This window comes from Hyperolius riggenbachi, chromosome 9, assembly GCF_040937935.1.
Source record: "Hyperolius riggenbachi isolate aHypRig1 chromosome 9, aHypRig1.pri, whole genome shotgun sequence".
Classification (NCBI taxonomy): domain Eukaryota; kingdom Metazoa; phylum Chordata; class Amphibia; order Anura; family Hyperoliidae; genus Hyperolius; species Hyperolius riggenbachi.
This window is the reverse complement of record NC_090654.1, coordinates 71671070-71743158: the sequence shown is the minus strand read 5'-3', so window position 1 is coordinate 71743158 and position 72089 is coordinate 71671070. Positions and strand designations below refer to the sequence as shown.

Sequence of the window (72089 nt, the reverse complement as noted above, 5' to 3'; positions counted from 1 at the left end):
CTATGAGGGTCAACTTTGACCCTCTGCATCCCAGTCAGCAGGCACATTGTAGCCATTCAGGCTACACTAAGCCCTGGAGCCCCCCCCCCCCCCCCCCCCCCCCCCCTTATATAAGGCAGGCTCGCCGGCCATTACACTCACTCGTGTGCCTGCTAGAAACAGACTAGGGACAGCTGCTGCAGACTTGTTCTCCATGGGACAGATTAGTTAGGTTCTTGGCTGCTTAGCTTGCTCCTGGCTGATTATTATTGCTTTTATAGCACCCCTCAACAGCTCTTTTCAGAGCTAATCCTGTACTCTTTTTTTTTCTGTGTTTCAAACTGACACTTTTGTTGCATGCACAGCCTTGCTAATTCATAGTGTGTGTGCCACTGCCAGCAGCCCAGCACATTCAGTGACTACCTGTGTGTGTGACAGGGAGCTGCACATTGTACTACCCAGTACTGCATATACCCAGTACCTGTTGCGTTTACTTAACCCACCTCATCACTGCATATACCTAGCTTTGTGTTGAGTGAACCCAGCTCACTGCATCTAACTACCTGTTGTGTGCAGTGAGCCCAGCTCACTGCATTTAACTACCTGTTGTGTTGAGTGAACCCAGCTCACTGCATCTAACTACCTGTTGTGTTGAGTGAACCCAGCTCACTGCATCTAACTACCTGTTGTGTTGAGTGAACCCACCTCACTGCATATAACTACCTTTACTGTTGAGTGAACCCACCTCACTGCATCTAACTACCAGTGTGTTCAGTGAACCCAGCTCACTGCATCTAACTACCTGTTGTGTTCAGTGAACCCACCTCACTGCATATACCTAGCTGTTGTGTTGAGGTGAACCCACCTCACTGCATATAACTACCTTTACTGTTGAGTGAACCCACCTCACTGCATCTAACTACCTGTTGTGTTCAGTGAACCCAGCTCACTGCATCTAACTACCTTTACTGTTCAGTGAACCCACCTCACTGCATCTAACTACCTTTACTGTTCAGTGAACCCACCTCACTGCATCTAACTACCTGTTGTGTTGAGTGAACCCACCTCACTGCATATAACTACCTTTACTGTTCAGTGAACCCACCTCACTGCATCTAACTACCTGTTGTGTTCAGTGAACCTAGCTCACTGCATCTAAGTACCTTTACTGTTTAGTGAACCCACCTCACTGCATCTAACTACCTTTACTGTTCAGTGAACCCACCTCACTGCATCTAACTACCTGTTGTGTTGAGTGAACCCACCTCACTGCATATAACTACCTTTACTGTTCAGTGAACCCACCTTACTGCATCTAACTACCTGTTGTGTTGAGTGAACCCACCTCACTGCATATAACTACCTGTTGTGTTGAGTGAACCCAGCTCACTGCATTTACCTAGCATCCCCCGAGATGAACAAAATAGACAAACCAGGTAGAGGAAGAGGTAGAGGCAGACCCAAAGGAAGGCCACCAGGCACCGGCAGGCTGTGAATATACGGCCGTTACTCTGTCTGTTCGTCATTTAGAAATGTGATAATGTATATTTTGTAACTCGTTTTTTAGCACTATGGCACTCTAGCACTGAGCACTTTCACTCCTGACGAAATTTCCAATTTAGGAAATGAAACATGTCGAGTTTTGTGTAGAGTAACTTAAGTTAGGACTGGGAAAAGGGGTGGATGGTCCTTTGAACCAATGATACTTACCACCCTTCCCAGACATCACTTTCTATGTATATGACAAACCTAGGTCATTTTTAATGCAGACTTAATAAAAGTTAAATTTTACTAACTAGTCCTCTCCGATTAGGGTAACTGTGTTATATATTAAGAATCAGGGGTGTTTTTTGTGTTGAGTGAACCCAGCTCACTGCATTTACCTAGCATCCCCCGAGATGAACAAAATAGACAAACCAGGTAGAGGAAGAGGTAGAGGCAGACCCAAAGGAAGGCCACCAGGCACCGGCAGGTCTGTGTGAGGTGTGAGGTGGTGTTGCTGTGATTTCGTGCGGACCTGGCCCAAAATACAGTGCTCAGAAGAAGGCACGTGCCATCCCTTCCCAAAATTGTGAGGACGTGCTTGAGTATTTAACACAGAACATCTCATTTCCCGTAGCCACCAGCGCTACAACAAGCACCACATCCGCTGCATTTGACACTTCGCAGGAGTTATTTAGTGAAATCACTGATTCCCACCCACTACTGCAACAACAAGAAGAAGACGCAGGTACACCACCTCATACGTCTGAGTTAGGTGGTGTTAGTATGGACGTAACGTGTGAGGAGGGGGATGATGAACCACCTGAAGTTGGTGCAGTTGAGGAGGTGTCTGAGTAAAGCGAAGCTGGGCAGGAGGATTATGATGACGATTATACGGATGCCACGTATGTTCTCAGTAGAGGAGATGACCAAGGGGACAGTTCAGAGGGGTAGTCAGAGAGGAGTAGGAGGAGACGACTCCATGATAGAAGCAGAGGGAGCTCGTCCTCAGAAACAGCTGGGGGCAGTGTCCGGTGCCATGTATCGCCAGCTATGGCCAGCCAGCCAACATGCCCTTCAACGTCAGCTGCTGATGCCACCGTAGCGCCATCACCCCAGGGGGAGGGCTCAGCGGTTTGGAAATTTTTTAACACGTGTGTCTCAGATCGGGGCAAAGCCATCTGTTCTCTCTGCCAGCAAAAATTGAGCCGTGGAAAGGCCAACTCTCACGTAGGGACAAGTGCCTTACGAAGGCACCTGGAGAAAAGGCACAAACAGCTATGGCAAGAACACCTGAGGAAAAGCAGCACCCCTCAAAAGACAAGCCACCCTCCTTCTCCTCTTACTCCTTCAGGTGCATCGTCTTCATCCGCTTTCTCCCTTGCACCTTCACAGCCACCCTCCTTCACACCGCCTCTTCCCTTGAGCGGTTCCTTCTCCTCTGCCCACAGCAGTACCCAGCTGTCCGTAAAGGAAGTATTTGAGCGTACGAAGCAAATGTCTGCCAGTCACCCTCTTGCCCGGTGTCTGACAGCTGGCGTGGTGGAACTATTAGCTCTCCAGCTATTGCCATACAAGCTGGTGGAGTCAGAGGCTTTCCGTAAATTTGTGGCCATTGGGACACCGCAGTGGAAGATACCAGGCCGCACTTATTTTTCACGAAAGGTCATACCCAAACTGCACCGGGCAGTTGAGAGGCAAGTGGTGTCATCTATTGCGAAGAGCGTTGGGTCAAGGCTCCACCTGACCACGGATGCCTGGTCTGCCAAGCACGGGCAGGGCCGCTACATTACGTACACAGCCCATTGGGTCAACCTGGTGACCGATGGCAGCAAGCAGGGAGTACGTGGCTGCACAGCGGACCGACTTGTCACACCTCCACGGCTTGCAGGCAGGCCTCCAGCCACCTCCTCTCCGCCTGCTACCACCTCTTCGCTGTCGTCATCCTCCTCCTCCTCCTTGGCTGGTGCCGCGATCTCCTCTCCAGCTACACAGCCCCCGCACCCCAGGGCCTATGCTGCATGCCAGGTATGACGGTGTCACGCAGTGTTAGACATGTCTTGCCTCAAAGCGGAGAGTCACACTGGAGCAGCTCTCCTGGCTGCTCTTAACACACAGGTGGAGCAATGGCTGACCCCGCACAAGCTTGAGATCGGCAACGTGGTGTGTGACAACGGCAGCAATCTCATTTCCGCGTTGAATTTGGAAAAGCTGACACACGTACCCTGCATGGCACATGTGCTGAATCTGGTCGTGCAAAGATTTGTGTCCAAGTACCCAGGCTTAGAGGACGTCCTGAAGCAGGCCAGGAAGTTGTGTGGGCATTTCAGGCGCTCTTACACGGCCATGGCACGCTTTGCGGACATTCAGCGTAGAAACAACTTGCTGGTGAGACACCTGATTTGCGATAGCCCGACTCGCTGGAATTCCACCCTGCTGATGTTCTCTGCTAGATCAGGAGAAAGCCGTCACCCAGTACCTGTACCATTACAGTACAAGGACACAATCTGGGAGGATGGGGATGTTGTGGCCCAACAACTGGACACTGATGCGAAATGCATGCAGGGTCATGGAGCCCTTTGAGGAGGTGACCAAACTGGTGAGTCGCGCTGAGGGCACCATCAGCGACTTGATCCCCTACGCCTACTTCCTGGAGCGTGCCGTGCATAGAGTGGTGGATAAAGCTGTGGAGAAGCGTGAACGAGAACAGTTACAGCAGCAGGAGTCGTGGGAGCGATTTACATCCGAACCCGATGTTTCCACAACACCTGCGGCAGCACAGACAGGGGAGGAGGAGGAGGAAGAAGAGGAGTCATCTGGGGAAGGAGAGGAGTCAGACTCTGATGATGATGATGAGGAAGGTGTTTCTGTGGAGGAGGAAGAGGCGGCGGAAGAAGAACAACCGCGGCAGCCGTCACAGGGGGCTTCTGCTGCTCCACGTTCCCGTGGTATTGTTCGTGGCTGGGGGGAGGAAGAGGAGTTGCGTCCCATCACTGAGGAAGAGCAAGAGGAGATGGAGAGTACGTCTGCATCCAGCTTTGTGCAAATGGCCTCTTTCATGTTGTCCAGCCTGTTGAGGGACCCCCGTATCGAAAAACTCAAGGCGAATGACTTACTGATGTACTGGGTGGCCTTGCTACTAGACCCTCGGTACAGGCACAAAGTGGCGGACCTGTTACCAACTCAACACAAGGCAGAAAGGATGCAGCACTTGCAGAACAAGCTGTCGATGATGCTTTACAATGCGTTTAAGGGTGATGTGGCTGCACAACGCAATCAAGGTACCACTGGCAGTAACCCTCCTCCTCCCAAGTCCACGCAGGCAAGGACAGGACGCTCCAGCGAACTCAGGGTGATGTCGGACATGTGGACATTCTTTAGTCCAACTCCTCGCCATAGTCCTTCCGGATCCACCCTCCACCAACGCCTGGACCGGCAGGTAGCCGACTACCTGGCCTTGAGTGTGGATGTAGACACTGCGAGCAGCGACGATGTACCCTTGGACTACTGGTTGCGCAGGCTTGACCTGTGGCCAGAGCTGTCCCAATTTGCCATACAACTTCTCTCTTGCCCTGCCGCAAGCGTCCTGTCAGAAAAGACCTTCAGTGCAGCTGGAGGCATTGTCACTGAGAAGAGAAGTCGCCTAAGTCACGACAGTGTTCAGTACCTGACCTTTATCAAAATGAATGAGGAATGGATCACGGAGGGCTACTGCACGATCGAAGACTAAGTCAGTCCCCACACACAGCATCTCTGCCTGCAGGCCACTTGCCTTCTCCGCCACCACCAACAGGGTCCAGGACTCTAGGCGGATTCCTGAATTTTTAAGGCCGCTGCTAGCAGTGGCCGCTACACTAATTTTTCTGGTGCGTGTACATGCCTGCCTAATTTTTCTGGCTGCACTGCGAGCGGCTGCAACAAAAAAACAAAAGGCATGTACATGTGCCCATCCCCCTTCGTGATCATTACCTTGCCGCGGTGAAGGGGCTTGCGTATCACAATGAAGCAATGACCGCCGGCTATTTGAGTGTCTCGGGTGGAGTTGGGACACAAAAGATAATAAGGTCGTTGCTTCATTGTGGTCAGACCAAATTTGATCAGCTGGACAGTCACTGTTGTTCTACCATTGAGCTACCACAGCCCGGCGACCATATGGGCTTGAAAACCACTCTCGCCACGGTGCGCACCAGTCCAGCACGGCCATCACTACATAAACAGCTGTTTGCGGTGCGTTACACAGTGAGTTTGGTGTATCAGTGTGAAGCAGAACTCTAATTACACTCCCTGATTGATGTATACACATGCAAGATGTTTTAAAGCATGTTAGGCCTGCAATTTAGCATTCAATGTGATTTCTGCCCTTAAAACGCTGCTTTGTGTCACATCCAGATTTTTCCCCGGGACTTTGGCCATGTATCCCACTCCGCCATGCCCCCCTCCAGGTGTTAGACCCCTTGAAACATCTTTTCCATCACTTTTGTGGCCAGCATATTTTTTTCTATTTTTCAAAGTTCGCATCCCCATTGAAGTCTATTGCGGTTCGCGAACTTTTCCGCGAACCGAACCTTCCGCGAAGGTTCGCAAACCTAAAATCGGAGGTTAGGCCCATCTCTATCTACTTTGTAAACGTTTAAATAAATATGGGATATCCAACAAAAAAAGTCATTTTTAGGAGTTTATTTTCACCTTGGGTTCACTTTCACCTCTGGTCCACCCTGGTTGAGAAATCCTGGGCTAGGTTCACATGAGGAGCAATGGGGACGGGACATTATAGACAATAGAACATTATATTGACCTTACTGCGTGTTTGAGAACAATGTTATTTGCATAGTAATTTACACAAAGTAGAAATGATCATATTTCACAAGAGAACATCCAAGAAGAGGCTGGAGATGTTACATGTGGTGTCCGTTGGTAGGAACACCGCAAGAGCGTTGGTGTGAAGCTAGTCATGGACATCCATGTGCTTCTTTTCACATATATTTCCCAGTCATTGCCATGGTAATGAGAAGGACAGGAAAGCATCAGTGTTTAATGGTGATGTAAAACATGCCCCTGGATTATTGGTTTGGGTTAGATGTACATAAACAACAGGCTGCTGTACAGGATGTTACACATGGAAAATATTCAAAAGAACCTGGCCTGAGTGGGGGGGGGGGGGGGTATTACCTTAGAGCAGACAAAGCTTCACCACCTTTGGAATAACCGGCAATAATCCGGACAGCCGGTGCTCGCCGTCCAGCAGGTACACCACTCCTGCAATCAACCAGCAGTATTGTAAAGAAGGACATGGCACTAAGAAGCTGTTGCAGCGACAAGCTGTATTAGGGCTGGTGCACACCAAGTGTTTTTGGTAGCGTTTTCAAAACCGCTGCCGCCTGTGAAAATGATTGATTAATGTATCTCAATGGGCTGGTGCACACCAGCGGTTTGAGGTTTTTAGCAAACCGCAAACGTGGCTCCTGCAGCATTTTTGCAGTTTGCAGATGCGTTTCTGCCTCAATGTAAAGTATAGGAAACGCTCAAACCGCTCTGAAAAACTCTAGATCAGAGCGGTTTTCCAGGCGTTTTTGTTACAGAAGCTGTTCAGTAACAGCTTTACTGTAACAATATCTGATATCTGCTACACAAAAACGCTCCAGAAAAAGCTAGGCATGTTTAGAAAATCTCTCTAAACATGCCTAGAATCGCTCTGAAAATCTGCTTCAAAAACTTCTAGGGTTTTGCGGATCTGCTAGAGGTTTTTGGTGTGCACTGGGCCTTAGAGCTTAGTGAACACACAACATGTTTTGGGCGGAGCACTTGAGGAAGGGCCCTGCCCGAAACATGTTGTGTGTGTGTTCACTAGCTCTAATACAGCGTGTCGCTGCAACAGCTTCTGAGTTCTATGTCCTTCTTTACAACACTCCTGGGTGGAGGGAAGCGTTATATTTGTAGAAACAATGGGCAGAAAGGTCACTACGAATAATCATTATGCTCTGGCAGACACTCTGTAAATCATTTTGTTGATACAGTGTAACAAATGGCCATTTATATATCACACGTTGGCAATCATTGCAGAAATCTCTAACACATTAGACTTTGGAAGCGAGGGCAGTGTTCATGCTCCCGTTTGGCATTACCCTTTCTATGTTGTACAGAGAGTCCCCCAATTACATTCGCTGCACAGAGCCCCCTCTCAAGGAAACAAAGTGTGACTCCACCTTCACACAAAGAAATGAAGACAACTTCCTTACGGATAAATATCTGCATTGAAGGCAGCGTTCGGCAAACATTTATAAACTTGACTTATCTTTCGCATTCTGCAGACTTTCACCTGATGGCCCCAGAAGACACAGAATAGGGAGTGCCTGTACATGGGCTGTGATCAGACGTTTGGCATCTAAAAAAACACATTCATCTGTGAACAGCTCTACCTCCATAAATGAAGCCTGTAACTGAGATGCAACATTTTAAAGAGTTACATACTTCAAGTGTTGCCATGACCGTGAGGAAGCATAATGCGACGTCCTGAAATTCATGGCAGACTGTGGGCTGAATTAGAAAGATAGAGTTATTAACTTTAAAGGAGTACTGTAGGGGGTAGGGGAAAAAGAGTTGAACTTACCTGGGGCTTCTAATGGTCCCCCGCAGACTTCCTGTGCAGCCACTCGCCGATGCTCTGGACCCCGCCTCTGGTTAACTTCTGAAATTTCCAACTTTAAAGTAAGAAAACCACTGCGCATGCGCTGCCCATGTTCTTGCTCGCGCTGACGTCACCAGGAGCGTACTGCGCAGGCACAGACCGTACTGGGCCTGCACAATACACTCCTGGTGATGTCAGCAGGAGCAAGGATGCGGCCGAGCAGGCACAGTGGTTTTCTGACTTTAAAGTCGGAAATTCCAGAAGTGAACCGGAGGCGGGCCCCGGAGCATCGGTGAGTGGCTGCACGGGCACAGGACATCTGTGGGGGACCATCAGAAGCCCCGGGTAAGTTCAACTCTTTTTCCCCCTACGCCCCTACAGTACGCCTTTAAGTGTTTCTCTTGGAAAAACCTAGAATCCTTTATCTGGAAATATGTCTATATATAAAGCGAAGTATATTACGTTCATTAGTGTTACCACGTGTAGTCTAGCAGCAAAAGATACAGACAGCGTTTCCTCTTATTTCCAACCTTTTCACTAAAAGTTTGAAGCTTGTGACTCATGCTGCCAGCTCACATTTCTGGTCAACGAAACAGAGTGAAGCCTCAACCTACAGTCAGTTCTATAAATATTGGGACATCAACACCATTCTGACATTTTTGTCTCTATATACAACCACAATGGATTTAAAATGAAATGAACACAATAGACTTGAGGTGCTAACAGTTAGCACCCTGGTGAAAAGCCCCTTATCACACCTAAACTCAGTTTAGGCGTGATAAGTTCAGGCATGATAAGTTTAGGCGTGATAAGTTTAGGCATGATAAGTTTCAGCACCAACTGGGTTAGCACCGCAGTGCACAGCTGATCAAAAGTTTTGCGCTAGCAAAGTCTGATGCACTTCGCATAGAGTTTAATGGTGCTGCTTTGCGTGCGGGACTTTGCGCCCGATCTAAACTTATCTAAACTTATTACGCCTAAACTTATTTATCACACCTAAACTTATCACGCCTAAACTGGCTTTTCACCAGCGTAGTACAATGGTTATCACGCCTAATGTCTTTTACTGGGTTAACACCGCTTTGTGAATCAAGCCCAATGTGCTTTAACTGAAGACTGTCAGCTTTAATTTGAGGGTATTTACATCCAAATTAGGTGAACGGTGTAGTAATGACAACAGTTTGCATATGTACCTCCCACTTGTTAAGGGAGTAAAAATAATGGGACACAAAAAAAATTATAAATAAAACTTTCACTTTTTGATACTTGGTTGCAAATCCTTTGCAGTCAATTACAGCCTGAAGCCTGGAGCGCATAGACATCACCATACGCTGGGTTTCATCCCTGGTGATGCTCTGCCAGGCCTCTACTGCACCTGTCTTCAGTTCCTGCTTGTTCTTGGGGCATTTTCCCTTCAGTTTTGTCTTCAGCAACTGAAATGCATGCTAAGTCGGATTCAGGTCAGGTGATTCACTTGGCCATTGCATAACATTCCACTTCTTTCCCTTCAAAAACTCTTTGGTGGCCTTTGCAGTATGCTTTGGGTCATTGTCCATCTGCACTATGAAGCGCGGTCCAATGAGTTCTGAAGCATTTGGCTTAATCCTGCTGCTTTTGTCAATGTCAACAATCAAGAAAAGACTTTATCAGAGTGAATACAGAGGGTTCACCACATGATGTAAACCAGGAGGCCAGATTAGAGTTTGCCAATGACAGATAAAAAGCCTTCATAGTTCTGCAACAACATCCTATGGGCAGATGAGACCAAAATGTACCAGAGTGATGGAAAGAAAAGAGTATGGAGAAGGAAAGTAATTGCTCATGATCCTAAACATACCACCTCATCAAACGAGCGGAAGTTAAGAGAATCGAGTGGAAAAACGATCGAGCGGAGAATGAATCGGAAAAAACGTATTGTGTGTGTAATGATCGCTGCTGCAGCAGCTATTGCTGGAAGTAGTGCTGCAGCTCAGGCAGTTCTGATGTCTTTCCATGCAAGCTGCATAGGTTTGTCTGTCTTTCCCTGCTGTCAGCTTGTGACTGATTATCATTCACCTGTGTGGGAATCTGCATGTCTGCTCCCATTGGATGACCTCAGTATAAAGATCTGCTTCCTGCAGGGTTTCCTTGGGTTTTCATAGCTTCAGCTTAAGCCTGTCTTGCTGTCGCTTTAGCCCCGATCGTGTTTCTTGTTATAAAGATACTTTGCTGGTCTTTGCATCATATATTGGTTCATTGCCAATATATATGCATACCAGCACGTTTATTATTTTCCTTGTATTTGTGTTACGTTGATATATCAGTGTTGCTGATATATACGTACACGAACTGTTTATTTCCTGTGTTCAGTTAGTCAGTTTTCCAGCACGTTTTGGTAGTTTGCGCGTACCGTGAACACCCGTGCTGAGCTAGTTATCCTGTTCCTGGTCCTGTTTGTGGATTGCGTTCATCTCTGCGAAGAGATAACGAATCCTTCTGAATCCTGTTCTGTTCCTGTTTGTGGATTGCATTCATCTCTGCGAAGAGATAACGAATCCTTCTGAATCCTGTTCTGTTCCTGTTTGTGGATTGCATTCATCTCTGCGAAGAGATAACGAATCCTTCTGAATCCTGTTCTGTTACCGTTTGTGGATTGCGTTCATCTCTGCGAAGAGATAGCGAATCCTTCTGAGTCCTGTTCCCTGTGTTACTCCATTCCTAGTCAGCGTTCCTGCTTATGTCATATATCGGTTCATTGCCGATATATACATATGTTAGTCAGACGTTACAAATAGTTTCATTGATAGCTGTAATTGTAATACGCTAGGAAAACATACTTATTGTATATTTATCTGTGTTACGTTCATCTATCTTAATCCTGCTATTTTCTGACTGCCCTGTCCTGTCTTTGTGAGGCACGCCATCGCCGCATCGCATTGGCTGCCTCATTCCAGTCTGTCTGGTTTTGGACGCTTGCTGTCGCTAAGTAGCCTCTAGCTAGCAAGCGTTCATTCTGTCTACCTGTCCTGATCTCCTCAGTTCTGGTTTATGCGCTCAGCGCTACTTTGCGCTGAGACGTTATAACGAAAGCATTGTTTGTGGCTGTCAGATCTGCACCGGCTCTGTGCGCCACAATCTCCTATTGGAGTCAGTCCTCCCCTCCACTATACTAGGGATAGCCTGTTTCCTTGTGCTAGTGTGTGTACCTCCTCCACGCCAGCTCATGCGTTGCATGCTGACTGTGGAGAATACACCACCAAGCGTCACATTATGAAAACCCCATTACCAATCCCCATTGTGGGGGGGAGTCCCAGAAAGTATGACACTGTTAATTATGGTTCCTGTTCCTTTAAGAAATTTGAAGAACTTAGCTCTGAAACAGAAAATGAGTTTTTCTCTGAATGTGCCAGGTTCCTGGCCAATCCTGATCTCCAAGCGACTCCTGTTTCAACCTGGGCACTCCAACTAAGTTATATTTTGTTTAAAGGGGAATTATTCCAGTGGGCATTTGATGTTCTCAATCATTCCGATTTGAAAGATAGACCGCTGGAATTTCTAGCGTTTGTGATCCATAACTGGTTGCGCATAGATCCATTGCCTTTTCCTCTTAATGAACTCCTGGCAGCAGGCCAATCAGCTGCTCCTTCAATTGCTTGCAAGAATGAGCAGCAAGCAGAAAGTGTTACTGATAATTTTCCTGCAGCTTTGAATAAATCACCAAAAACCGCCAGGTCAAAGGCAAAACGCAAACGTTCTAAGAAACGTGTCCAATCTGCAGAATCGTTATCCTTAGCGACTGAGACCTATAATGAGATTCTGCCATTAACAGATAATGAAATGCAATTGTCTTTTAGGGGAGTTAAATGGACTTATGAAACTACTAATGAACTTTCCTCCCTGGCTAGGGAAAATAAAGATTTTTGTTTAAAAGAATTATCTGAGTATGATTATGATGAGATATTACAGAGTATTGAACAAATCAACTTATTTGTGAACCAAGGGAAGTTTGCATACACTACAGTTCAACATTTGCTACAGGTATTGGAGATTCTTAAGAATAAGGAATCTGCCAATCACCTGCTAATTAACCCTATACATGTGCCTGCCACAATCATATCTGCAAACCATGATCTGCCTGTTAAGTATGCATGGGATCCTCCATTCGAGAGGGGAGAGATGGAAGCCCTGGTCTGTGAATGGAAGAATGATTCAAGTTCATTTTGTCAATTTTACAGTGCAAAAAGTGAAATGGTATTGAACGCATGCATTAAGTCAGCCTATAACCTAATAGAGGCTGGTGTGTGTAGGTATGACTGTGTGGCTCCCTTGATTGATGTGTGGGAACTGATTTTGGATGATTTTTATGTGACTCCGAATTCGCAAATTTGGCGTTCTGACCCGCCTGCTTCAGCACCTTTGGCTGATTCAGCAGGTGATTCGGAGCTCTTTTTGTGTGAAATTGAAGTTCCTGCAATTCCACCCTGTACCATGGATAACTCAGTGTTACTTCCCAGTAAAACAGAAGCCACTGATACATTCTTAACCTTGCCCTGCGCAAATTTCTCAGCAGAGAATCCAGAGGTCCTGCTGACTTCCGAGTCCAGCCTAGCCAGTACTCATGACTCTTTGTTTAGTGAAACAGACACCAGAAAAATGTTGCCTGTCTCTGCAAACACTTCTGCAGAAATTACCTGTGTTAATAAAGTTGAACTCCTGTCTGATCCAGCAGATGCGCAAACATTGTGTCTTGATCTTCCTGTTTCTACACCTCGCTCTAGTTTCGTGAATAGCTCAGAGCATCTGCTATGTGAACCTGAAATCGCAGAATTATTACCTTGTTCAGAAAATTTTCCAATAAATTTGCCCTGTACCATGAATTGTGCAGTAGATCTCTCCAATGAAACTCAGGTCACAGAATCATTATGCTGTCCAGCAGGTGCTTCCATGGTTTTGCCCTGCAATATGGACTGTTCAGTGATCCTGTCCAGTGAAGCTGTGGTCGCAGAGTCTTATGCTTCACCCAGTATTTTGGATACTTTAAACCCTCTAGCAGAGGAGGCTGAAGCACTGCTTACCTCAGTTGGTGTTGCAGTAATATTCACTTGTCTAGCAGCTGTTTTGGAATTAAAGTCTGCTCTAATAAAACTTGATGAATTTCTGCCCAGCAAAGCAGAAGCCATTGAAATATTGTCCTCGTCAGCAAGTGTGTCAGATACCTTGCCCTGTACACAGTCTGATTTAACCAATGTTGTTGAGTCCCTCTCCAGTGTTGTAACAGCCGAGGAACTCCAGCCCTGTCCTCTGAATGTTTCAGAAGTCTTGCCCTGTAACATGGATAATTCTGATTCTCTGGTCAAAATAATAGAAATCTCAGAATTTCAGTCCGGTCTGATGAGTGTTCCTGAAACCCAGCCCTGTATCCTGAAAGATTCTAGTTCTCTGGCCGCTGTGGCAGAGGTTCCAGAGTCCCCTTCCTGTCCAGGGAATTCCTCAGTTTTGCCTAGTCCAGTGGGGGCTGCTGCAATACTGACTTGTTCTGCAGCGCCTCATGAGCTCCAATCCAGTGTATTAAATGAGTCTCTGTCCAGTCCAGAGGTAGTTGTGGAGTCCCTGTCTGGTTCAGTGCATACATCAGAAGATTTGTCCTGTCTGGTTAGTGCCCCTGAATCTGATTTGTTACTGACTTTGCTGGAATCAGCGACATCTAAGTCTGATCCAGCATTCTCGTGTAAAAGTCCAGTAGTTGCGAAGTTTAGTCATGATGATTTTTTTTTGGCCAGTCCTGGTTTTGGTCCTGTCTTGGCTGACCCTGAGGCTCACAGTTCCTTGACATGCCCAGAGGTTTCTCTTGTGCCGGTGTGCCCAGATGTTCTTTGTGTGCCAGAATGCCCAAGTGTGTCTAAGGTGTTAGCGTGCTCTGATGCTTCCTTAGTGGGAACACGTTCTGATATTGCCAGTCTGCCTGCATGCCCAGAGATGGTTCTGGTCCCTGAAAGCCCTGATATTGATGTTTGTCCTTGTGGCCCTGACTCGGGAATTGCCCTAGGTTCCATAGGGGTTCTTGATGGTTCTCCATGTGAGCCTAAGGGGCATTCTGACCTATGGGGATCTCTTTGGAGCTTCAAGGTGTTCTGGGAGGTCTCTGAGAAAACTTGTCCTGGTGCCTTGGACTGGTTCAACAGTGGGTTTTGTCTTGGTAAAGACAGTACCGGTGGGCATTGCAAAGGCTTTGGCGTTTCTGAACTGTTCCTGGAAGGCGGTGGGTATCGCTCAGGGAGTTTCGGAGGGCTTTCTTCTGGAAATCATGGTTCTGATGGGTGTCACACTGGGGCTTGTAGTACTGATGGGCATGGTTCTGTAGGTTCTGGTTCTGATGGGTCCAGTCTTGTGGGGACTGATTCTGGAATTCGGTCTTGCCGGGCTGTCCCGGTCATCATGAATTATCAGTCAGACTGTTTTGTTGGAAATTTCAGTTTTGAAAAGCGTCTGGAATCCGCTTTTAAAGGCGGGGGTACTGTAATGATCGCTGCTGCAGCAGCTATTGCTGGAAGTAGTGCTGCAGCTCAGGCAGTTCTGATGTCTTTCCATGCAAGCTGCATAGGTTTGTCTGTCTTTCCCTGCTGTCAGCTTGTGACTGATTATCATTCACCTGTGTGGGAATCTGCATGTCTGCTCCCATTGGATGACCTCAGTATAAAGATCTGCTTCCTGCAGGGTTTCCTTGGGTTTTCATAGCTTCAGCTTAAGCCTGTCTTGCTGTCGCTTTAGCCCCGATCGTGTTTCTTGTTATAAAGATACTTTGCTGGTCTTTGCATCATATATTGGTTCATTGCCAATATATATGCATACCAGCACGTTTATTATTTTCCTTGTATTTGTGTTACGTTGATATATCAGTGTTGCTGATATATACGTACACGAACTGTTTATTTCCTGTGTTCAGTTAGTCAGTTTTCCAGCACGTTTTGGTAGTTTGCGCGTACCGTGAACACCCGTGCTGAGCTAGTTATCCTGTTCCTGGTCCTGTTTGTGGATTGCGTTCATCTCTGCGAAGAGATAACGAATCCTTCTGAATCCTGTTCTGTTCCTGTTTGTGGATTGCATTCATCTCTGCGAAGAGATAACGAATCCTTCTGAATCCTGTTCTGTTCCTGTTTGTGGATTGCATTCATCTCTGCGAAGAGATAACGAATCCTTCTGAATCCTGTTCTGTTACCGTTTGTGGATTGCGTTCATCTCTGCGAAGAGATAGCGAATCCTTCTGAGTCCTGTTCCCTGTGTTACTCCATTCCTAGTCAGCGTTCCTGCTTATGTCATATATCGGTTCATTGCCGATATATACATATGTTAGTCAGACGTTACAAATAGTTTCATTGATAGCTGTAATTGTAATACGCTAGGAAAACATACTTATTGTATATTTATCTGTGTTACGTTCATCTATCTTAATCCTGCTATTTTCTGACTGTCCTGTCCTGTCTTTGTGAGGCACGCCATCGCCGCATCGCATTGGCTGCCTCATTCCAGTCTGTCTGGTTTTGGACGCTTGCTGTCGCTAAGTAGCCTCTAGCTAGCAAGCGTTCATTCTGTCTACCTGTCCTGATCTCCTCAGTTCTGGTTTATGCGCTCAGCGCTACTTTGCGCTGAGACGTTATAACGAAAGCATTGTTTGTGGCTGTCAGATCTGCACCGGCTCTGTGCGCCACAATCTCCTATTGGAGTCAGTCCTCCCCTCCACTATACTAGGGATAGCCTGTTTCCTTGTGCTAGTGTGTGTACCTCCTCCACGCCAGCTCATGCGTTGCATGCTGACTGTGGAGAATACACCACCAAGCGTCACATTGTGTTCCCAGCATTAACCCTTACTCCTCAACAAATGCCACAGTCACTCCCATATAGAGCAAAACTCTAATAAACTGACTTTGTAGCTCAACTCCAGGGAACCTTTCTGTATGCATTTAACAGAACTTTATTTTAAAACCAAGTTTGCAACATAGATTATTTATTTCTCAACATCTTTCTAGCCTCGTCACTCATTTTCTAAATCCGTTATTCCCTACTAGAGAAGGCCAGCCAATCAGGCATAACAGGCCATTGGTTGGTTGAGGAGTGGGAAAGGAAAGGGGGGGGGGGGGGAAGCGCGTGACTTCAGCTGACAAAGCAATCACATTCTCACCTGTTTGCCCATGTGACTAGATGGGGGAGTGTTCAATGCTGAGAGCGAGCAGGCAACTGCTAGTCGCAGAGGAGGTAATGAGGTTCTATGAATTAGTGCTGTAGGTATTTTCACCACACATAGGGGTGTATTTATTTAGCAAATGACTGTAGCATTTTTACGGGTACTTCCAATATTGAGATGTGCACATAGCAGGACCTGCGTTACATAGGTAATGCACACATTAACACAATACCAAGCATTGTAGCATGCAGTACCTGGGTAACGTGACCGTTACGCTAATTGTGCAGCACGTGCTACCTTCAATGTCAGAAGCATTGGTAAAATTGCAGTTTGCTAAATACACCCAATACGCAAATATAAACTAATGGTTCACTTCAACACACATACAGGGCAGGTTCCTTACCTTTTCGCTGTCTAAATGTAGAGCTAGACCCAGGACTGGCTCCAAATACCTTCTGCATCTGGACAGTGCCAAAACAGCCATTATATACTATAAGTACTTTAAAGCAGTAGTAGCCATACTATGCCAGGGAAAAAAAAAACACATATATAAGTAGATAAATACTTGACCTACTTACATAACACATGTATTATACTGTCCACGTTTTGATTTCAGTGAATGTTATATAGTAAATGACGAGAATTCTGTTCCTTGTGGGGGCCATGTCTTTTGCCCACAGTTAAGGCTAACTCGTGATGTCATTTCTGCCCTTTACTTTTTTTCTTGTCTCCTCCAATCGCTGAGTTGCCTCAGCCTTGCTTGTAAACACAAGTGAGTAGGGGATTAGGTTTCAGACAGGGGTCTAGTCCTGGGAAAAGAAGTGAGTGGACTCACCTCCAAAAAATGGGCGTGGTCAAGCATAATGTGGGCGTGGTCACGGGTGGGGCCAAATATACATGACCTTAGCAGTGATGTAAAAGGTCTGCCGGGGAAGTTTGAGCTCTGCCGTAGTGTATCCCGACAAAATAGATGCAATCTGACAGCATTTCACCAAAAAGACACATGGGGCTTGATTCACAAAGCGGTGCTAACCTACTTAGCACGTCTAAAGTCTTTAGATGCGCTAACCAGGGTGCTAAGTAGGTTAGCACCGGATTTCTCAATCAGATCGCGCGCTAACTTTGCGCGCGCAAAGTTTTACGCGCGCTGAGTCCCATAGGCTTTAAAGGGCACTTTGCGCGGAGCGCCCTGCGCTCTGCAGTACGCGCGTAAAGTTTTACGCGCATAAAGTTTTGCGCGCGTAAAGTTTTATGCGCAAAAAGCTTGTTTAGACGTGCTAAGGGGGTATTCACAGGCGTGCTAACAGTTAGCACCGCTTTGTGAATCAAGCCCATAATCTGGTAGAAGTTCCTCCAAAATACAGATAACATGGCAGTGGTTCCCCCAAAATAGACAATGTGGCAGCAGCAGTTCCCCCAACATACACATAATTTGGAAGCAGTTCCCCAAAATATGAGAAAACCTGGCAGCGGATAACCCAATATACACGTAACACCCAAAATACATATAATCTGGCAGCAGTGGTCCCCCAAACATACACAATCTGGCAGCAGTTCCACCCCAAAAAAAGTAATCTGGCAGCAGACGTTCCCCTAATTTACACATAATCTGGCAGCTGTTCCCCAAAATGCATAACAGCGGTTCCACAAAAATGCAGATTATCTGACAGCAGTTCCCCCAAAATAGGTACCCCAAGCATAGGTAGCCAGGACTATAGGTGTTCCCAGTATAAGTAGCCATGAGTATAGTAGTCCCAGTATATGTAGCCAGAGGTATATGTCCCCAGTATATGTAGCCAGAGGTATATGTCCCCAGTATATGTAGCCAGGGTAATATGTCCCCAGTATATGTAGCCAGGGGTATATGTGCCAGTATATGTAGTCAGGGATATATGTCCCCAGTATATGTAGCCAGGGGTATATGTCCCCAGTATATGTAGCCAGGGGTATATGTGCCCCAGTATATGTAGCCAGGGGTATGTGTCCCCAGTATATGTAGCCAGGGGTATGTGTCCCCAGTATATGTAGCCAGGGGTATATGTGCCCAGTATATGTAGCCAGGGGTATATGTGCCTAGTATATGTAGCCAGAGGTATATGTGCCTAGTATATGTAGCCAGGGGTATATGTGCCCCAGTATATGTAGCCAAGGGTATATGTGCCCCAGTATATGTAGCCAGGGGTATATGTGCCCCAGTATATGTAGCCAGGGGTATATGTCCCCAGTATATGTAGCCAGAGGTATATGTGCCTAGTATATGTAGCCAGAGGTATATGTGCCTAGTATATGTAGCCAGAGTTATATGTCCCCAGTATATGTAGCCAGAGGTATATGTCCCCAGTATATGTAGCCAGGGGGATATGTCCCCAGCCCAGTATATGTAGCCAGGGGTATATGTGCCAGTATATGTAGTCAGGGATATATGTCCCAGTATATGTAGCCAGGGGTATATGTGCCCAGTATATGTAGCCAGGGGTATATGTGCCCCAGTATATGTAGCCAGGGGTATATGTGCCCCAGTATATGTAGCCAGGGGTATGTGTCCCCAGTATATGTAGCCAGGGGTATATGTGCCCAGTATATGTAGCCAGGGGTATATGTGCCTAGTATATGTAGCCAGAGGTATATGTGCCTAGTATATGTAGCCAGGGGTATATGTGCCCCAGTATATGTAGCCAAGGGTATATGTGCCCCAGTATATGTAGCCAGGGGTATATGTGCCCCAGTATATGTAGCCAGGGGTATATGTCCCCAGTATATGTAGCCAGAGGTATATGTGCCTAGTATATGTAGCCAGAGGTATATGTGCCTAGTATATGTAGCCAGAGTTATATGTCCCCAGTATATGTAGCCAGAGGTATATGTCCCCAGTATATGTAGCCAGGGGGATATGTCCCCAGCCCAGTATATGTAGCCAGGGGTATATGTGCCAGTATATGTAGTCAGGGATATATGTCCCAGTATATGTAGCCAGGGGTATATGTGCCCAGTATATGTAGCCAGGGGTATGTGTCCCCAGTATATGTAGCCAGGGGTATATGTGCCCCAGTATATGTAGCCAGGGGTATATGTGCCCCAGTATATGTAGCCAGGGGTATATGTGCCCCAGTATATGTAGCCAGGGGTATATGTGCCCCAGTATATGTAGCCAGGGATATGTGTCCCCAGTATATGTAGCCAGGGGTATATGTGCCCCAGTATATGTAGCCAGGGATATATGTGCCCCAGTATATGTAGCCAGGGATATATGTGCCCAGTATATGTAGCCAGGGGTATATGTGCCCCAGTATATGTAGCCAGGGGTATATGTGCCCCAGTATATGTAGCCAGGGGTATGTGTCCCCAGTATATGTAGCCAGGGGTATGTGTCCCCAGTATATGTAGCCAGGGGTATATGTGCCCAGTATATGTAGCCAGGGATGTATGTATCCCCAGTATATGTAGCCAGGGGTATATGTGCCCCAGTATATGTAGCCAGGGGTGTATGTGTCCCCAGTATATGTAGCCAGGGGTGTATGTGCCCCAGTATATGTAGCCTGGGATGTATGTGTCCCCAGTATATGTAGCCAGGGGGTATATGTCCCCAGAATAGGTAGTAAGGTGTCCCCCAGCTGGAGAGAAGCAGCGGAGTGGAAGGAGAGCTGTGAGCAGCGGTGGGGGAGGGCGGACATCTCCCCCCCTCTCAGTGGCATAGCTAAGGAGCTGTGGGCCCCGATGCAAGTTTTACAATGGGCCCCCCCAAGCACTCTATATATGACAATTGATACAGCGCACCAAAACCTGTCAATGGCAAATACAGTGTCAGAGGTGCTAGAAGGGGATGGGGAACAGCTTGTTAATGATTACCACTATTCAAAGTATCTATAGAAGTGATTATTATGAGCACAGGATCAATAGAGAGCTAATACGGTAGTTGAGGGAGGGCCCTTCGGGGCCCCTCTGGCCCAAGGGCCCCGATGCGGTCGCTACCTTTGTACCCCCTATTGCTACGCCCCTGCCCCCTCCCTCACCTTAGGTGCTCTCCTTCCCTCGCTCTCCCCTCCGAACTAATGTGCGAGCAGCCAGCAGCGGGCGGGACTTACCTCTCCTCGTCGTCGGAACACCGGATCTGCATGCCGCAAGTCTGGTCTGGTCCAGACCAGAGCAGCGGCACGCAGATCCGGAGCCAGAACGAGGAGAGGTAAGTCCCGCCCGCTGCTGGCTGCTCGCACATTAGTTCGGAGGGGAGAGCGAGGGAAGGAGAGCACCTAAGGTGAAGGGGGGGGGGGAGATGTCCGCCCTCCCCCACCGCTGCTCACAGCTCTCCTTCCACTCCGCTGCTCCCCTCCACAAATGCCAGGGAGGACGGCGCCACTGTCGGGAAATAGTAAGTGGACGCCGCGCCCCCCCCGCGTCCACGCCCCAATTGACCCCTGGTTTCAGATAAGGAGCTGGCAGGGAAAAGGGAAGAGGAGGAATAGATTATAGATAAAAAGAACCCCCAACATGCAATTCTTTAGCACGACTACAAAAGGGCCAGTGTTCCTTAAGTATGTGATAACTCCAAATCATAACACACATAGCAGCAGAAAAAGTTTTGAATGCATGCTTAGCAGTTGCTGTTGAAATTTGATTTTTATGGTGACGATACCGCTTTAACACTTTAATATTGTTTTGTAGTGAGTGGGATATTGAGGCTGCCATATTATTTTTGAACTGTAACGCTTGGTGGTGTATTCTCCACAGTCAGCATGCAACGCATGAGCTGGCGTGGATGAGGTACACACACTAGCACCAGGAAACAGGCTATCCCTAGTATAGTGGAGGGGAGGACTGACTCCAAAAGGAGATTGTGGCGCACAGAGCCGGTGCAGATCTGACAGCCACAAACAATGCTTTCGTTATAACGTCTCAGCGCAAAGTAGCGCTGAGCGCACAAACCAGGACTGAGGAGATCAGGACAGGTAGACAGAATGAACGCTTGCTAGCTAGCGGCTACTTAGCGACAGCAAGCGTCCAAAACCAGACAGACTGGAATGAGGCAGCCAATGCGATGCGGCGATGGCGTGCCTCACAAAGACAGGACAGGATAGTCAGAAAATAGCAGGATTAAGATAGATGAACGTAACACAGATAAATATACAATAAGTATGTTTTCCTAGCATATTACAATTACAGCTATCAATGAAACTATTTGTAACTTCTGACTAACATATGTATATATCGGCAATGAACCGATATATGACATAAGCAGGAACGCTGACTAAGACTGGAGTAACACAGGGAACAGGACTCAGAAGGATTCGCTATCTCTTCGCAGAGATGAACGCAATCCACAAACGGTAACAGAACAGGATTCAGAAGGATTCGTTATCTCTTCGCAGAGATGAACGCAATCCACAAACAGTAACAGAACAGGATTCAGAAGGATTCGTTATCTCTTCGCAGAGATGAACGCAATCCACAAACGGTAACAGAACAGGATTCAGAAGGATTCGTTATCTCTTCGCAGAGATGAACGCAATCCACAAACAGAACCAGGAGCAGGGTAACTACCTCAGCACGGGTGGTCACGGTACGCGCAACCTACCAAAACGTGCTGGAAAGCTGACTAACTGCACACAGGATATAAACAGTTTGTGTACGTATACATCAGCGACACTGATGTATTAACGTAACACAAATACAAGGAAAATAATAAACGTGCTGGTATGCATATATATTGGCAATGAACCAATATATGATGCAAAGACCAGCAAAGTATCTTTATAACAAGAAACACGATCGGGGGCTAAAGCGACAGCAAGACAGGCTTAGGCTGAAGCTATGAAAACCCAAGGAAACCCTGCAGGAAGCGGATCTTTATACTGAGGTCATCCAATGGGAGCAGACATGCAGATTCCCACACAGGTGAATGATAATCAGTCACAAGCTGACAGCAGGGAAAGACAGACAAAGCTATGCAACTTGCATGGAAATAGATCAGAACTGCCTGAGCTGCAGCACTACTTCCAGCAATAGCTGCTGCAGCAGCGATCATTACAGTACCCCCGCCTTTAAAAGTGGATTCCAGACGCTTTTCAAAACTGAAATTTCCAACAAAACAGTCTGACTGATAATTCATGATGACCGGGACAGCCCGGCAAGACCGAATTCCAGAATCAGTCCCCACAAGACTGGACCCATCAGAACCAGAACCTACAGAACCCTGCCCATCAGTACTACAAGCCCCAGTGTGACACCCATCAGAACCATGATTTCCAGAAGAAAGCCCTCCGAAACTCCCTGAGCGATACCCACCGCCTTCCAGGAACCGTTCAGAAACGCCAAAGCCTTTGCAATGCCCACCGGTACTGTCTTTACCAACACAAAACCCACTGTTGAACCAGTCCAAGGCACCAGGACAAGTTCTCAGAGACCTCCCAGAACACCTTGAAGCTCCAAAGAGATCCCCATAGGTCAGAATGCCCCTTAGGCTCACATGGAGAACTATCCAGAACCCCTATGGAACCTAGGGCAATTCCCGAGTCAGGGCCACAAGGACAAACATCAATATCAGGGCTTTCAGGGACCAGAACCATCTCTGGGCATGCAGGCAGACTGGCAATATCAGAACGTGTTCCCACTAAGGAAGCATCAGAGCACGCTAACACCTTAGACACACTTGGGCATTCTGGCACACAAAGAACATCTGGGCACACCGGCACAAGAGAAACCTCTGGGCATGTCAAGGAACTGTGAGCCTCAGGGTCAGCCAAGACAGGACCAAAACCAGGACTGGCCAAAAAAAAATCATCATGACTAAACTTCGCAACTACTGGACTTTTACACGAGAATGCTGGATCAGACTTAGATGTCGCTGATTCCAGCAAAGTCAGTAACAAATCAGATTCAGGGGCACTAACAAGACAGGACAAATCTTCTGATGTATGCACTGAACCAGACAGGGACTCCACAACTACCTCTGGACTGGACAGAGACTCATTTAATACACTGGATTGGAGCTCATGAGGCGCTGCAGAACAAGTCAGTATTGCAGCAGCCCCCACTGGACTAGGCAAAACTGAGGAATTCCCTGGACAGGAAGGGAACTCTGGAACCTCTGCCACAGCGGCCAGAGAACCAGAATCTTTCAGGATACAGGGCTGGGTTTCAGGAACACTCATCAGACCGGACTGAAATTCTGAGATTTCTATTATTTTGACCAGAGAATCAGAATTATCCATGTTACAGGGCAAGACTTCTGAAACATTCAGAGGACAGGGCTGGAGTTCCTCGGCTGTTACAACACTGGAGAGGGACTCAACATTGGTTAAATCAGACTGTGTACAGGGCAAGGTATCTGACACACTTGCTGACGAGGACAATATTTCAATGGCTTCTGCTTTGCTGGGCAGAAATTCATCAAGTTTTATTAGAGCAGACTTTAATTCCAAAACAGCTGCTAGACAAGTGAATATTACTGCAACACCAACTGAGGTAAGCAGTGCTTCAGCCTCCTCTGCTAGAGGGTTTAAAGTATCCAAAGTACTGGGTGAAGCATAAGACTCTGCGACCACAGCTTCACTGGACAGGATCACTGAACAGTCCATATTGCAGGGCAAAACCATGGAAGCACCTGCTGGACAGCATAATGATTCTGTGACCTGAGTTTCATTGGAGAGATCTACTGCACAATTCATGGTACAGGGCAAATTTATTGGAAAATTTTCTGAACAAGGTAATAATTCTGCGATTTCAGGTTCACATAGCAGATGCTCTGAGCTATTCACGAAACTAGAGCGAGGTGTAGAAACAGGAAGATCAAGACACAATGTTTGCGCATCTGAATCACCATTCATTTGTAAAATTGGAAAATTCAGATGCTGGGGTTCTGAGTTTACTAGACAGGATTGCTGGGACTCGGAAACTGATGCAGTGCACCTACTGGCATCTGCTGGATCAGACAGGAGTTGAACTTTATTAACACAGGTAATTTCTGCAGAAGTGTTTGCAGAGACAGGCAAGATTTTTCTGGTGTCTGTTTCACTAAACAAAGAGTCATGAGTACTGGCTAGACTGGACTCGGAAGTCAGCAGGACCTCTGGATTCTCTGCTGAGAAATTTGCGCAGGGCAAGGTTAAGAATGTATCAGTGGCTTCTGTTTTACTGGGAAGTAACACTGAGTTATCCCTGGTACAGGGTGGAATTGCAGGAACTTCAATTTCACACAAAAAGAGCTCCGAATCACCTGCTGAATCAGCCAAAGGTGCTGAAGCAGGCGGGTCAGAACGCCAAATTTGCGAATTCGGAGTCACATAAAAATCATCCAAAATCAGTTCCCACACATCAATCAAGGGAGCCACACGGTCATACCTACACACACCAGCCTCTATTAGGTTATAGGCTGACTTAATGCATGCGTTCAATACCATTTCACTTTTTGCACTGTAAAATTGACAAAATGAACTTGAATCATTCTTCCATTCACAGACCAGGGTTTCCATCTCTCCCCTCTCGAATGGAGGATCCCATGCATACTTAACAGCGAAACATTTAGGCTGATCACAGTCTGCAGATATGATTGTGGCAGGCACATGTATAGGGTTAATTAGCAGGTGATTGGCAGATTCCTTATTCTTAAGAATTTCCAATACCTGTAGCAAGTGTTGAACTGTAGTGTATGCAAACTTCCCTTGGTTCACAAATAAGTGGATTTGTTCAATACTCTGTAATATCTCATCATAATCATACTCAGATAATTCTTTTAAACAAAAATCTTTATTTCCCCTAGCCAGGGAGGAAAGTTCATTAGTAGTTTCATAAGTCCATTTAACTCCCCTGAAAGACAATTGCATTTCATTATCTGTTAATGGCAGAATCTCATTATAGGTCTCAGTCGCTAAGGATAATGATTCTGCAGATTGGACACGTTTCTTAGAACGTTTGCGTTTTGCCTTTGACCTTGCGGTTTTTGGTGATTTATTCAAAGCTGCAGGAAAATTATCAGTAACACTTTCTGCTTGCTGCTCATTCTTGCAAGCAATTGAAGGAGCAGCTGATTGGCCTGCTGCCAGGAGTTCATTAAGAGGAAAAGGCAATGGATCTATGCGCAACCAGTTATGGATCACAAACGCTAGAAATTCCAGCGGTCTATCTTTCAAATCGGAATGATTGAGAACATCAAATGCCCACTGGAATAATTCCCCTTTAAACAAAATATAACTTAGTTGGAGTGCCCAGGTTGAAACAGGAGTCGCTTGGAGATCAGGATTGGTCAGGAACCTGGCACATTCAGAGAAAAACTCATTTTCTGTTTCAGAGCTAAGTTCTTCAAATTTTTTAAAGGAACAGGAACCATAATTAACAGTGTCATACTTTCTGGGAATCCCCCCCACAATGGGGATTGGTAATGGGGTTTTCATAATGTGAGGCTTGGTGGTGTATTCTCCACAGTCAGCATGCAACGCATGAGCTGGCGTGGAGGAGGTACACACACTAGCACCAGGAAACAGGCTATCCCTAGTATAGTGGAGGGGAGGACTGACTCCAAAAGGAGATTGTGGCGCACAGAGCCGGTGCAGATCTGACAGCCACAAACAATGCTTTCGTTATAACGTCTCAGCGCAAAGTAGCGCTGAGCGCACAAACCAGGACTGAGGAGATCAGGACAGGTAGACAGAATGAACGCTTGCTAGCTAGCGGCTACTTAGCGACAGCAAGCGTCCAAAACCAGACAGACTGGAATGAGGCAGCCAATGCGATGCGGCGATGGCGTGCCTCACAAAGACAGGACAGGATAGTCAGAAAATAGCAGGATTAAGATAGATGAACGTAACACAGATAAATATACAATAAGTATGTTTTCCTAGCATATTACAATTACAGCTATCAATGAAACTATTTGTAACTTCTGACTAACATATGTATATATCGGCAATGAACCGATATATGACATAAGCAGGAACGCTGACTAAGACTGGAGTAACACAGGGAACAGGACTCAGAAGGATTCGCTATCTCTTCGCAGAGATGAACGCAATCCACAAACGGTAACAGAACAGGATTCAGAAGGATTCGTTATCTCTTCGCAGAGATGAACGCAATCCACAAACAGTAACAGAACAGGATTCAGAAGGATTCGTTATCTCTTCGCAGAGATGAACGCAATCCACAAACGGTAACAGAACAGGATTCAGAAGGATTCGTTATCTCTTCGCAGAGATGAACGCAATCCACAAACAGAACCAGGAGCAGGGTAACTACCTCAGCACGGGTGGTCACGGTACGCGCAACCTACCAAAACGTGCTGGAAAGCTGACTAACTGCACACAGGATATAAACAGTTTGTGTACGTATACATCAGCGACACTGATGTATTAACGTAACACAAATACAAGGAAAATAATAAACGTGCTGGTATGCATATATATTGGCAATGAACCAATATATGATGCAAAGACCAGCAAAGTATCTTTATAACAAGAAACACGATCGGGGGCTAAAGCGACAGCAAGACAGGCTTAGGCTGAAGCTATGAAAACCCAAGGAAACCCTGCAGGAAGCGGATCTTTATACTGAGGTCATCCAATGGGAGCAGACATGCAGATTCCCACACAGGTGAATGATAATCAGTCACAAGCTGACAGCAGGGAAAGACAGACAAAGCTATGCAACTTGCATGGAAATAGATCAGAACTGCCTGAGCTGCAGCACTACTTCCAGCAATAGCTGCTGCAGCAGCGATCATTACATGAACATTGTCAATTACCTGCATGTCCTGATGATCTCTTTGCTGCAGGAGTGTAATTCAAACACTGCTGGAGCCTAGCCTGGTGTCAGTCCAGCAAAACTTCATGTCGGAGTACTTAATCTACATGATTGTTCTAGGTCAGTAGCATAAAGCAAACCTGCAGGGGGTGGATAAAAGTTAGCTGGAAGCTGGTCCTGAGGCTTCCCAGATCCTCATTAATGCTACGTACACACATGCGACAACGATCGTTCGTTGAGAACGACAAACGAACTTTTAATTGATGAAAAAACGACCTAAGTAAAGTTAGTTTTAAAAGGTGTGTAACGATCTGATCGTTAGAACGAACGTTACATCACAAAAAGCAACTATTGCGCCTGCGCATAAAAATGAGAAGTTTCATGGAGAAATAGTGAAATGCGCATGTCAAGCCTAGTACGAACGACCGTTTCCAACGATGTACTACTTTTGCAAACGATCGTCGTTGGTTAAAATCTGCCGAGACAGAACTTTCTTTTGTAGCGATTTGGCTCGTTCGTCGTTTGCCTTAATAGTCGGTGGTTCGTTTTTAGTAACGATCGTCGTTGGTAAAGATCGGGGAACGATCGTTACAAACGACTATAGTCGCATGTGTGTACGCACCTTAAGACAATCATCCCAGAGTGGGACAATTGGAGCAGCCATTTATTTTGGGGTAGAGTAAGTTAGTAGTGTATGCTACAGCAGTAGCGTGCATACTTTGAAAATGTTATTTGCGCTGCCACACTTAAGGTGGCCACATACCATACAATTTTTTTAAATATCTGTTCAATTTAAGAATTGCAATCAATTTTTCTGACTGATTGTAACATTTGAAAAATACGACCAATGTACCACACACATATGTTCAATTTTGTCCCTAATTGTGATAAAAATGATTGGAAAATCAGAGAAAATTGCTAGGGTGTGTATATTAATAAATTGATCTAACACACACACCATACAATCTTTAGAAAGATTGAAGAAAAATATCTGGCATTCCAGTTCGATTAAAATAGAAAAAATGGGAAATCCAATCTGATTTTTCAGCCAAATGAAAAAAAAGCTTTCGATTTTTTTCGAGAGATCCGATCGTTTTTATCCAATTGCCGTAAAATCGGATAATTTTATTGTATCGTGTGTGGACACCTTAAGCTGTGCTGCTTGAGCAGTGTAGCTTAGTGAATCCTCCTGTCCCCTACCCCTGTACTAGACTATCACCATGGGTACAAGGCTTTAGGGCTCAGACAAACTATAAGCAATTTTTTGAGCACTTTTTGGCCTCCAGCGCTTTTTGAGAGCTTTTTAAAAAACGCTCCCATTGACTTACATTAGAGTCGCAATAAAATTGCGCGATTTGACCGCGATTTTAATGTAAGTCATTGGGAGCGTTTTTTTTAAAAAGCTCTCAGAAAGCTCTGGAGGCCAAAAAGTGCTTAGAAAAGTGCTTATAGTGTGCCTGAACCCGTTAGGCCCTATTAAGGCTGCTTTATTTATTTTCTATATTTATATTTATTTTCAATGGTAGTTACCTGCTGATCCGGTGCCTGTAACACCCTAAGGCTTAGGGTGTTACAGGCACCGGATCAGCAGGTAACTACCATTGAAAATAAATATAAATATATCAAATAAATAAAGCAGCCTTAATTTCCCTCTAACTACCCTGTAGGGTCACTTTAAAGATTTGGACAGCAGTACCAGGGATGACAGGCTAGTGCCTCAGTTACCTGCAGGGTAATATAAAAGACTGTGGATAGCAGTGAAAGTCATTTACAAACACAATATTACTAACGGGAATTCATTTTATGTTACAGATAGAGACATTTCTATGCTTTACATGCACTGCACATGCTGTAGGGCCCTGCATACAACATGAGGGGCGCTCAAGTATGTCAACAATGTATGATGCAGCGGTAACAAATCAGGAACCACACAGCTTTCACCACATTGCCATTATAAAACTACTCAATAAAAACACCTGACATTCAACACCACTAGGGGCGCATGTGTCCCTCTAGTGCGATCGTCGCCGGCATCAATAGCAAACAGGGGAATGCGTATATAAGCCTGTTTGGCTTCTCCTGTCGCCATGGCGATGATCGGAATGACGTCATGGACATCAGCCGACGTCCTGACGTCAGACGCCTCCGATCCAGCCCATAGCGCTGCCCGGAACTCATTGGTCCAGGCAGCGCAGGGCTCTGGCAGGGGGGGCCCTCTTGCGCCGCTGCGTGCGGGCGATCGCCGCAGAGCGGCGGCGATCAAGCTGTACGCGCGGCTAACAAAGTGCTAGCCGCGCGTACAGCATTTTAAATGGAGCAAATCGCCCCACCAGGGGCTGAGATATATTCCTGCGCGGCATAGCACGAGCTCAGCTCGGGCTTACCGCCAGGAAGGCTAAAGAAAACCTGTACTAAAAAACATCCCCTGGGGGGTACTTACCTCGGGAGGAGGAAGCCTTAGGGTCCCAACGAGGCTTCCCCCATCCCTGTAGCTGCAGGCAGTCCAGCGCTGGCTCCCCCGAAGTGTCCCGCCATCCTCCCCTGACAAGTGCTGATTTATTTACCTTGCCAAGATCCAGCGTAGTAAGGCGGAAATAGCCAAACCCGATCATATCCGCTGTACTGCGCAGGGGCAAAAGGACTCGCGCTTGCGCAGTAGATCAGATCGATCGGGTACAGTTATTTCCACCTTAACCCAAAAGGAGATCCGCGAGTATGCCTGTGCTGGATCACAGAATGTAAATATTTACCTTCGGGGGGGGGGGGGGGGCTGCAGCTGGACAATGGAGGGACAGAGAAGAACGGGGAAAGCCTCGTTAGGATCCAGAGGCTTCCCCCTCCCAGGGTAAGTATCCCCCAGGGGACTTTTTTCTTAATACAGGATTTCTTTAAGCCTGTATGGATTGGTGCACAAGTATAGCAAATGATTTTTGAACTTGAAATACTCAGTTCCAAAGGAAATACTTATTATGTACACTAATCTGCACGATTCCTTTAAAAAATTGCCTTGTTCAATATTAAGTTTAGCTGTCCCTATAGGGACCTTAAATGCAGAAACTAGTACAAGTTCAATGATGTGTGATTCTAAGAGCATGAATATGTTGGCTAGAGAAATATGCACCACACAGCTTCAGCTACTGCAGATCTACTGATGATGTATTTTAACTGGTTTTAACTTGTTGGCCCCCCCAAGAAATTTTCCAGAAAATCAAGTATTTCTTACAGAAAAGTATTGCAGTAACACACGGTTTGCTATACACACGTTTATTTCCTTTGTGTGTACTGGAACAAAACAAAAAAGGGAGGGAAACCAGGAAATTGGACATAAATGTCACACAAAACTCCAAAAATGGGCTGGACAAAGTTACTGGCACCCTTTCAAAATTGTGGATAAATAAGATTGTTTCAACCATGTGATGCTCCTTTAACCACTTCAGCCCTCAGTCGTTTTCACTTTATGCATCCGAGCAATGTTCCCCTCCCATTCATTAGCCTATAACTTTATCACTACTTATCACAATGAACTGATCTATGTCTTGTTTTTTCCGCCACCAATTAGGCTTTCTTTGGGTGGTACATTTTGCTAAGTAAATGCATTTTAACAGGAAGAATAAGAAAAAATTCATTATTTCTCAGTTTTCGGCCATTATAGTTTTAAAATACATGCCTCCATAATTAAAACGATTACACCGTTTACATTATGTCCCTATCACAATGTATGGTGACAATATTTTATTTGGAAATAAAACAGCATTTTTTTCCGTTTTGCATCCATCACTATTTACAAGCTTATAATTAAAAAAAAAATAGAAATATTTCATCTTTACATAGACATTTAAAAAGTTTAGACCCTTAGGTAAATATTTATGTGGTTTTCTTTTTATTTTATTGTAATGTTTTTTTTTATTATTAAACATTTTATTTGGGTATTTTTTGGAGGGTGGGATGTAAATAGTAATTTTTGTAATGTAAAATATATGTTTTTTTTTTTTTTATGTAGATGTAGTTTTACTTTTTGGCCACAAGATGGCAACCTTAGGTTTGTTTACATAACGTCACTCTAAGCATAACCTACGCTTAGAGGGACGTAGGGGGGACGTAGGAGGCAGAAAAAGCTAGGCTTCCGAGAGAAGCTGACGCTTTTTCTGCGGTGGAGAGGAATCAGTGAACGGGCACCATGGCCCGATTCACTGATTCCCTGGTTAACAAACCGCGGGTCGGGATCACACGTGCATGATCGGCCGTGGGAGCGCACGGGAGCGCACATGGCCTCCGTAGCTTCTACGTCCAGGAGGCAAAAGTAGTTAAACGCACCAGGGGCAAGTAAGAGGTGTGGGCAATTTAAAAATCACAAATGAAAGCAGATAAAAAGGAAAGAAGTTCACATAGTCTTTGCATTGTGTGTCTGTCTGTGCCACGGACAACAGAAAGAGGAGAAGAGAACTGTCTGAGGACTTGAGAACCAAAATTGTGGAAAAATATCAACAATCTTAAAGTTACAAGTAGGGATGGCCCTGCCTAGGAGAAATCATTGAAAAGCATGTGATCAGTTTGATCAGCTGATAGATTTGTAAGGTACATGATCATGACCAGCAAATCAGAACTTTACAAATCTATCAGCTAATCAAACTGATCACATGCTTCTCCGTGAGTTCTCCTAAGCATGGACATCCCTAGTTACAAGTCCATCACCAGAGATCTAGTGTGCGTACAAGGTGCTATGTCTGAACCTAAAAAGGTTGTAAAATAAATTATCCAAACATATTAGATTGCAAGCCTTCAGGGTAGGAACACACTAGGCAGAACCGCATATGCGTTTTCCGTAGCACATAGTGGAAAACGAATATACGATTCTGCCTAGTGTGTTCCTACCCTTAGATTGTAAACTCGCAAGGGCAGGGCTCTCTCACCCTTTTGTTTCTTGAAATTTGTAATACATTTTAGTCAACTTATTACTTTTGTCACTGTTATTACTAATGTTGTATTTGTACCAATTCTGTATTTTGTATATTGATGTATAACATTGTCTGTATTATGTACCCCATGTTTGTTTCAGTAGGGCACCACGGAATATGTTGGCGGTTTATAAATTAATAATAATAATATTGCATTCCTGCACAAGATCTAATGCTAGGTACAAGCCATACAATTTTGTGTTAGTTAGATAGATGGTTCGATAGATAATTTCCGACATGTCCGATCTTATTTTTCAGTTTTCTGATCGATTTTCATAGAAGTGAATGGAAACATATAAGAAAAGATAACAGAATCGATCGGACAAAAAAAAAAAACGATGGAAAAAACACATCGTGTGTACCTAGCATAATTTTACGTTATTTCAGGCATACACATTAGTACAGTACCACTTTAATGATATTTTCCCTCAATTAAGACAATTCTACCAGATTTTCTGTGTACCTTGGACAGATGCCCCCATTGCCTTTCCCCTACTACTGCCCCGCCTATTTTACCTGTATATAAATGAAACAACAGATTCAGAAGGTTTTGCCATCTGGGAAACATGGAGACTTGGCATTGTGGCCCTATATAAAATCTCCATTAATAAGACACAGACAGAAATAAAACACCTGCTAGTGGTATTGATGAAAAATACAGTGCTCAATAAGCAAGGGAGGTCCACATTCCACCATATCACAGAAGACAATAGTTGTATAATAAGGCCAAAAAAACCCACAACTGAAAAGGTCCATAAACAACAGCGTGTGCTTCAGTCAACGTTTCTAGTACTGACGCTTTATCTTCACCGTCCCCAAAATAGTCGATAATAACGAAACAAACAGCCTCTCAGTCCACAAAACCTAGAAGAGCTCTCAGGAGTTAGAAGGGGGGGGAAGGAAACAGTTCATAAGCTGTAGGGTGGCTGTAGGATAATCCTGGCTTCTTAGTCCTGGCGCTCTGCTGGTCACAAGTTAGCAGATGGAAAGCTTTTTGGTCATTGCAAAAGCACCCATGTAACTGTTCACTACAAGGAGTGCCAGCACAACACCCACAGCTCTGACTGGCCTGGTGTTTACCAGCAGAGGCGCTAAAAAGCCCACTTTGGGTGACGAAGATCTAATCACGAGCGTGAGAGTGACCAATCAATTGTCTCCCGCCCACCGAATGTCAACAGCAAAGTGGTTATGCCTGGCTCTGGCCAGTCACGATTCCTCTGCAGGTTTTTCTTATTCTGCCATGTTGGCCTCACCATAGAGGGTTATTAAAGTTTACTGAGAAACATGAGCAGAGCGCTGTGAAATTCCTCTGGTCTGTCCATGTAGCATGCATGCCCCGCCCCTTTCAGTGGGCTGAGCGTGTGATTGGGCAGAAGTTGCAGGCTTTCAAGGGATTGCATGCCCAGATTGGTGTCCAGTGTTCCATATACAATCAGGGTGGGAACCTGTGTGGAACATAGAGAAGAAGGGTTATAGTTGTAGGTTATAAAACAAAATTACCAGAACAATGTCCTCACATTTAAATGTGAAATGAATATGGAGGCTGCCATCTTCATTCCCTTATAAACCATTCCAGTTGCCTGGCTGTCATGCTAAGCTTTTGGCCTTAGTTTTTGAGTCACACACCTACAACAATCATGCAGACAGTGGAGTCAGAGCCGAGTCACAGCATCTGATCTAGATGCTCATCTGGGCCAGTGGCTTAAAGGGAACCCGAGGTAAGCGGGATATGGAGGCTGCCATATTTATTTCTATACTAGTTGCCTGCCAGCCCTGCTGATCCTCTGCCTCTAATACTTTTAGCCAGAGACCCTGAACAAGCATGCAGCAGATCAGGTGTTTCTGACAAAATTGTAAGAACTGACAAGATAAACTGCATGGTTGTTTCTAATGTTATTTAACCGGTTCGGCCTATCTGGACGAGCTTTCTCGTCCAGATAGGCACTGCTGCTGTCGCCGGCTCGTGCGCGCGATCGGGCGCGCCCCCGCGCGCGCTCCCGCTGCCCGCCGATAGCCCCCCGATCAGTGAATGGGAATATAATTCCCATTCACCGATCTAACTTCCCCGCAGAAATACCGACGCTTTCTCTCCAGAGAGCGCTGTATTTCTGCCCCCAGGAAACTTCTCCCCAGCATTTTAGTTCCTGGATGCGAGATCGTTTGCATGCATGACTTTTTTCACTGTGGCCATCTTGTGGCCAAATAGTAAACTGCACCCACATACATTTTTAAAAAAAAATAAATATTATTTTACATTTAAAATTTGCAGTTTCCCTCCCACACCAAAAATTACCCACATACACTTTTTTTTATTAAAAAAAAAAAAATACAATTAAAAAAAAAAAAAAAACAACATAAATAGTTACCCAAGGGTGTGAACTTTTTAAATATGCATGTCAAGAGAATATGTTATTATATTATTTAGACGCAAATTGAAAACATGCACCTTTATTTCTAAATGAAATATCGGCACCATAAATTGTGATAGGGACATCGTTTAAACGGTGTAATAACCGGGACAGATGGGCAAATAAAATACACGTGTTTTAATTACGGTAGCGTAAATTAATTTCAAACTATAATGGCCAAAAACTGAGAAATAATGATTTTTTTCCGTTTTTTTCTTATTCTTCCTGTTAAAATGCATTTACAGAAAAGTGCCTCTTAGCAAAATGTACCCCCCAAAGAAAGCCTAATTGGTGGCGGAAAAAACAAGATATTGATCAATTCATTGTGATAAGTAGCAATAAAGTTATAGGCGAATGAATGGGAGGTGAACGTTGCTCGGATGCATGAGATTTTCGGCACTGCGGTGCTGAACCGGTTAAAAGGAAAATTAAAGCAGCCTCCATATCACTCTCACTTCAGGTTCACTTTAAGGATTAGAGCATTGTACGGTGTCAGCTATCGGTAAAAGGAAGAGGTTTTAAATCAGGATGATACCATTTACTGGCTAACTTGGAAGAAGAAGAGGAAGCTTTTGGCTGATAAGCCTTCTTCAGACTTAATCCCTGTATGCCGACAAGACGTTAGAACAGGCAGGTTATAGAAGAACTGAAATAAAGAGAAAACATAAGAGTTTCATTTACCTGGGGCTTCTGCCAGCCCCCTGCAGCCGACCTGTGACCTCACCATTGTGGACCAATCCTCCGTTCCCCCGCCGCGGCTCACTTTCTTTCTCTTACTGGAAGCTGACTTCTAAGTCAACCTCTATTGTGCCCTGGCCATGCGTATCCTAGTACGCGATCCTCTGGACAGGAGCACCCTGCACAGGCGCAGTACGATAAAATCTCTATTGCGCCTGCGCAGTACACGTGCGGCTACGGGAGCGTGAATGAGGATGTGCGTGGCCAGGGAAACACATGTAATGAGATGCCTTAATGAGCTGTCATGGGCCATGTAATTAAATGCCTTAATTGCATCATCAGTGTGGTCTCACAGGGATGCTAGTTAGTTTATGACAAATAGATAAGACCACTTATTTGCTTAAACATCACATACTAATACACCTATTTCATATTTCTTTGAGTTCAGTTTTCCTTTACAGCGGACCTGAACTCAGAACCTTTTCTCTGCTCTAAAAGATAAGCAACATCATAATAACATTTAAAGAAAAACATGTTACAACTGATAGAAATCCTGCAATTAATCTGCAGTATGTTGACTTCCTGTTTGATGGAGGCAGACACAGGGTTAACATCCTGTGTTTACAAATTAGCTGCTCTACCGTGACTGCAGAGATTCCTAAACCGATACAGTTGAGGAGTCAAATTACACTTGATCTCACCCTTAGGCCTGGAACCCACGGGGAGCCTTGTTCTGAGTGCTTTGTGATTTGAAAAGCACTTGCTAATGTATCGCCATGGATGTGATCCCACTAGAGCAATGCTATTTCATAAAAATCCCCCATAGCATTGCATTAGCAAGAGCTTTTTCAAATCACTAGCACTTTGAAAAGGCTGCTAGTGGGTTTGAGCCCTGAGATAAGGGAGGAATTAAGTTAAACTCTCTAAATACATACAGGGTGGATTTCTCTAGGTTTTCCTTCTGTCCTATGCAAGAGTTTCCACTTTAAGCCTGTTAGCTACTTACCTGCCTCTGACTTGCTGATTGAACAGTGAAGAGGCATCAACAGTCTAATAAGGTTCTTGTAATAGTGGTCAAGCACGCACAAAGGTAATAGTTAGAATTCTGCTTTATCTTTCACTAAATTCCTTTAATTTAAGGAAAGCTGGATTTGATAGGTCCATTTTCCATACGGTTTTAATCAAATAAGAACTATTAGCATCTCAGTGACCATCCCTAGTTTTTTACTAGTGGATCGCAATTTCAGGATCCCCTCATCAAGCATTTCCTGGTACCAAATAACCTGCTCTAATCCTTAAAATGACGGAGTAACCCAGATTAGGCTATTCTGCAGCAGCAGATGGCTTAGCATGGCTTCATTCAGATCCACAATTCATGCTGAAACATGATCTATAGGTTGATCATTAATATCACTTTGCCCTGTTGCATGATTAATGAAGAAGAATATTAGCACCTTGGGTGTGTGCACAAAACCTCATAAAATATGCGCAGACATTTTCCAGTCCTCCTTCAGTTTATGTTGTTTGTATGGTACATGTAAGGCCTAAAAGATCCAATCCACTGTCTTATGATCAGTCCCTATGCCCTAACCTCACCCTTTGTGGCGCATCTCCACTCAACCTTGGGAGACTTGATACCTCTACCCAGCACACACCACCACCTACCATGCCGATACTCACATGTTTAGCAGACCAGCTGCCTTCTCGGAGCTTTCTTCATCTCAGAGGAGACAGCTGGTCTGCGGAACATGTGAGTATCAGCGCAGCATATGTACGTTAGGAGAGGCAGATCCCTGGGTAAGTGTAAGCGGAGCATTGCCCTCATTGTTTGATCAGAGTTCATTTAACCTTATGCAGCAGCCAGATTAGGCTACTTTCACGTCCCAAAAAAGTTGCAACGCAACTTAATGCCCCGTTATCTTTGCATAGAGTACAGCATACAGGCAATGAAAAGTATGCTTGTAAGTTAGTACTGAGCATGTGCAAACAGTCCAATGTAGCTAATAACGTGTCTAACGCAGAGCATGCAGCACTTTTTAATAATGCTACACGTTACACACAAACGCAACGTGTGCACTGTGAATGTTGCACAGGCTTAGTATTGCTGTGCGTTAGACCACGTTAAAACTCTTTCTAACGTGCGACTTTAACATCGCACTGTGAAGGAGGCCTTACAGGTCACGGTGGATACAAATACTAGACTGAGATCATTAGCTTTACAATGAGGAGATCTGTGTTATGACTTGTTTCCACAGTGTAGATTTGTTTACTAAATGCTATAGACTTACCTGCAGGCTGTGCATTTTATATGTACATATGCATACCCTACCTTCGATGAGCTGTTTGCTGCACCTGGTTTTTATTTACTTTATTTAAAGGGATAAGTCCTAATAAAGATATTGATTATTATTGACACTATTTGGTGTATGATTCTTTTTGTGTAGCAGTGGTTCTCTGTTTAGTTTGAGCATAAAGATTTATTACTTCCATGGCTCCTTATTGGACTTTGTTTGTCAAGCTCTGCATTGCAGTTTTTGAGAGCCTATATGTAGCGTGTCACATGCCCCCATCGCCTGGCAACACTGGAGGAAGCACGTGTGTGCGCACGTAAGAACCCCGGAGACGCCATCTCCGCTCTGCAAGGAGCCTGGCCGCTTGCGCTGGCTCCAGAAAGTGTCTGACTTGCTGCTGAATTGAGGAGGAGGTGAGATTGTAACAGTACAATTTATCTCCTCCTTGTGGCGGGATCATACAAGAGGGGCCGACGGAGCCTTGATGAGATGTTCCCCACTTGTGTCATCTGTTGGCACATGAGGCTCTTGTACCAATCATCTCAGTCATCATTCTGCCTTCTTCTGCCATCATTAGTGTTATATAAGTGAATATCAACAGCAATAATCAATATACAGCAAGACAAAATAAGGTTTTGATATTTAGCTGTAGTTTACTGTACCTGGATTTGCTTGTACTGTTGTGGTTTGAAGCCTTTTGTCCCGACAGGGGCGATGGGTACGAATCCTCGGAGGCGGTTGGGGTTCTGTAGGAGGATCGGTAAGGTGAAGAGGCCACTCATAGATGGACTGATGAGAACTAGCTGGCGGGTTCCCAGTGACTCAATGAGATGCAACATGTAATCCATACGCCCCTTCTCTGAGGACATCGGCTGGGCCTGAAGCGATTGGCCATAGCCTGGGATAAAATGAAGAGAGAATGACGTACTGCGCATGTCAGCCCCACATCTGTGCTCACACAATTATTCCTGTTAATAAAGGCTTGGAGTGGAGAAGGATTACGCTAAGTACACAACTCAAATGACTATCACCTAAACTAATCGTTTCTGATTAGTTTGGGTGACAGTTTTTTTCCAAAGGCTATACAGACACATTGGCGTTGATTTACAAAGCCGTGCTGATGCATAGCACGGCCAGGCTATGTGTGTAGCGCGCAATGTTACTCGCACAAAGTTTTACACGCGCACGCTAACTAACAAAGCTCTTCGCGTGTTAACGCGCCACAATGTAGCTGCACATTTTGTCACCTGTCACCACCTTGTGACATGGCAGCAGTCACTGACAGTCTCTAGCTTTCTGTTTTCTTGCATAAATATTTACATAGGTGAAAGCACAAGCTAGGTATAGATCATGGGCAGCACTGCAGAAACAAGCTCCTCTTTCGGACAGTTGGGAGCTATGACGTTACTAGATGTGTGTGGGTGTCCCTGCCCCACCATGGGGCTACATAGTACCTGGCAAGTCCACCGCCACAGCCCGATATCCGTGCTCCGAGAGGATCTGCAGCGTTCCCAGATCTTCCCATGTCTTGGAGGTGAAAGAACGGCCATGTAAGAGGAGCACTGTGAACCTGAGAACACAAATACAAAGGAGTAAAACATCAACATACTTCATCAATACTTGGCTACCGAAATGCAGCTCTGTGCTAATAAATGAGGTAACCAGATCACAGCTTAGCTTTGCACATGCTTCTGTGTAAAGATTCCAGAAGCCATTGTGCACAAATACTTCATAGCAGCTGATACCAGGCGTAGTGTGAAACTAGCCTTAGGCAAATTTTGTGAGGAACCAATTCACTTATCGCTATGTTTTTGAGATGTGGAAGGAAACGCACGCAAACACAAGGAAAAAAGACAAACTGAATGCAGATAGTGTCCTGGCCCATATTTGAACCTGGAACTATAGCGCTGAAAGTCAAGACTGCTGACTACACCACCATGTAACACACACAGATTTGCCAGGATAGATCATTTGTTGTGCCCGAGAACGGTAATTGGTCGTTATATTTTCTCATCAAATTCCATTTACCTACTGCCCTGTGTTTATTATGTAGTCTATGTCCTGACATTGCATTGCAAACATTCCAATATAATCATAAATGTGTCTGCTGTAATGAATCTTGTTTCAGTCAGCCTGTATCTATTTTGGTACATTGCTGGGGAAAAGGAAGCTTGTTATCTCCCCTCCCACATGCCTGCTCCTCACTGATTGGCTGAGGGCAGTTCAGTGTGACATGAGGCTGAGAAGGGAAATACACCTCACCCCTCCGCAGAAGCTGCTGAAATACAATCTATGCTGTGCTCACGTGTGTTTACAAAGCAAGCTAGATATGACAGTGCAGTTTCTAGAAGAAAATTACATCAGGATTGGCTTTAGTCAGAAGCAGTAAAGATTGAAAATGCCTGGAATAGTTTTCTTTTAATTTACTATATAAAATTCACTGAACTCAATAAATGGATAGTACAATACATATGTTATGTAAGTAGAACAAGTATTTATCTACTTATAGATGTGTGTTTTTTTTCCTGGGATAGTATGGCTGTCCCTGCTGCTTTAGTGATCGATTGTTGGGTAAAAGGAACACCAAGAGCCCCAATAGTGTAATATGTACTGGTAAATGGTTACTAGATAGAGTAAATATTAATACTCACAAACCAGGGTTACCATTAGGCAACCACTGTAAAGGCAGGTGGGGAGATTTTCCTGACCCCACTCAGGAATAAGAAGTCGCTCTCTGTAGATGAGAAAAAGGGGGTTCAACCCTCCACCCAGGGTGGACTCAATATTATGCAGGAGAACAGAGGCGCCAAAAGGATAAAAGGAAGCTAAATGAGCTTAAAAGCCAAATTCTTGGTAAATAGAGGAGGTAGTGGTGGACTTACCTCCTCCAAGTAGACACACAACGACTATAGTAAATTCAGTCAATATATTTTATTTATGAACTCCAAATATGCAACGCATTTCGCAGGTTTGATCCCGCTTCATCAGGCAACAACAACGGAGCAATAGCATATGTGGTCAGTAGAAGAGCCAGGCACCTCTTTGGCCAATCACTATGGATGACAATAATTGTGCGTGTGGCACAACTTTTCTCCACTGGGAGCTGTATATATGTCAGGCTTACAACGGCGTAAAGGACTGATTTTCATGATCTAGCCACTCTCCTGAAGTGATGAATTATGGGTGTTGCTTCTAAATTTGAGGAGTTGAAACTTACAAGTGCCTTCTGTTTACATTGTATTTAGCAGCACGTTTTGTAGTAGGAAGATTTTGGCTTTCCATGGGTCCAATCCAATGCAATCCATAAGTGTGGAAGTGTGTCATGATGGTATGTGTGATGTTCCATGCATGCAGATTTCAGGCAGGTCTCGGCACATACAGACAGCAGCACTGCCAGAGGCAGAGGAGGAGAGGAGGGGGGGGGGGGGGGGGCGAAGATGTTTTCTGACACAAAACTAATGCAAATCCACCATAAAACAGGATTATAAAATGATTGGTTAGCTTTACAAAACTACAGCCTCCCCAACAGCATTGCATCAAAAGGTCTGTCAGTTATAACAATTTTTTTTTTATAAAAGAGGACCTGAACTCAGAACTTCCTCTCTGCTCTAAACGATAATCAACAGCATAATAATCTTTAAAGAAAAAAATTTCTTTGCTATAGCTGATACAAAGCCTGCAATAAATCTGCAGTGTGTCTTCTTCTTGCTTTCATGGAAGCAGACATAGGGTTAACATCCTGTGTTTGCCAATAACCTCTCTGCCTGAAAATCAGCTGACATAGCTGAGGGATCAAATTACAAATTGTGCTTAGTCACAGATGAGGGGAAATTAGGCTAAACTCTCTAAATACATACAGGGTGCATTTCTATGTTTTCCTTGTGTCTTGTGCAACAGAAGTCTAGCCAACTGGCCAACAGTGGCTGGATGGTGTACTGGTTAAGGGCTCTGCCTCTGACACAGGAGACCAGGGTTTGAATCTCAGCTCTGCCTGTAAAGTAAGCCAGCACCTATTCAGTAGGAGACCTTAGGCAAGTTTCCCTAACACTGCTACTGCCTATAGAGCGTGTCCTAGTGGCTGCAGCTTTGAGTCTGCCAGGAGAAAAGCCCGATATAAATGTTATTTGTCTTGTCTTGTCTTGTCTAGTCTAGTCTAAACCATACATGTCAAACTCCGGCCCGTGGGTCAAATCTGGCCCTCAGAGCCATTAAATTTGGCCCTCAAGTGGTTTCCCCACTTTGCATTATGCTTGGGCCACTCTAGACCACCAGGGAGCTATATTAGAGGTGAAGTACTAGAACACCAGGGAAGCCATATGGGGTAGGTATGGGAAAAGCCGTAAACACCAGGGAACTGTATAGTGGAGGGTGGGGGCCTCTAGATACCAGGGAACTGTATGGGGGAGGGTGGGGGACTCTAGATACCAGGGAACTGTATGGGGGAGGGTGGGGGACTCTAGATACCAGGGAACTGTATAGGGGAGGGTGGGGGCCTCTAGACACCAGGGAACTGTATAGGGGAGGGTGGGGGCCTCTAGATACAAGGGAACTGTATAGGGGAGGGTGGGGGCCTCTAGACACCAGGGAACTTTATAGGGAAAGGATGACCACTAGACACCAAGGAACTGTATAGTAGTTCAGTTGGAGGGTGGCCATCAGACACCTGGTAACTTTATAAAGGAGGAAGGTGGCCAGTAGACATTGAGGTTGGCCCACGACTTGGTCCCAGTGTACGATTTTGGCCCACTTTGTATTTGAGTTTGACACCCCTGCTCTAAACCGATGGGAGGAATTACAGTCTCTGTCAGGATTTTATTCCTTTCTCTGTTCTAATTCTTCCTGTCCTCAGAAAGTGAAGGGTTCCACCATACCAGATCTCTGACAGCATTAAAAACCTGACAGATTCTAAACCTTCCTTGCTCCATACAACGCTAAAATAAAGGTCTTGGTTGGATTTCCACATTATAATAAGGGAGAGAAATTAAGTGAAATAGCAGCAGCCAATAGGTTTGAAGCTTACAGAGATTATATTCTCAGTTAAGCGATGATGTTACCGGATCGTGCTCTAGTCCACTTTAGGGGTCCCAGTAGGAAACCTCATAGGGAACAGGGGGTTTGTTACAGTTTCTCTTTAAAGGACAGGTGAAGTGAGAGTAATATGGAGGCTGCCATATTTATTTCCTTGTTCCTGCTAAACATCACCAGTTTCCTGGCATCCTGCTGGTCTTACATGCATCAGTAGTGGCTGAATAACACACCGAAATAAAGGGATTTGGCAAATACAGTCAAACATCTGATCTGTATGCTTGTTAAGTATCCATGACTAAAGCCTAGTACACATGATGCAATTTTCCATCAGATCAACGGGTAATCTGATAAGAAGTTGTACCGTGTATAGACGTCCAAACTGTTCCCGATAATGCAATTGATTTTCTGTTGATAACCATCCAAAATCAACTGCATTATCGTTCGTGATCTCATAGGTCGGAAATTATCGGGTCGATCCAACGGAAAATTGTGTGTATTAAGCAGGGCCGTTTCTTGGGCAGGGCGACCACCCGCATTGGAGGAGGGAGTGCAATTGTAACACCCTTGCCCTGGGTGCAATTTAGCCTTGAAACTGCCCTGGTACTAAGCTTAAAAGTATGGCGCTAGTATGGGACCCAGCAGGAAACCTCATAGGGAAATTCAGCTAACGTGATTGGGTAACCAGCACTCTCTTGAATTGCTAGGTTTCCAATAGGTTGTAGTAAACTACTGCCACATTATTTGTCCAATCACAACGCTTTGTGCTATAGGAGGGTACTGTGATTGGAGAACTGCTCCCTATGAGGTTTCCTGCTGGGTCCCCTAAACTAGACTAGCGCCAGAAGTATTAGCAGTAGAGGATCAGCAGGACAGCCAGAGCATTGGCTAACTTAAAAGAAAAATAGTAAGCTTTCGGCTGATAAGCCTTCATCAGACTCCTTTCCAGTTCCAGCAAAGTAATTTGCACTGCTTAAGAGGAAATACATATGGTAGCCTCCACATCCCTCTCATTTCAGGTGTGCTTTAATCCAGCAATCATGAGCCTTCTGAATCAGATTAGACCTGTGCAAGATTCCAATTTAGGCTCTGCTAATTCCAGTATCTGCGAACCATTAAAAACCCGAGAAGTCTAATTTTAGCTCACATCTGTCCATGGAGTCACATGCGGCACAAGATTGCAGTATTGGGATGGTCTTTTTGAGCTGAACTGAGCGTCCTACTCTTGGGTGAATGGAGCTAGCTGCACACAATCGTCTCATAGGGATCTATAAGGTTGGCCTCACCTCTCTGGCGGACCCCCTTCCAGCACGCTGCGCGGTATGGCTTCCCGGTAGAAGGTGGGCCAGTCTCCGGACAGGGTGGCGGTCCTTATGGTGATGTTCATGTTGTCCTGGGGGTCAGAGCGTGGGACCTCAGCTTTGGGCTCCTCTTGTTCTGGCTTAGAAGATGGCAGAAGGAGGTAAAGCAGGACAGATATGGACAGAACCAGAAGCAAGAGCACAAATTTATGCCTTCCCAAACCCATCCTCAGACTGCCGCCTCTCAGGAGAACGTCTCCCTGTCCCTGTGCAAATCCTGTATGGTAAACATTAACCCATATGCTCAGGAAGAGAGCAGCTGTGTGTGTGACTCCTGCTATGCCTGTCTCCACCCAGCTGCAGTCTCCCTCACTGCCTCCTCCTCCCTCCTTCTCACTCTTCCCCCTCCTTCCTCATCTCTAGCCTCCTTCTCTGGATCTCACCCCTCCTTCCACTGTGTATGCTTCCATCAGAGCCTAAGCCCACAGGTGTTTTGTTGCATCACAGCATATTTCCACTTTGGCAAAAATAAGAATATTTCCAGCACAAATTCTGAGGAAAGCTTTTTTTTTTTTTCTATGATAATAACCAGAGCAGGGACAAGGTCATCCAGCACCAGAGGCTGAGACACCAAAGTGCGCCCCTCATCCCTCCAAGCCCAGCCGTCACACACTGATTGCTTTTAGGGTAAGAGGCGTCCCAGGGCCCCCAACACTTTAATCTCACTGCCATGTATCCCCTTTTCTTATTTCTCTCTGCTACAAACACAATAGGGGAATGATAGCTGAGTGAGTTGTGCGCCCCCTCCTACACTGCGCCCTGAGGCTGGAGCCTCTCTCTCCTCTGCCTTGGCCCAGCCCTGATAATAACGATTTAGCAAAATAATCTGTGCACCTCTAGACTCCGGGTGACATATTGTTCTGCTAATTCTGCACTTCACAGCACTGGCAGAAACTACACTATCCACACTGAAAATCCCAGTGCACTGTGATTTTCATTTGTTTTCAAGAGTGCGTTTTGCTGCAATAAGCCTAAGGCAAGTTAAACTGGCCACGTTAGGTTTATTAGGTAACACCCATACCCCCCCCCCCCCTCCCACCAAGGAGAACTTTGATGAGGCTTCACAACATTCACCTCAGGGGCGTAACAACAGCCCATGAAGCCCCCTGCAAAATTGTCTTGTGGACCCCTAGAATCAAAACTTCTCCCCTCCGCCATCCACCTCCCCCCACACACACACACATGCAGAATATCGCAGAGGCCTGAGTAATTTTTCCCTGCTCCAGTGCTGCTGGTCTCCTCTATGCTTCACAGCCGCACAATCTTGGCTGCCATTTGCTGACTCCGGATCACATGACTCACATCAGTCATGTGATCAGGAATCAGCAGAAAGTGTGCGGCTCTGATGCATGGAGGAGACCCACAGTGCTGGAGCAGGTAAACATTACTCCACTACCTGTGCTACTCTGCATGTGGGTATGGAGAGGGAGGAGGAGTCTGCCTCCACAGCCCCCGGGCCCCCCAGCGGTTGCAGGAGTCACAGGGGCTCTTGTTAATGCCCCAAATTCACCTCCCCTTTCCCTGTCTTTTATTGGTAATTCTTACAGCCTGGAGGTCTGTCTGGTGGGTCACATGATAAGTGTGGCCGTCACCAATAATACAGTGGCCACCAGTGGCATAGCAATAGGGGATGCAGAGGTTGCAACCTCACAGAGACCCCTGGACCAGAGGGGCCCACTAGGGGCTTTCCTTCTTCCATGTTTTTCGCTTTTCATTAGTGCTTTACTGGCAATGATTACCTCTATATGTGCATTGCATAGTGGTATCATTCACAAATGGTTTCCCTCCTTTGATTTCACCTCTTACACTAAAGATGCCATTGATAGGTTTTGAGGCTCCATATCAACAAGCGCTTTGGGACCCCATCCAATACTTGCACTGGGGCCCCTGGTAAGCTACATCACTATGTCAAAGGTAACCTGGGCCCCCCTCCACATGTCCACCCCCGACCAAGGGTGAGCTGCTAGTGTACACCATTGCAAATAGGATACCCCAGTATAGGTAGCCAGGCATAGGTGTCCACAGTATAGGTAGTTATGTATAGGTGGCCCCTGCATAGCTAGCCAGGCATAGGTGCCCACAGTATTGGCAGCCAGGTATAGTTGCCCCCCGTATAGGCAGCCAGCAATAGGTGCCTACATGATATATAGCCAGTTATAGGTGTTCACAGTATAGGCAGCCAGGTATAGTTGCCCCCAGTATAGGTAGCCAGCTATAGGTACCTCCAGTATAGTCAGTTATGGATGTTCACAGTATAGGCAGCAAGGTATAGTTGCCCCCAGTATAGGTAGCCAGCTATAGGTACCTCCAGTATAGTCAGTTATGGATGTTCACAGTATAGGCAGCAAGGTATAGTTGCCCCCAGTATAGGTAGCCAGCTATAGGTGCCTCCAGTATAGTCAGTTATAGGTGTTCACAGTATAGGCATCTAGGTATAGGTGCCCCCAGTAAAGGTAGCAAGGTAAAGGTGCCACTGGGTGAAAGAAGAGGGTGACACTGGGAGGGAAGTTAACATCATTCCTCTCTCCCTCTCCATGAGCCCCCCTCCTGTCCCTCCTGCAAAGCTGGTGCAGCGGTGCAGTTTCTAATTAAATTAACTCACCTGCTCGCTCCATGTGATGCATCAGCTCCGGCAGCAGCCTCCTCTCTGGCTGCTCGGTATGACGCGAGTAATCACGTGTCATGCAGGGAAACAGGAAGTAGAGAGAAGCCGGGTGCCGGAGCGGATGCATTGCATGGAGCGAGCTAGTTAATTACAATCCGCACCACTGCGCTAGCTCTGCAGGGGGCACAGGAGGGGGGCCCATGGAGAGGGAGGGAAGAATGATGCCTGCCCCCTTACCCACTTCTGCTGGTCACCGCCACAGCTCAGGGGGACCCCTCAGCTGTCGGGGGCCCCCTTTGCCTTAATGGCAGTGGCAGCCCTGGCTCCCATTCTTTTAACCCAATAGCAAACGCAGGAATCCTTTCACAATCTCCTCAGTGCTTGAGGGCTGAATGGTAATCTGTGACAAAGGGAACAATTGGAGGGTGACATCACATTGGTGACACTTCCCCACCTCTTGCCCCCCCCCCCCCCCCCCCCCCCCCCCCACACACACACACACACACTTCGTCCCCATTCCTTTAGATTTTAAGCTCGCAAGGGCAGGGCACTCTAACCCGTTTGTGTCTTTGGAATTGTTATACATTGGAATTTTATACATTGTATTCATCATGTTACATTTCTCACTGTACTTGCCAATTCTGTATTTTCTACTAGTGTCCACAGGGCCAGATTTAAGCCAAGGCCAAATAGGCCATGGTCTGGTGCACAACAGGAACAAGGGCAGGTGGGCAGCAGGCTATACTGGGGGGCGGGCACCTGGCTACCTATACTGAGGGTGAGGGGCGAGGGTTATCTGGCTGCCTATAGTAGAGTAAGGGTCAATAGGCAACCTATACTGGAGGGGGGAGGGTCATCTACCTGCCTATACTGGAGGGGGGTCCATGTGGCTACCTATACTACAGGGGAAAGGGTGGGGTAATCTGGCTACCTATACTGGAGGGATGGGGGGGGGGGGGTCATCTAGCTACCTATACTGGAGGGGAGTTCATCTGGCTACCTATACTACAGGGGAAAGGGTGGGGTCATCTGGCTACCTATACTGGAGGGATGGGGGTCATCTAGCTACCTATACTGGAGGGGAGTTCATCTGGCTACCTATACTACAGGGGAAGGGGAGGGGTCATCTGGCTACCTATACTACAGGGGAAGGGGAGGGGTCATCTGGCTACCTATACTGAAGGGAGGCGGCTGGCGACAGTGGCCTTGGGTGGTAAAGAGTAGAAATCCTGCCCTGAGTGTCCATATTTGATGTATGCCATTGTCTGTATTATTATGTACCACATGTTTGTTTGTTTGTTTGTTTTTTTTATAAAAGAACCCCATGTTTGGTTTACTTACTTTGTACAGTGGCACGAAATATGTTGGCGCTATATAAATCAATCATAACTCAGATTTTTTTGCATCTCATTTACTCAGTGGCGTAGCAATAGGGGGTGCAGAGGTAGCCAACGCATCGGGGCCCTTGGGCCAGAGGGGCCCCTAAGAGTCCACCCTCTGTCACAGTATTAGCTCTCTATTGGTCCTGTGCTTGTAATAATCACTTCTATAGATGCTTTGAATAGTAGTAATCCTTAACACACTGTTCCCCATCCCTTTCTTGCAACTCTGACACTGTGGTTGTCCATGGCAGGTTTTGGTGCGCCATATCAATTGTTATGTATAGAGTGCTTGGGGGGGCCCATGTAACACTTGCACCGGGGCCCATAGCTCCTTAGCTATGCCACTGCATTTACCAATTACCATGCCTAGTTAGTTACTATCAGAAAAATGTTTAATATGCAGGGATTACATTACCTTAAGAAATAAGACGTATTCCATATATACTCTGCGATCTCCAACGCAAACGTCTGGTGGATAAAGCCTTGTTTATGGATATTTGTAATGCAGACTACTGCACAGAATAATCTGTAGTGAAAGTACATGCCGCTAGGTGGCAGAGGAGAGCAGCTATGAAGTTAGCTTACAAGTTTGTTGCTTCCTGTCTGGACTTTGGTTTGTGCAGACTGTGTGATCTGCAGACCAGGTAAGTGCTGTCTATCCACCTCTCTGTCTGTCATTATTAATATTAATGCAGAGGAGAAGGAGGGGGGCAGATGAGGAGAGGTGCACATGTGGGAGGGGTGGAATGTGCAGCTTCTCTCACTGTATAGGCGTGCAGTGGTCCCTCTGTTCTCTCATACCCATCTCTAGCTTGCAGAAAGGTTGGCACTACAGCTTCCAGCATAGACTGCCAGAGCACTGAGCTAATTCTTTAAAAGCTGCAGCTAGCTAAGCATGTGATGCTGAGTTGGGTTTGTGTGTTTCTCCATCTGAAGTATTGACATGCTTATGCTATCAGAGATGGGTAATGGTGAAATAGGTCCCAAAGCAGGATGGCAGCTTTGGATCAGCTGCTTGTCACATCCCAGTAGCGTAGCAATAGGGGTTGCAGAGGTAGCGACCGCATCGTGGCCCTTGGGTCAGAGGGGTCCTCTCTCAAGCACAATATTAGCTCTCTATTGGCCCTGTGTTGGTAATAATCACTTCTATAGAGTAGTAATCATTAACAAACTGTTTCCCACCCCCTACTTGCACCTCTGACACTGTTGTTGTCCTTTGCAGATTTTGGTGTGCCGTATCAATTGTAATGTATAGAGTGCTTGGGGGGCCCAATGCAAAACTTGCACCGGGCCCATAGCTCCTTAGCTACGCCACTGTCACACCCTCAACGGCTGCTGCCCGAAACAAGGACTGGCGGGTCAGCCAAAAATGATTTATAAAAGGGTACGACGGTTGGGGCGATATCAGTTCGGGCAATAATTGCTGTTAGTTAAACAAATCGATTGATAACATAAGTTTGCTCCATTCCACTACTGGAAAGCTAGTAGAGGAAACCTTAAAGGGCAAGTTGTATGTTTTGAGAAAGCTCTGATCCACAGCTGTATTCTTGTGGCCAGAACCTGGTATCAGAAACGGTGAAGGATCAGTTGCCCCCCCAAAAAAAGGAATCAAGTGACAACTTGTGCCCATATGGAAAAGTAATATGGAGATTGTCACTCATTGCTGCTAATTTTCAGCAAAAGTGACCACAAAAAGCAAAAAACTGTTGAAAATATTGATTTTTGACTCTGATTTAAACATGTAATCCAAATGTACTGAGTTTTTTAGAGGTTACTTGGAGACATTTGAATTTTGATGTATGTTTGTTTTTGTTTCTTTGAACATAAATACCTAACCTGCCTGTACTTTGTATACCGTATGTTATGCAATGCTCAGGTATGCATTGTAACTTGATTGCGCATGCCAGGTCCCCTGCGGTCACTGACCCAGACCACAGTACTCTGTCCTCCCCATTACTCAATGTGTACATACTGTGTGTATTTCTTCTAAAAGCCAGACATTAGCAAGATCTTTTCAAATCAGAAAGCGCTCAGAAAAGCGTTCCTAGTGGGTTCCGGGCCTTAGACATAATATGACTATGGTAGGAATTAGATTGTGAGCCCCTCTCAGAGACAGTTAAAGAGACACTGAAGCAAAAAAACAAATTATGATATAATGAATTGGTTGTGTAGTACGGATAATTACTAGAACATTAGTAGCAAAGAAAGTATTCTCATTTTTATTTTCAGTTATATTGTTTTGTTTTTTTTGAGTATTTTTGTTTTGTTTTGTTTTTTATAACATTGCATCATTCTGTAATATTTGCAGTTTACACACTACTCAGCATTCTACAGTGGTTTGCAAACGTATTTGGCCCCCTTGAAGTTTTCCACATTTTGTCATATTACTGCCACAAACGTGAATCAATTTTATTGGAATTCCACATGAAAGACCAATACAAAGTGGTGTACAAGTGAGAAGTAGAATGAAAATCATACATGATTCCAAAATGTTTTACAAATAAATAACTGCAAAGTGGGGTGTGCGTAATTATTCAGCCCCCTTTGATCTGAGTGCAGTCAGTTGCCCATAGACATTGCCTGATGAGTGCTAATGACTAAATAGAGTGCACCTGTGTGTAATCTAATGTCAGTACAAATACAGCTGCTCTGTGATGGCCTCAGAGGTTGTCTAAGAGAATATTGGGGGCAACAACACTATGAAGTCCAAAGAACACACCAGACAGGTCAGGGATAAAGTTATTGAGACATTTAAAGCAGGCTTAGGCTACAAAAAGATTTCCAAAGCCTTGAACATCCCACGTAGCACTGTTCAAGCGGTCATTCAGAAATGGAAGGAGTATGGCACAACTGTAAACCTACCAAGACAAGGCCGTCCGCCTAAACTCACAGGCCGAACAAGGAGAGCGCTGATCAGAAATGCAGTCAAGAGGCCCATGGTGACTCTGGACGAGCTGCAGAGATCTACAGCTCAGGTGGGGGAATCTGTCCATAGGACAACTATTAGTCGTGCAGTGCACAAAGTTGGCCTTTATGGAAGAGTGTCAAGAAGAAAGCCATTGTTAACAGAAAAGCATACGAAGTCCAGTTTGCAGTTTGCCACAAGCCATGTGGGGGACACCGCAAACATGTGGAAGAAGGTGCTCTGGTCAGATGAGACCAAAATGGAACTTTTTGGCCAAAATGCAAAACGCTATGTGTGGTGGAAAACACTGCACATCACTCTGAACACACCATCCCCACTGTCAAATATCATCATGCTCTGGGGGTGCTTCTCTTCAGCAGTAACAGGGAAGCTGGTCAGAGTTGATGGGAAGAAGGATGGAGCCAAATACGGGTCAATCTTGAAAGAAAACCTCTTGAAATCTGCAAAAGACTTGAGACTGGGGTGGAGGTTCACCTTCCAGCAGGACAACGACCCTAAACATAAAGCCAGGGCAACAATGTAATGGTTTAAAACAAAACATGTCCATGTGATAGAATGGCCCAGTCAAAGTCCAGATCTAAATCCAATCGAGAATCTGTGGCAAGATCTGAAAACTGCTTTTCACAAATGCTATGCATCCATCTAATCTGACTGAGCTGGTGCTGTTTTGCAAAGACTGCAGTCTCTAGATGTGCAAAGCTGGTAGAGGCTTACCCTAAAAGACTGGCAGCTGTAATTGCAGAAAAAGGTGGTTCTACAAAGTATTGACTCGGGGGCTGAATAATTATGCACACCCCACTTTGCAGTTTTTTTAAATGTTTGGAATCATGTATGCATTTCGTTCCACTTCTCAGGTGTACACCACTTTGTATTTGTCTTTCATGTGGAATTCCAATAAAATTCATTCATGTTTGTGGCAGTAATATGACAAAATGTGGAAAAACTTCAAGGGGGCCGAATATTTTTGCAAAGCACTGTAAATGATTTTACAGAGCAGGCTAGTAAACTTTTGAACTGTCCTCTACAGAAAAAAAAACAATACAGTGCCAGACACTTCAGATAATAAGCTCCAGAAGACAGAGCTCTCTGCGACTTTGAAAGTCATGGAGCTCAGTGGCTCTTTTGCATAGATAACTGGAATTTCTTAACGCCTTCCTGTACTGGAAACAATATTAGACTTATGTCTCTGCTCCTAATGTTTTATTTCTTAGCTGTACGACACATACAAATCATTATATCATAACTTTTTTTTCGCTTTAGTGTCTCTTCAAGTGACAAGACAATATACTCTATACATCGCTGCAGAATATGTCGGCGCTATATAAATACTATATTATAATAATTTAAGATTACAGGCCAAAACAAAAAAATATTAGCTTAAAAAAACCTAAACAGTGAACTTGGCTTTAGGGTGCGTTCACACTGTGCGCATTGCATGCGATGTGTTGCTTAGTACTGCATGCTGCATTGCTAGGTGCTGCATTTCTGTGTACTGCATTCTGCTTTGCTAGGTGCTGCATTGCTGCTCACTGCATTTTTAGATACTGCATGCTGCGTTGCTGGGTGCTGCATTGCTGTACGCTGCATTTCTGGATACTGCATGCTGCGTTGCTGGGTGCTGCAATGCTGTACCCTGGGTGCTGCATTTCTGGGTGCTGTGCACTGTGTTGTTGGGTGCTGCATTGCTGGGCTCTGCGTTGCTTGGTGCTGCATGGCTAGGTTCCTGGGTGCTATGTGCTGCATTCCTGGGTGTTGTGCACTGTGTTGCTGGGTGCTGAGCACTGCATTCGTGAGTATTGCATGCTGCATCGCTGGGTGCTGCAATGCTTTGCACTCGGTGCTGCATGGCTGAGTGCTGCACGCTGGTTGTTGTACACTGGGTGCGGCACACTGCGTTGCTGGGTACTGCATGCGGTGTTGCTAGGTTGCTGCATTGCTGAGTGCTGTGCACTGTGTTTCTGGGTGCTGCATTGCTGCATGTGAATGCACTGCTGATACATTTGTATGGGTATGGTCACACTGCTGCTTAATAACAGACCATGTTATCCAAACGCACCATCCACAATGTATCTCTGGATATCGTGAGGGATAACCTGCACTTCACACAGCAATGCTTCATGCTTTGAAAAATACGCACAAGTGTATGTTACATTACGCCCTCACTGTCACTGCAGCACAGGCGCCATTCATTACACACAGTCTGAACTTAGCATACATCTTGTTATAAGCATTTTTTTTAAATACTATTCTTCCCCATTATTGAGCTTAACAGAGCTTTGGTTATATTTGTACAGGCCGATGTGAGAGATGTGTGTGAATTACATTATACCAGTTAGGTAAGCCAGTCCAGGTGTGGAGCAATCTGCAGCTCCATGGGCTCTTTATACCACCAGCACAAAGGAAGCTCTCCTCCAGTTACCATAGCATACTGCATATGCCCTCTTTATAGAGGCGATGTTACATAACCACCATTGTGTAGAAGCAGCCATTGTTCAGAGCTGGCTGTGAAAGGCAAAGTTTCTGTCTTTGTATTCCAATAAGAACAGCTTATTTCACCTGAACTGACCTTGTTAGTTAAGGTCAAATTTCCACAAAGATAGGCACCGCACTCCAGATGTATTTATCAGCTCTTATGCTTTATTGCATGGAAAAGTGACAGGCAGCGACAGCCCGCTGTTTCGGCCCATATGGCCTTTATCAAGTTGCCAAAGTGTCAGAAACATAAACATCAATCAAGCACCATTTATATAACCCCTGTTCCGCCCCTAAGGCGGAACCCCCAAGTGGTATGCAGGTAGGGAAGGTAACGCGAAACCTTTGAGCCTGGTGTGGGTGCTCCTGGACACACGTTTTGACTTCTTAGTTAAGGTGCCTGGCTTGGCGGCTGATCGACCATCTGATTCAGTAATTATTGAATCAGATGAAAATCGGTGCTGCCAAGAGCATGCCTGATTGACGATGCAACCAATTTTGGCCTAAAATTGGTCGCAGTAGTGGCTGGATAGTGTAATGGCTACAGGCTCTGCCTCTGACACAGGAGATCAGGGTTCGAATCTCGGCTCTGCCTGTTCAGTAAGCCAGCACCTTTTCAGTAGGAGACCTTGGACAAGTCTCCTTAACACTGCTACCGCCTATAGAGTGCGTTCTAGTGGCTGCAGCTCTGGCGCTTTGAGTCCGCCAGGAGAAAAGCGCGATATAAATGTTCTGTCTGTTGTTTGTTTGATTGCATGTATCTATCAGACATGCTGGTAAATCTCGAGTCGACATGCTCGATCGGGTGCGCGGCGTCCCTATTCCATTTGTCATTTACATGTGTTGCAGACCAATCTTTCCAGTACAGTAGCCCCTTTCATATGCAGCTCCATGTTTGGGCAGCAGCACCCCTTTTCTGGGTGCAGCAGCCCCCCACCCCTTGGCCAGCAGCTTGTGGTGCTTTGCAGAGATCTGGCTTGGTGCAGATGGGGTATTTTGGATAGAGACACAGCAGCTGTGGTATGAATGATACCTTCAACTAAAAAGGTCACAGAGGAAAACTGAATATACGACATGTACACTGGAGAGAAGAAGACTCTGAGGCCATTGCAGCTCTTTGGAAAATGTTACTCAGACTCCAGCATATGACAGGTCCCCTTGGCTTGTAGGCCTCTGGCACAGGCAGGAGGTGGCTGGCCTTGCTGAGATCTGTAGTTCCTGCGAAGACAATGCTTAGTCCCATATTGGCATAGTACTGGCTCTTATTGTGCCCCAAATCTTTGGCCATCTAATGACATTCCACCGACAGCCCACACTGGCTTCTCCTGTGTTTATGGCTTTGGGTGTGGTTTTATTCTCACTGTGACCCTTTCACACACAAACACACACACTTTTTTCTGAACTTATTATCTGCAAGAGCTCTGAGGCTGATTGGTGGAAGGACAGCGTTCTCTCCGCCTTCTGCCCTATCTAGATAGTGGCATTCAGAAGCCCAGGCACTGCCCATTCTCTGCTTTTTATCCTTGGCCAAATAAGAAGGAAGTCTGGAGTAGGAACAATAGTTATTTATTACGCTACCGTAAGGTAACACGATAGACCAGCTCCAGTGTGTGTATGAATGTTGGAGTGTGAGCTTTTTTGAGGACTGGGACAGATGTAAATGGTTCTGTGTGCTCTGGAAGCACTATGATGTGGCAACCCTGATTTATAGCACTATATGCTGGCAAATCTAAAGCCTCATCCACCCCTAGTATTATTATTAGTATTATTTATTTATTTTATTTACTTAGCGCCCTATGAGGCATGTTGCCTGGCAGGGATTGAGACTTACTCACTCGAGCGACATTGAGGGCAGAGGTTGAAAATCCTTTCAAAATTGCTATAAAATTGCTTATCACAAAGCCATCAGTTCCTCTCAGAAGCTCACCAGGTTTTTCTAACGATTCCTTCCAGTTCTGACAAGATTTTGTCAGAACTGAAATATATCAGTTGCTGTCAGTTATAACTGAAAGGACAACTGATGAATAAGGTAACGTTCATACTTCCCTATGGCTCAAGTGGGCGATATTACAGGTTAACAGTGTACTGATCTGGAAGCTGTTACAGGGTCGTTGTCATTTTTTAAAACTGAGGTGTGATGATCCGCTCAGCTGGCTGCACAGGCAGACAGCTGTTTGTCCATTCCTCTAGTCTGTGGGCTGCAGGTCTCTGGAACAGAGACCTGTCTTTCCATTGCAAGTTTTTGGTCTGTTCTCTTGTTGGGGAATTTGCATACATTCGTTATGCTAATCCCCTACCTGCCTTCTTTGATGACTGGCACTATAAGAGCTTTATGTTTCCCAGAAGGCTTTGCTGGTCATTTCCCTTCCATGGTCTGTTCCTGATGGACACTGCTGGAGTGTCAGCCATTGCTATCTAGTATAGTTAATTCCTGGGGGTTGCTTTAGGCTCCCCTTCTAGCCCAGTCAGGTTGTATTATCTGTATTGCCTGTTCTGTCTTGTCTTGCCTGTTGCCATTGTCCTGTCCCAAAGGTGGTCGACAGGAAATGGTTCTGATCTCTGTTCTTGGAGTATAGCTGGTGCAGCGGTTGCTACCAGCTATCTCTTCTGTTCTGTCTCCTGGGATCGCGCTAGCTACTTTTCGCTAGCGCTGGGGATCCTTCTGTTCTGTCTTCTGGGATCGCGCTAGCTACTTTTCGCTAGCGCTGGGGATCCTTCTGTTCTGCCTTCTGGGATCGCGCTAGCTACTTTTCGCTAGCGCTGGGGATCCTTCTGTTCTGCTACTCTGTACCTGGATCGCGCTAGCCACTTTTCGCTAGTGCTGTGGATCCTATCTCTCGCTTGTCCCTGTTTTCGTGTGTCTGTCTTGTCCGCTACGCTTGCTGGAGGCTCGGTGAGGTAACCGTTAAGCAAGCGCTCGCGTCCTCTGTTTCATGTTTGTCTGTTAATGTTTAGTTAGGCGTGCTTGTCTCTATTGTGCTTATCACGTGGAGATCGCGCGTAACCGCGTGCACTGTTGCGAATGAGTGCGGTGTTCGCGGTTAGCTAGCGTTTGTTATTTTCCGTATCTCCTTATTGTATTATTTGCTGTGCCTTTGCTACCCTCGTATTCTATTCTGATCTGCCTTGTGTCACGTCTGGCGATCGCACCTCTCGCGATCGCGTTTCTATTTCATATCTGCTGTTGTGTGTGCGCGGTCGCGGGGTGGCGACTGGATTGGCGCACACACATACAACCTGTCCCTTTGCTCAATCTCATTCGCAATCGGCTCTCTTGCGATTGCGTTCTGCGCTTCGTACAATTCCTGTCTGGCACTTGTGGAGGTACAGAGGATTGGTTCCTCTGCACTCCCCAGCGCCATCTGCCGACAGGAATTTCCCTCTACAGGTGTGTAGCACCTTTTGCTGGGTGCCTGCAAATATACGCTTGTGGAGGATTTCCGCCATGTCAGCGCACGCGTTGTGCGCTGATCACGGAGAAAGTTCCACAATCGTTACAGGAGGTTGGAGAATTCCATCGATCACAGTAGAGAAACAGGACGAGGGAGAGGAAAAAGAGATTGACGAGTTGACTTCAAGGGAGGTAAGTATGACCTGTGAATGTTTATTTTGACTTATAATTTTCAGATCAGGTTTGCTTTAAAACTGTCAATGTGGATACGTATGGTCAGATGCGCCAGTCTTGTATCACCTGTGTTTTCATCTGTGAACTGCCAGAGTCAAGGGCTCTTTAAACCAGTCATGTGATCAGCTTCCACCATTAACTGCTACCTTTGGGTTTTGTTAATTGCACAGAGCTGAGGGCCTTTTTCTGCTATAACCCAATTTCAGATCACACCTAAAGAAAATGTGAAATGTGCCTATATGTAAGCTAATGCTCTTCCCTCCATCTGGTTTCTATTTTCAGAGGTGAGAGCAGCAGCCACCATGGCGGAAGCCCATATACAGGAGGGATCAGTCAGCGTTGCAGGGCAGTCTCTGTTCTACAGAGAGGCTTTACCACCACAGGCTCCCAAGGCTTTCGTCCTCCTTCTGCATGGGATACGATTCTCCTCCCAGACGTGGCTGGAACTGGGCACCTTAGTCAAACTGGCCAATGCTGGCTATCGTGCTGTTGCCATTGACCTGCCAGGTACTCTGAAAATGCTATTGAATGAGCTAGGGTCTTATTGCTGAATGGATTGAAGGTGGTCGAAACAGTATCATTGGTTCTCATTAGAGTAACCAAGCAGCTCGGGGTGACGCAAACCACTAGGAATGTATAAGGGGAATAAAAGAGACCGAAAAGCCCTCCTACTAGTAAGCAATGCTTGGTGAAATTGGCCTTCTTAAAACAGAAGGAAACTTGCAATAATTCAGTCATAAGTGAACATTTGTGGTTACCCACGAGGCACCGCTACTGAATATGCAAATTATCTCTTTTCACCCCTGTAAGCCAGACTAGCATCCAGAACCGCTGGTGTATTGCAAGCCTATAGCTTTAAATATTACACAGCCACATCAACTCCACATGTAGACAGTCTGTTTCGGACTTGGTTCTCATTGAAACCTTCTGGATGGTCTGTGGTTCGAAGAAGTTAGGGTTGGGATTGGGGTAAAAGTCGTGGTATGCGCTAGGCACTATGTAGCAGTGTTGCCAACTCATCCCTTTAATTACTGACACATCTAAGTTATACAGGTTCTGGGGCTACTTACACATAATCGGTCGCAATTGCTCAACAGATGAACTGTTTAGAGATGAAGCACGCGAGATGTATCAGAGATTTCGTGAAAGGGGTTACCCCCATCGTACACTCAGAAGGGCCCTAAAAAGAGCCTGGAATCTGAGTAGAAGTTCCTTAATCCAGCCTCCATCAACGAAAAATGACAGAGATGAAGGAGATCAATTTATTAGGATGGTGTCTAGATATGGATCGCATTAGGAAGACTTTAGAGAAATGTTGACAAAAAATTGGGGGATTCTTACTTCATCCCCAGAAATAGCGCAAATTATTGGTCCTAGACCATTATTGACGGCACGACGTGCACAAAATTTAAAGGACAAACTGGTCCATAGCGAATATAAAAGGGACAATACCACATGGTTAAATAAGATGATTCCCAATGGGACCTATAGATGTGGCAAGTGCAAACTGTGTTCATTTATTAGCAGACACAATAATAAAACATTCACTAACAGTTCTGAGACCAAAACCTTTGAAATAAGATCCCACATAAATTGCCAAACCAAAAGGGTAATTTACATGATCGAATGCCCATGTAAACTCAAATATGTAGGAAAAACTAAAAGAATGTTAAAGGAGAGGGTCTTAGAGCATCTACGCCTCATAGAGGAGGGTGATGAGGAAAAAAGCCACCTAGCAGCACACTATGCGGAGGTACATGGAGGTAGCATAGAGGGCACAGTTATCAAAGGGTTATATAAGCTTAATGTGTCGGCCCGGAGAGGTGATTATGACGACTTGCTCTATTGTAAGGAGGCCATGTGGATATATAAATTGGGGACGTTGTATCCACATGGCCTCAATAGAGAGCTGGATTTTAAAGGCTTTCTTGCGTTTGGAGGCATTCAGGTAGACATCCGTGACCCTGTTAAGTATGGTCTGCACAAGATATGTCTGCATGTTGTTGATTGATGTTTGAAGATCTCTTGTTCCCCTCTTCTGCCAGTTCTTTATCTGGTATCTAATTTGCACTGTATAAATCTGAAAAGAAAGAGAAAAAACATTGACCCGACTAAAAGATAAAAAGCCTTTGCTGTGGCTTCTATTGATCTTCCTATTGATGTGTTGCCATCTAGTGGCAGCTTTGAAAACTATTTTGCTCCCTCGGTAGAAGCATAGTGCTCTAAACAGAGCGGACTCCTCGCCCTATCAAAATGAAGATGGGAGGTGACGAAACCTGGTTAAAAAGAAGCGTAGAAAGGAGTGACGTTACACCCTGAAGAAACGCCCCAAGAGGCGTGAAACGCGTCGGTGGGCGGAGCTACGCACGTCTGGCCAGGCCTGGAACATTCACGTACTGCTCAGGACGCTAGATGCGGAAGACGCTGAGCGAGGAGGAAAGGTGTTAGCGGAGACCCAACGGAGAAGCAGGCTGGAACGCCAGCCGCTAAAGGGTCCGCACACCGCCGCTCAGCATGAACCTCTATATAGTTACAACTGTCTACAGCTGTCCGGAATGAACTGCAGCAAGAAGCAGTGGTGAGATACCGGTACATTATTGTTTGTTGGCAATATTGGACTAACTTAGCCGCTTTTGCTTATCTGCACTAAACAAGAGAACTGCTTGCTAATCTTTGCTTTAAAGCTAATATGCACTAACCCCTGTATACTATAGCAAATTGAGCTGAGCCTCTTTCATCTTCTCAAGAACAAGCAGCTTGAATATGATAACAGCTTCTTGCAGCCAAAGACTGATCAGCTAATTCTTACAAGCTATATTGTGCAATACAATGAACTATTTAGGTGGTACCATCTTAGAATAATCTTGCCAATATTCGGTATGATTGTGGCGTATGTACGTATGAATGATTTTTGAATTATCAAGCTGGCCAGCAAAGTGGTTTATCTAGCTCCGCAGCGTGTTCTACTGATTTTATCTGTTTCCCCCTCCCATATTTTCCCTTGTTCCCAGTTTTTAATTGATTGATAACTCATAAAATAAAGATTTTGATACCTTTGCAAATTACACGTGAGACCATAGATAATTTTATTTATTACTACTTACACATAATCTGTGCCTTACCTGCATCTACCTAGCCCCGGAACCTGTATAATTCATATGTGTCAGTAATTAAAGGGATGAGTTGGCAACACTGCTATGTAGGGAAAGGATTAAGGTTAGGTGCTCAAATTTACCAGACTCTTCATTCTCTGATCTCTGTCAGATCCACCACTGAGTCTACCAGTCACTTACAAGCTATACCACTAGTTACCAGTATGGGATGGTGATCCACAGTTAGGAGCACTGTCTTATATTAATTTTCCACCCCAAAAGAGGTGCTAGGGCTTATTTTAAGGGAGGGCTTATAATTTGAGGGCTATACGCTATGTTAGTGTATGGGGAGATGTGCTGTTACTGCACCTCCCTTATGGTTTTGCCCCCTCTGTTCAACCTATAACGGCTCTGGTATCCTATTTAAGATGGTCAGCAACCTTTGCCCCCCCTTGCACACTCGAATGCTGGGTCGGCTCCGTGACCGCGATCCCCTCCCATCATAATCAATGTGCACCAGGGACATATCAGTGCGGGTTGATTATGACGAGAGGGAAGCGCGGTCACCAGGGGCGTAGCAATAGGGGGTGCAGAGGTAGCGACCGCATCGGGGCCCTGATGGGCCCTCCCTCAACTACAGTATTAGCTCTCTATTGGTCCTGTGCTCATAATAATCACTTCTATAGATACTTTGAATAGTGATAATCATTAACAAAAACTGTTCCCCATTCCCTTCTTGCACCTCTGACACTGTAGTTGCCAATGGCAGGTTTTGGTGCGTCGTATCAATTGTTAAGTATAGAGTGCTTGGGGGGCCCCAATGTAAAACTTGCATCGGGGCCCACAGCTCCTTCGCTACGCCACTGGCGGTCACGGGTCAAAGGGCGCTGATCATCTTAATTAGGATACCGGAGCTGTTGTAGGCGAATAGAAGGGGACGCAGCCACAAGGGAGGTGCGGTAAGAGATTGCACTCCTCCCTGTGCACTGACATAGCCTCTCACTTAGCTAGGGCTTATTTTCGGGGGAAACACGGTAGTAGCTGCAAAGATGCCCCTTCCCTGTCTGTCTTAGGAGTCCTGCTGTGCATGTGCCTCTCCACTCTCATGTAGATCTGTTACCTACTCCCACCCACACCCCCTTTTTTTAGGAGACAAACAAGCTGCACACAGCACTGCAATACCACTGTGCATTTAATCCTCATGCTAAGCTAGACTAGTAACTCTAAAACCTGCTACACACATCCAATATTTAGTGACCAATTTTACCACTTCCATATAGCATGACAGCTTGCCTAGACAGTTGGCTCGTAGCATTCAAAATCTGTTGGGCCGCATATTAAATGGTAAGTGGTAAAATTGGCCATTCATTGGAAAACTGAAAGTGTGTAAGCTCCCTTACTGCCATGCCTCCGACAGAACGGCACAGGGTTACAAACACACATGACTTCTATAGTAGTGTAAAAGTAGTGTTTTCCTACTTCTTATTACTCATACAGTTATCATATTTGCTTTTGTGCATAAGTAATATTGTCTGTTTACAAATTACAAGTTTCCAAAGTGTAGTTTATCTTACCCTGAAACTTGCAATTGCATTTTATTCAAAGTGCTTTTTATTATATATGAACATCTTCTAATTAGCTGTTCTCAGCTGTTTGTGTGCATGAAGCACAGAGAGCTTCACAGAGAGCTCCTTTTCACTTGTTACACTGTGTTTACACACATGTATCAACATTGGAATGCAAACAAAGATACTGTTATCTCCAGTTTGGATGTGGATTTGAGGCTGAATAGCAGGACAAAGTGCTTTGTTTAACCATTTCAGTGATGTTCTGCTTAAAAAAAAATCTGGGATAGTAGTTTTCAAGCTGAGAGGAATCTTTTAGTAGAAATGCTGGCTTTCAGACCACTTTAAGCTACGATAAGTCAACGCATGCGAGGTGATGACCCGTCAGGGATTGGGTAACGATTCCTCAGGTGACAATTCAGGGATCATTGTTGTACAGACACATTCCTAGCCTTAAAGAGAATCTGTATTGTTAAAAATCGCACAAAAGTAAACATACCAGTGTGTTAGGGGACATCTCCTATTACCCTCTGTCACAATTTCGCCGCTCCCCGCCGCATTAAAAGTAGTCAAAAACAGTTTTAAAAAGTTTGTTTATAAACAAACAAAATGGCCACCAAAACAGGAAGTAGATTGATGTACAATATGTCCACACATAGAAAATACATCCATACACAAGCAGGCTGTATACAGCTTTCCTTTTGAATCTCAAAAGATCATTTGTGTGTTTACCTTCTGTCCCCTTCTTCTCTCATGCACTGAACATTACAGGCTTCCTGCAGACAGCTCTGCCTGTGCCTGTGTTTGTAATTCCTCAGTTTGTGTCAGCCAGCTACTTTCACAGCCTAACAGAGGAGGATTTTTATCCAGCTCTCTTCTATCACTGATAAGATAGCAGAGAAGCTGCTGGCTTATGTAAATAAAACACACACTGGAGTGTGCATAGAGGAACAGACCAGCACGGAAGAGTTGGCAGCCTTCCAGACACAGGCCGACAAGTCTGACAGGGGAAAGATACATTGATTTATTACAGAGACCGTGATAGTACAAAGTGCTGCAGTGAGCCAGAACAGATTAGAATAGGTTTAGGAACTTGTAGGATGGTAGAAAAAACGTTGTAATTTTTGTTACAGAGTCACTTTTAAGGCTATCAATGTGTTCTGTTTCAATGAAGCAGTTGGAGAGAATAAGGTGTGGTCACAGAGCCTTAGGCCCCCCGGCTTCGTGACCACATCTCTTCTCTGCAGTTATTGACCTGATGAAGCAGTTTATGCTGCAAAACGCATTGTCCAAGGTGCAAGATAGTGTAAAGTTTCTATACCTTTATTGTGAGCCTCCTTTCAAGTTAGGACCTATCTATCATTTCATCATAGAACATTATTCTGGAATATATGTTTTGCCTATTTTTGGTTATTGGGCACCTTCAGTTACCTCTTAGTTGCACTAGGTTCAGCATAGTGTCTTCTATAGCTCCACTGCTGGGTTAGGCCACATTCACAATCACAAAACGCAATCGCCAAAAAATCATGGAACACACCAATGCAAAATCGCAATCACGATTTGTGATTCAGAGTGTGAACGGGGCCTCAGGCTTCATTTAAATTAGGCCTTGCACTTATTATTCCTTCCGTTTTAATGCCTTGTAAGTTCTGGTGTCCTGCTCCTCCTGATCATCCAGATTTTGCTAGCTGTTTTGTTAGAAGTTTCACTAGAAAAAAAGAGCTCTTGGAAACGTGTAGCTAACTCTTGCTCCGCCTCCAATTTGATAAAACCTGAATGTAGTGTAAATTAGGATAAGGGCGAGCCAACTGTTGTAGACCTCCCGGCACTACAGTTTGCCCTGTACAAGTCCTAGGAGACCTACACCAATAATTTGTTTCCTATTAGGAAGACGATTGGTTCAGTAGAAGGAAATCCCTTTATAGTAAACTCAAAGTAGTTTACTATGTCAGAAATTGTCACACTCAAGCACATAAGGTATATAATAGTACTGTCTTAATTCAGTAAATAATTGGTAGTAATTTTTTCCTTTCAATGCTTCACCAAGCAAGCACAGGCAGTGTCTAAGCTAGATCAAACTGCTCAGTGCTTAATATGCAGGGATTTTCATGCAATAATCATGCAACAGCTTGTATAGGAAGCATAGATAAAGTACATATAGTGTCCACAATTCTTTGCAGCCTGGATGATCTTGTAGCATTGCAGCCTGGATGATCCTGTAGCATTGCAGCCTGGATGATCCTGTAGCATTGCAGCCATGCACAAGCTAGTCACAGATGACAGGCAATTCCCTCACAAATCAGGCAGCAGCTTACACAGGAAGCATAGGTCTCACTAGTTAATGCAGATACAGTAGATAGTGTGCTCCTGTGTCCACATTTCTGTGCAGTCTGAATAATCCTGTAGTGTTGCAGCCATGCACAAGCTAGTACAGATAATAGGAAATTCCCTCAGTAATCAGGCAGCGGCTTACACAGGAAGCATGGGCCTTGCCAATAGATGCAGCTTGCAATCGGTGCTTTTGAGGTAATCCATGCAGGTCCAGAGTAGCATGCAGATAGCAAGCAGGCAACAAGTGTCTGCCTACCGGCCATGGCTTATTGGTCACGGACTGGCGTATGACTTTCCACTATAGTCGGATGCAGAATCTTCTGACGGCGCCAAAGTTACTCACTGTGCGCCGGTATAGCCGTAATTCCTATTATAGCCTATGGTGGTGCTGGCTGTGCCCAAATCTCCTGCGCTGGATTCCTCGTGTTCGGGTGGAGGGCCACTAGACACCATTTATGCTGTTTGGGGGAGGAAGGGGGGAAACTAGACACCAGGTACGCTGTGTGGGGTGGGGAGTGGAACCTTTAGACACCAGGTACAGTGTATGGTGAAGGGAGGGGGGACCACTAGATACCAGAAAAAGCTTTATGGGGGAGGGAGAAGGGACCACTAGACACCGGGGAACACGATAAGGGCTCTTTTCCACTATGAAATGCGATTGCGATCACGTTTCAATTTCCACCATGCGATTGTGATTGCGATTGAGCTACTATACTCATTATAGTACAGCTCAATTGCATACAAAACGCAGCAGGATGACTATTGCGCTTTGACCAAAATCGCATCGCAATCGGATTGCACTGATGGAAAATGCTGCTGCAGTTTCCATTCTTCGTTTAATGTACCTTGCCATTTGCGATCAGAATCAAATCGCAAAACGCAGGGTAGTGGAAAAAGGCCCTAAGGGAGGGAGGCCACTAGACCATCAGAGAATCTATATGAGGATGGTGAGTTAATATTTCTGGTGTCTTAAAGCGGACCCAAACCAAACATTTTTTTAATTAAAAATATTTAGTTGCACCACTCTGACACATACAAAGATAAATAAACACTCCTTCAAACCTATGATCATTTTAGTGCATGCTTTTCAGCCTTCTCTTTGCATAGCTAGGATTATACTGGGGGCAGCCATTAGCAATTCCTCCATTGCCACCATCTACTCCACCAGTTTGCTGGAAAAATCCCGGCAATTTGAAAGGAAGGGAGGGGCTCCTCCAATAAATGTAAAATATTTTATATTTGTCATCATGCAGCTGAAAAAAGGCTGCTATTTATTATTATAAATTAGAAAATAGATTTTATTTCTGAAATCTTGTATTTTTAATTTGGGTCCACTTTAAGGAAAAATAGGTACCTGTTTAAATTTGAGTATATACAGTATATGTTTTTAAATGATCTGTCTAGTAAATCTCTGATTTGTGTTTTACCCTAATCATGTTCGTCTTATATCCTCTCCCAATACAGGATTGGGACGCTCCTCCGCTGCTACAGCCCCGAGTCCATTGGGGGAGCCGGCACCACCTTCTTTCCTGCAGGAAGTCCTTGCCGGTCTGAATTTGGCTCCTGCAGTCATAATAAGCCCCTCCCTCAGTGGCATGTACTCGCTGTCTTTCCTCCTCAGTAACCCCAACAGTGTTGCAGCCTATGTGCCTGTCGCACCCATATGCACAGACAAGTTCTCTGCTCAGGATTATGGCCACATTCAGGTAAAGAAAATCTGTCACCCAAGTAAGCTTAGAACATTGAATTTAATATGTTCATGGCTGACAGCTATTTCATTTCTTCTGGATTTATTATTTTATAGGTCTGCATAATGTTATTCATCCTCTGCACAAATTAAAGTTTAAAGTGGGATAAAACTCAGAGAAAACATTCAATAATAATGTGTTTTTCCTACTTTTTATTACCCATTCTGGTATCATATTCCCAAAGTACAGCTTATCTGCACTGAAAGCTGCCATTGCATTTTACTGCGTAGCTGATATATTTATATATTATAATGTATCCACAGTGATCACTTCTCAGCTCTCTCTGGTTCTGCAATGTGTGCAGTTCAGTGTGCACTTTGATGGCAATACAAACTAATGGCAGTGATCTCACGACTGCCGCCGTTTGCTGGATATTCGCAATTAGCAGGAATCCCAAAACGCAGTGCCTGCAGCATTTTTCTGCAATTCTAGAGCGATCGCAATACAGTGCTTAAAGAGACTCTGAAGCAAGAATAAATCTCGCTTCAGAGCTTATATTCAGCAGGGGCATGTGTGCCCCTGCTAAAACGCCACTATCTCGCGGCTAAACGGGGGTCCCTTACCTCCCAAATCCCCTCGTGGAGTCCCGGGGATCTCTTCCTGGTGAGGCAGGGCTAATGGCCGCAGCCCTGCCTCCATGCGCGTATCTCCGCCTCTCCCCCGCCCCTCTGTCCTCCTTCGCTGAGGGGCGGGGGAGAGGCGGCGATGCGCCGCTGAGAGGCAGGGCTGCAGCTGTTAGCCCTGCCTCAACAGCAGCAAAATCTACGACCAAGTTGGTCGCAGATTTTGCATGGGGGGGATTTGGGAGGTAAGGGACCCCCATTTAGCTGCGGGATTGCCGCGTTTTAGCAGGTGCACACATGCCCCTGCTGAATATAAGCTCTGAAGCGAGATTTATTCTCGCTTCAGTGTCTCTTTAAAGTGTACCAGAGCTGATCAAAGCTAGAAGTTTTATACATACCTGAGGCTTCCTCCAGCTCCATAAGCTCAGATTGCTCCCACACCGCCATCCTCAGCCTTCTGCAGCTCCGGTAACGGGTCCTGTCACTTCAGCCAGTAGCGGCCAGTCTGCGCAAGAGAAGTGCACCCTCTACATAACGCTCCAATTACTATGTTTTCACCTTTTCGGATGATGCCTGAAACTTAACCTCCCTGCCGGTATGATTATTTCCGGATTTTGGTGTCTTTTTAGCACTTTTCAGACCCTAAAATCAGGAAAAAAATCATGTTGCCAGAATGTCTGCTGCAGCCCCTGCTCTCACTCACCTCCCTGGGCTCCAGCGCTGCAATTTTCTCTCTGTCCTCTGGGTGGCGCTGTAACATTGTAGTGAAAGGAGAACTGCTACCAACGTCTAGGTCCCCCGAGAGGTGAGTAAATACACCCACTGCACTCCATTGACCGTATAGCTTGGGATTACCGCCAGGGAGCTTAAAGGGGTACTGAAGAGAGAGGTATATGGAGGCTGCTATGTTTATTTCCTTTTAAGCAATACCAGTTGCCTGGCAGCCCTGCTGATCCTCTGCCTCTAATACTTTCAGCCATAGCCCCTGAACAAGCATGCAGCAGATGAGGTGTATCAGACTTTAAAGTCAGAGCTGACAAGACTAACAGCATGCTTGTTTCTGGTGTTATTCAGATACTACTCACTGGCGTACCAATAGGGGATGCGACCCCTGCTATTGCAGGGGGGCCCGGAGCCCCCCTAGGGCCCGCTCAGGGACTTTTGGGGGCAGGAGGGGTCGCAGCATAAGAGGAGAGTGTGGCAGATCGGTGGGGAGGGAGAAAATTCCCCCCCCCCTCCCTCACCTTGGGCTCTCCTCTCAGCGCTCCCCCCCCTGAAATCATTGGTGGCAGCGGGCAGGCAGCAGCAGCGGTGAGGCAGGGTGATCCATTACCTCCTAGCTGGAGGACTTCCTGTTTACACAGGAAGTTGCAAGAAGCTCTTAGAACGGAAGTCCTCCAGCGAGAAGGAGGTAATGTATCATCCTGCCGCCACCGCTGCTGCTGCCTGCCCGCTGCCACCAATGATTTCAGGAGGGGGAGCGCTGAGAGGAGAGCCCAAGGTGAGGGAGGGGGGGGGAATTTCCCCCCTCCCCACCGATCTGCCACACTCTCCTCTTATGCTGCGACCCCTCCTGCCCCCCAAAAGTCCCTGAGCGGGCCCTGGGGGGGGGGGGGGGGGGGGGTTTGCAGGGGGGCCCGGGGATTTCTAGGTACGCCCCACTACTGCAGAGAAATAGACCAGCAGGGCTGCCAGGCAACATTATTGATTAAAAGGAAATACATATAGCAGCCTCCGTATCTCTCTTACGTCAGTTTCCCTTTAAAGGGAAGGTCCATGGTAAAAAAAAATAAACAAAAATCAACTTACCTCAGGCTTCCTCCAGCCTTTGGTAGCCGTCCTGTGCAGGGATGCTGTCACGAGTAGATTCGAGTGGCCTAAGCACTCGAACTCGTGATTCAAATGAGCAATAATTAATGCAGGTGAGGAGCGGGACATAAGGGGTTATTTACCCATAAGGCTGCGTGCTCCCTGCGCTCCAAATAGGATCCATAGGTGTCCTATTCATCGCATTACAAGCCTCGCTGCAGGCACTTCTTCCGGCTTGAAGGAGGAAGTGCCCGCAGTGCCTGCAGCGAGGCTTGTAACGCAAAGAATAGGACGCGTGTGGATCCTATTTGGAGCGCAGGGAACACGCAGCCTTATGGGTAAATAACCCCTTATGTCCCGCTCCACACCTGCATTAATTGCTCATTTGAATCACGAGTTCGAGTGCTTAGGCCACTCGAATCTACTCGTGACAGCATCCCTGGTCCTGTGCCGTAGCCCCGGTGGATTTTTGTTTATTTTTTTACCCTGGATGTGTCCTTTAAGGAATTTTCCACTGAAGAACAAAGTGCTGTGTTTAACTGAATGCTGTTCTGCTACACATTTTTTTTGTGGTAGTAGATTTTATGCTGTTAATAATCTTTTAGATCAAAAAGGAAATGCTGAGTTTTATGCCACTTTAATCTCGAGCACAGTTGTTTCTGTGTATTTAGATTAGAAGAAAGTTATTTGAACAACTTGTTGTGAGTACCATATATCTACGCCCATGCAGCTTTTATTTAAAGACGCTTGCACACGCATGATTTGTGTCATCCAGGATCAAGGTCAATCCTGCAGTGACACTGTGGTAAAGGAGCACTGTACAGACGCCTCACTCGGGTATACTAGAGCGGCACATACTGTTGCTATGGGAAGGGGAGGCGGGATGATGATGTGGCACATGATGTATCAGTTTCTGGCAGGCAGGAGAAGGAAGGGAGCGATAGTCAGCCGCTGTTGTAAAGATCTGGTGTGATCGTTCTTTAAAGGAAACGTACCCCCAAATTTTATAAACTTATCAAATGAACTTCATTTATGTACCGTAAATGGTGTGGGCTTTTAGGGGGGCAGCCAGCATTCACTTACTTATGTGGGGCTGCTTCATAACTCCCTTTCTATATGAAGCCTCCATCTTCTCTGACCTTGTGCCCCAGTAACATAGCTTGTCATACAGACGTTGATGTTTATGCACCTTGGACCAATCAAATCCTGTGGAGGTGGATTGTGACTGGTCCATTTTCAAGCTGCACAAATTTGCAAAATCCTGCATCAAATCAGAAGTTTTGCATCTGATCTACCTATTCATAAATTACCCTGCCTTCTGGTTGATACTTAGGGCCTGAGCCCACTAATGCAGTTGTGTCCGCTTTTCAGCATCTGTAACATTGATATGTAACTGAAAAGCGGACACAACTGCGTTAATGGGCTCAGACCCTAACCACTGTATACATGAATCACCCCACATACGTGGCAGATAGTCTTTGATCAAGTCATGTAACCATCACAGCTTAAGGTACCCATACATGCATTGATTGCCACCTAATGTGGCAAACATATCGATCCCTCTCAATCCAACAACACTTCACATAGATTGAACTTTTTGATGCTGCACCGAGGCTCATCATCGATAATTTCAAATGATTTTAGTCAAACATTGGTCAACATTATGATTGAGGTTTGCTGGGCTATAGATTTCTAGCAGATTTGATCAGATTGATTGAATCTGCCAGGAAATATTGGTGTGTGTATAGCTTTTGCCCTTGTCAAAGTCACACAGATATTTACAATTTTTCTTGCTTATGATATCTCCACAGTAGAGATAATTGTCCTCTAAACAACACTCTGTTCTCTGTCAGGTTCCCACGCTGATTGTTTATGGTGATAAGGATGAGCAGTTGGGCGAGATCTCTCTTCGGAACTTGAAGAATCTGCCCAATCACAAGGAGTTCTGCATGAAGGGGGCGGGGCACGCTTGTTACCTGGACGACCCAGACACCTGGCACTGTGGCCTCCTAGAGTTCCTCGCTGGCTTGAAGTAATATTGTTATCACATCAGGAAGCTGCCCCCTCCCCAAGAGACTAAACAAGTATCTGCCTGTATAGATAAGGAGATCACGTTTCACCCTATTTCCTGTGACAAATCAGTCCAAACATTTCCACTACATGAAACTGCCCTGGCAAATTCCTCTTAATTTTCACCAGACCACCTTTTATCATAATAAACTAAAATAAAATCAGCTGACCATTCCCTATGTCTGTGTGATACTCATACACTCTACGGTGGCCAAAGACAAACGCCCGAAGCCCCCTGCAGGGCTGTGGAGTTAGTACAAAAATCATCCGACTGACTCCACAGTTTATGAAATCACCAACACCAGGTACCCAAAATTGCTACGACTCCACAGCCCTGTTCCTCTGCTGCTGCCTCCCGCCCATTCCATCCCCCTGCATACTCTGGGTGAAGTATCTCTAGTTATTCTCCACCTTGGACCACTGCTACCCGCATGTTCCCCCTTATACACGTACAGCCATTATGTCCCTCCAATTATAAGTGCTGCCACTGTGTCCCTCACAAAGGCAGTAATTATGGCCCTCTGTACTAGCATTCTGTCCGTTCTTTAAGTGCTGCCACCAAGCCCCTTCTATAAAAAAAATGCAGTCATTATGACCCTCTAATAACAAGTACTATGTCCCTCCAATAGCAAGTGCTGCAACCATGTCCCTTCTGACTATAACCAAGGCAATCATTATGACAATTCAATTACAAGTACTAGCATTATGCCCCCTCCTATAGCAAGTGCTGGAACCATGTCCCTTCTATAACAAAGGCTATAATTATGACCCTCTGACAACAAGTGAAGCCATCATGTCACTCATAACAAAGGCAGTAATTATGAACTTCCCATAAAAGGTAGTAAAGTAGTACCATGTTCCTCCTATAACAAGTGCTGCCACCATGGCCCTTCTATAATACAGCAAATGCAGAAATTATGCCCCTTCTATAAGAAGTGCTGCTATTTGTTAATTCCTTCCAGAACAAGGGCAGCCATTATGCCTCCTTCCCAAGCAAAGGTCATTAGGGAACTCACAGTCAATTAGTGGGGCATACTGACCTTTTTTCTGTGGCAGTTCACCTGTCACATGTGGTCTCCTCCCAGTGCTCTCCAAGTAACATCAGCCATTGAACTCCAGTGGGAGGGCTGATTATAGAGCTGAGCTGTCACAGAGGATCTGGCATAAGAGAGAGTAAATAAACCCAATCCAGAGTACTTCCCTGCTACACCTTGCATCCCTGCATTAGAGGATGAATGGTGGTGGCAGGTGCAGCAGCAGGGGTGTAACTACAGGGGAGCAGCCCCAGAGCTGTGTGTGTGTGTGTGTGGGGGGGGGGGCAACTACTATGTCACACCCTCTGATAAAGGGGCCTATGCTTCAGACTAGGTGTTTTTGTGGCTGCACTTGTTATGGTTGTGGAGATTATGATGGTCACGCTTGTTTTATGACCCTTGCAAGATGGGACTCAGGGTTGTGAGAGTCACAAGGGTTTGGCAAGGGAAAGGATGTGAACATTGGGGGAGCCTCCTGATTTGTAATTATGCCCCTGCAGCAGATATAAGGACTCTGCCACCAATGTGGTGTCCTCAAACCTTGTGGCACCCTAACTGGCCCATAGACATCCCTGGATGACTGGTACACATTAACCTCCTTGCGACTGCTTAACACCAATTGGCGGTCGCAAGGTGACAGCCTCAGGAACGCCTAATGCCAATTGGAGTCAAGTCCTGGGGTGGGGTTTGCAGGGGATCGAATGTGCCGATGCGCGCGCATCTCCGCTTGAATGACGGAGCTCTGCTCAATCTTCAGTCTCCCAGCAGCGATCGCCACTAGGAGACTGTTAGACGACGTCTATTTACATTGCACAGCGCTGCGATCTACGGCAGCGCTGTACTGGGGACAGCGTGTCACTCTGCTGCCCCCCTGGAGAGGCTCAGAGAGCGATCGGCTCTCATAGGCTGATGTCTATGCGAGCTGATCGCTGGGATTGGCTGGCAGGGGGAGGGAGGGGTTAAACAAAAAAAATACAAATTTATTTTAAAATAAATGATAATAAATGTAAAAAAAAAAATGCCCACAGCTGTAATCAGAGCCCACAAGCCCACCAACAGAAATCTCTGTTTGTAGGCAGAAATGGAGGGGGGGGGGGGGGATGGAATAATTCATTAGTGTGCTGCGTTGTTCAGCTCTGCAGCAAGGCCTTAAAGCTGCAGAGCTCTGAGTTGCTGG

General features: G+C 45.6%; 2 protein-coding genes across 4 annotated transcripts; one reads left to right on the top strand and one right to left on the bottom strand.

Annotated features, from left to right (window-relative positions):
• Nucleotides 1-28754: 28754 nt before the first annotated feature.
• On the bottom strand, nt 28755-44005 carry LOC137532485 (protein ABHD14A-like). The gene is made up of 4 exons (XM_068253018.1): nt 43616-44005; nt 38759-38874; nt 37967-38202; nt 28755-33372 (listed from the first exon to the last, which is right to left on the bottom strand). The coding sequence occupies exons 1-4, from the start codon at nt 43855-43857 to the stop codon at nt 33193-33195; spliced, it is 774 nt and encodes a 257-aa protein (XP_068109119.1). The 5' UTR covers nt 43858-44005; the 3' UTR covers nt 28755-33192.
• Nucleotides 44006-45008: 1003 nt separating this feature from the next.
• Nucleotides 45009-70052, top strand: ABHD14B (abhydrolase domain containing 14B). 3 transcript variants are annotated; one of them, XM_068253015.1, is made up of 4 exons: nt 45009-45067; nt 56983-57207; nt 65153-65394; nt 69662-70052. In XM_068253015.1, exons 1-4 carry the CDS (start codon nt 45040-45042, stop codon nt 69842-69844), a joined length of 678 nt encoding a protein of 225 aa, XP_068109116.1. In that variant the 5' UTR covers nt 45009-45039; the 3' UTR covers nt 69845-70052. The 3 variants fall into 3 exon arrangements, with proteins under 3 accessions (XP_068109116.1, XP_068109117.1, XP_068109118.1); XM_068253016.1 differs by lacking the exon at nt 45009-45067 and adding an exon at nt 48236-48321; XM_068253017.1 differs by lacking the exon at nt 45009-45067 and adding an exon at nt 54573-54659.
• Nucleotides 70053-72089: the final 2037 nt, after the last annotated feature.

Coding starts and splice junctions, on each gene's coding strand:
- ABHD14B (XM_068253015.1), top strand. CDS start 45,040: ATGGAGGAGACCCACAGTGCTGGAGCAG. Junction 57,208..65,152: donor TGTTGCCATTGACCTGCCAG/GTACTCTGAAAA, acceptor CTCCCAATACAG/GATTGGGACGCTCCTCCGCT. Junction 65,395..69,661: donor AGGATTATGGCCACATTCAG/GTAAAGAAAATC, acceptor GTTCTCTGTCAG/GTTCCCACGCTGATTGTTTA.
- LOC137532485 (XM_068253018.1), bottom strand. CDS start 43,857: ATGGGTTTGGGAAGGCATAAATTTGTGCTCTTGCTTCTGGTTCTGTCC. Junction 38,875..43,615: donor GAAGGGGGTCCGCCAGAGAG/GTGAGGCCAACC, acceptor TTGTGTTCTCAG/GTTCACAGTGCTCCTCTTAC. Junction 38,203..38,758: donor TGTGGCGGTGGACTTGCCAG/GTACTATGTAGC, acceptor ATTTTATCCCAG/GCTATGGCCAATCGCTTCAG.